Source organism: Coturnix japonica, chromosome 30, assembly GCF_054131305.1.
Source record: "Coturnix japonica strain WE chromosome 30, WE-NBRP24, whole genome shotgun sequence".
Classification (NCBI taxonomy): Eukaryota; Metazoa; Chordata; class Aves; order Galliformes; family Phasianidae; genus Coturnix; species Coturnix japonica.
In genome coordinates, this window is record NC_140692.1 from 5983078 (window position 1) to 6044639 (window position 61562).

General features: G+C 43.3%; 3 protein-coding genes and 1 long non-coding RNA gene across 5 annotated transcripts in view; all 4 read right to left on the bottom strand.

Annotated features, from left to right (window-relative positions):
- The window catches only part of LOC146755818 (kinesin-like protein KIF20B), a 3408-nt gene extending 837 nt beyond the window's left edge, over nt 1–2571 (bottom strand). The window contains exons 1-3 of one of the 2 annotated variants that reach the window (XM_085525286.1): nt 2492–2571; nt 1118–1244; nt 438–580 (exon numbers count right to left, since the gene is read on the bottom strand). In XM_085525286.1, the coding sequence (XP_085381412.1) occupies nt 438–580; nt 1118–1244; nt 2492–2554 (333 nt within the window). In that variant the 5' untranslated portion in view covers nt 2555–2571. Of the gene's footprint in view, nt 1–437; nt 581–1117; nt 1245–1972; nt 2068–2491 lie in introns of those variants that run through there. The other variant, XM_085525287.1, reaches the window with a different exon arrangement.
- A 4027-nt stretch (nt 2572–6598) lies between these two features.
- Nucleotides 6599–9255, bottom strand: LOC146755819 (uncharacterized). Its single transcript, XM_085525251.1, has 3 exons — nt 8063–9255; nt 7484–7622; nt 6599–6754 (listed from the first exon to the last, which is right to left on the bottom strand). The coding sequence occupies exons 1-3, from the start codon at nt 9208–9210 to the stop codon at nt 6599–6601; spliced, it is 1443 nt and encodes a 480-aa protein (XP_085381377.1). The 5' UTR covers nt 9211–9255.
- Nucleotides 9256–11696: 2441 nt separating this feature from the next.
- Nucleotides 11697–25820, bottom strand: LOC146755820 (uncharacterized). Its single transcript, XR_014937931.1, has 4 exons — nt 25568–25820; nt 13493–13760; nt 12941–12998; nt 11697–11910 (listed from the first exon to the last, which is right to left on the bottom strand). It is a non-coding gene; the product is annotated as an uncharacterized LOC146755820 (long non-coding RNA).
- On the bottom strand, nt 17396–44540 carry LOC146755821 (obscurin-like). The gene is made up of 6 exons (XM_085525252.1): nt 44477–44540; nt 19965–20231; nt 19490–19754; nt 18238–18563; nt 17456–17593; nt 17396–17400 (listed from the first exon to the last, which is right to left on the bottom strand). Exons 1-6 carry the CDS (start codon nt 44538–44540, stop codon nt 17396–17398), a joined length of 1065 nt encoding a protein of 354 aa, XP_085381378.1.
- Between the last annotated feature and the right edge of the window lie 17022 nt (nt 44541–61562).

Consider the following 61562-nt stretch of genomic DNA (forward strand, 5'->3'; position numbering starts at 1 on the left):
GTTCCAACAGAGCAAGAATGTTCTTAGCACAATAGCTGCCGACAGAGTCATGAAACTGGCACATCAGATCCTTTGCAAGTTGGCTTAGACAGGAGATCATAGTTTAAGCATACCTAAAAAGCTGTCTAAGTTGTGCTCTAGAAAAGCGTGTAGTAGAATAATCCCACTCCGACACACTGAAATTATCTATGATTCCAAATTAGAAGACATCTCCATGATTGCTACATCACCTACTTAGTAAACTGTAAGCCAGCCAAACACAGAGATCTTTGAGGACAAAATAAAACAGAACAGCAGGAAGACCAACAAGAATGACTTGGTAGAATAAAGAAATACCTCAGTACTTTCAACCTCCCCCTGCAAATAGATGAAACCTCCAGTCTGTTTGGACTCCTTAGTAGTTTATTTTAAGCCAAGACTACAGTATAATCGCTTACCGAAGAAGCAGGTATATCTAGAGGGCCAGAAACGACAGTGGAATACAGCTTCCTTTTGCATTGTTTTGGCTTGGTCTCTCCTTCTTTGAGACTTTCAGATTCGTTTGATTTAGGAGAACTTACTGCTGACATCAGCTTCTTGGCTAGAAGACATTTGTTTTGATACATAAACCAATCAACTTACTGGTTTTGTGAGTCTTTAAATCACTGAATGCAAAAAAAGCTTCGTAACAAACTTGGTTTATAAATGACACGTAAAATTTAAGTGAAAATACTCAGAAATTGTATTTGTTCATCGAGGTTCTTTATTGCTTCTATAGCTGAAACTGTTTATAGGTTCAGGTACGGCAGCTTAAAGCACGCATTAAAATGGAGTATGAAAGACAATCATGGCTCAGAAGTCGCTGGAAGTCAGAAACTTCAGCAGGAGTTAAACAACAGGCCTAACTTTCGTGCTGACAGAAGCACAAGACAGAACCAACTTTCTCTGTATACTTGTAGGTTTTCACAAATGTAATAATGAATCTCTGAAGAGACGAATGAATGCATTTACTACATAAATCAAAGGACAACTTAACATGGCAGAGAAGTCTAAGAACACATACATTAATAGCCTACAGCAGAAACAAGCCATTCTACAATGTCTAGGAAACATGGAATAAAACTTATTCTACACCAACGTTTAGAGTGTATAATAGAAGGAGAGCTTTGAATAAAATCTCCAACTTTTTGCAGTGTTTCATCCTTCTTTTTAGTCAGTCTTGAAGCATGTACTCGCTTTCTCAGGAAGTAGTCTTTTCCAGATTTCTGTTCAACAGAGATGTGAACATGTGAAACAAGAGCATTGTTTAAACTTCATTTTAGTACAACGTTATTTTAAGTTGACATTTTGAGCTTTACTACTGACACCTCTGTTCATTATGCTGATGATACCACAACGGCAAGTAATGCAGACAATTTTATACCCTTTAGGGAGTTGTCAAAATCTCAGCTATTTCAAGGCATACGTTTCTTAAAGTTTCTTAATAAGGCAGTAGTTTCTTTAAAAGTAGCTCCCAAGCTGTGGAGTTGTTTCTTACATAAGCTGTTCTAATTACATAAAATAAACAAACATACAAAACAGAAGACAACAGATGGGAAAAATCTACTACTCATACTCTGACCATGCCAAGGATACTGCTATCACATGTGAACATCTGTTTTTAATAACTGCCATGCATATTAATTATATGAACCTTAGTTTAATACAAGGGCTTCACTTACAAAAGCACACGATAATACACTAAAGCTTCTCTTCCTAACTATTCAGTGTGCAATATCCTTCCCTCCAAATCATTACACAGTACAGCCATTACACGCTCTGGGGACAGACTGACTTGCCCTTTGGTTAGCTTATGGAATTTAATAGGAAGAGCTCATAAGCATGTAAGATTCCCATTCAGGTATACACATAAGGATAAGACACTGCTTCTTTCGTGTGACCACACAATTACAGGAAGTCCCAAGCTAGCTTCAAAACTAGAACAAAAACCAACCATTTTCTCGTCACTTGCAGAGGGTGAATTAAAAGCCATGATAGATTTTGTATTTTTCGTGTTCTCACTTTTCACAAAATCCTGGGAAAATAAGACAAGTTTCAGCCATGATTCTTTTGGAAAGAACAATTGATGTCACAAAAGTGAACACTTTAAACACTTTTGCTAATAGTAGGGAAGTATTTTCTAGTGGTAACTATTCCACTGTAAATCAAATAATAAATAAGCATTCAATTATAAAAACAGGACATTAAGATATCAGTATTAGACATCTCATGATGTCTAAAAAGCTGATTTATGTCTACAGGTTTCAAAGAAATTACACAATGGAGTTAAGAGAAATTCCCTTCTCTTAAACCATTATCACTGAGCTTGGCTATTAGTTTTGTTCATTAAAGCAGTTCATTGATTAAATTCTTCAACTACTTTACTGAGGTAGAAATAGCATTTTTTTAATGCTTAAATGAGAATGGTAAAAAGGCATCAGATATTTTGTTTTCTGTTGGGTCTAGGTCATACCTCATCCATGTCATCACTTCTTTTCTTTTTTGCCTTAGGCATTTTCACTCCTAAAGGTATCATGCTGCCGTGCTGCTTTATCTCCATCTTATCAGGTTGCAGAGGTGTCAGTGGGATTTCCAGCTCCGGTTTTGGGAACCGACTAGTTTTGCCATTTTCTGCGGACACTCCAGAAGAGTCCAGGACAGTTTCCAAATGCTCCTGATAGCACAGAAGAATTTTAAGTGCAAGTGTTAAGGTAGCCATGAGATTAAAAAGCTATAAAGCATCTGGAAAAGGATATGTAAGCATTCAATTTTCCTGCTGTAAGAACACTTGTAACAGAAGGAGTCTATTTCAGTTACAGCAGAGTTTTACCCTTCTTTCCTAGAACTTGTTACATTTAAAATTATTTCCAATCTATGATCACAAAAAAAGTTCTCCATGTTAAACTGAGCCTGATACTTTAGAAGTCATTTTTTCTCAAGGGCACAGACAACTACACTTTTTTTTAATAGAGAATGGTGGTAGAACTGACACGATTTTCTTCATCTCAACTCTGCTGCGTCAGAACTGGGCAGGAACAGGAGCATTTGATTCAAGTGTTCGATTAACTTCCAGCTTAATCTTAGGGAATTTGCCCTTCCTCTTCTACACTAGAGATGTTATTTACATAAGTAAGGTCCAGCTGGCAAGGTGCAAGCCCAGTACAAGTCATTAAAGAACTCCATTGCTATCTTTTCCCTGGAGAGAATAAAGACATTCAAGCAATGACACCGTACTTAAGCTGAAGGCTATCATGTACCTGCTCATGGTCAAATGGCAGCAAATGCACAGCTAAGTGACAGGGAAATGTCAGTATGCATTTCCCCAGCAGCACTTACTGTCCACAATCCACCCAATCCTGTTTTTCTCAACAGGAACAACAAAGTCAGAACTGAGATCACCTGGACTCCTCCTTCTCTATGGCAGGAATTCAGCTAGCATATCAAAAATGAGTTCAGATGCTGGTTGAACACATGGAAGACAGGCTGCTGGGGACATCAGAAAATGGGAGATGGCTGCTTCTACTGCTGCTAGTAACTAGCAAACTCCAGTGTCCCAAACACAGACTAGCAGCTTTTACTACTTACACTGTTCCAACCCCCTGAGGGGAGTCTTCTTCCTCTCAAAAAGTTACCAAAGATTGTAGAAAGACAAAAAGTAGTCAGAGCCACTTTATCAGGCTCTGCTAAGAATCTGAATGGAGTATCACCACCCACTGTATTTCCAAGAATTAAGTTGGTTAATAAATACTTTGTTTTTAAAATATATGTAACTGCTATTTTATGAAAGTTAGCAATTAAAAACTTATATAGGAATGATTAACATCATCTGCTAACAAAACAATATCCAGAAATCCTGCAGAGGAAGAAAATAAGTTCAATTTGCTGTGACCGTTTCAGTGGCTCCATGAATTTTTTCCAAGTAACTTATCTAATCATGAGCCACTTCATAAGCATTAACATGAGGAGAGTTTTAAACAGCACCTGACAAAAATTCATCACACAATTGTTTCAACAGCTTTTATTCCTATCAAAGGCTATAAAAACAGGTGATCTGATCACCTTGAGAGGGATAAATAAATTAAAACTTGGGAATTGTTTAGAGGACATGAGATCTTTTCCTACTCATTCCTTATCAAAAGCAATACAATCACAACATTTTCAGATCTGAAGTTTCATACTAACCTCAGATTCATTTAATGAAGTGAGGCTCCTAGTACATGGACGTGACAAATAATTGTCTTCAGCTTTGCATCTTAATGGAATACTTTCTCCAGTTTTAGTTTTGCTTTGTTGTTTCCTAGGCTGTAAATATTTAAAAGGAGTAAAGATTAGGCTATGCATTAGACCTCCAAAATATCTCGAGTTTTCTAAAGTTACAGTGTAAAACCTCAAGCTCAGACGCCACATGAACACGTAAGCTGAAACACAGCACAAGTGTGGGAAGGTAGTAACATCTATTCATTGTGTGATCTTCAGATACACCCTACTGGGTCTCACTAACAGTCTCAGGCAGTATTCTGCCTCCAAAAGAGAGAAAGCGAGACATTATTTAGGGACAAAATCTGTAACGCTGGTCGTTTTGTCATCCATTTCCCCCATACTCTGCATGCTCACAGCTGCTATGTTAGAACACCAAAGGCTAAACCTCTGCCTAATCTTCAGCATCCACATACGAATACATGGAAAACTGCATGGAAAAGTTCCATAATGTACACAGAGAGATGGTGTTCTAGTAAATAAAATATTTTTGAGAAGATGAGAGCTCATGTTTGAGTGGAAGACAAAAAGAACCAACAAGTACTCATCACTGAATATGTAGTTAAAGGACTATATGCTAAGAAAAATGATTCCAGCTCCAGTATCTCCTAGGAAAACAGAAGAACAAAAAGGGGTTAACAAGATGTTAAGTACTGACTTTCTATAAATATAATCATACCTTTTCATTTACAGAGTCATTCCTTCTACTTTGTCTTTCTTCAAGTAAAGGTATTTCTGGCAAACACTGAGGGCTACTGTGGTTAATGCGTTGTTTTAATTCCTTTATAAAGTCATCTTTGTCAGCCAGTTCTTTTCTTAACTCTTCTATCACAGTTGCATTATCCTAATAAACAGTAAAAACTGCTGAGTTGTGGGATTGGCAAAAGGAATTAACACACACAAGCAGTATTGCAATTACTTAGTAGCATCAGTTTTAGAATTGCAGGCTAGAACACTTAACTATTCAAGAACAGTAACATTTCATGGATTTGTACGGTCACTGTTACAAGTGCAGTAGTCACAGAATTGCCTGGGAAGTTGTAATACAATATATTTTGATTCATCTATTTTACTTATGTGCTTCAGCCTTCATCTCCCTTAAGATATAATAACCCGAGCTTTTATTTGTTCCCAAATCCTCGGTACTGTGAGAAAGTCGGCAGTTGTAGGGGAAGTTTTGCTATGAGAACATCTTTCTTCTCAGAGAAAGTGAATCCAAACATTCTCAAAAGAGCACAACTCATTTAGTCTTCTGTTTAGCTTCTGAAATTCTATGCTACGGCTTAGATTGGCTATCCTGATTAAAAGCTGGATGTTGAAATAAGAAATGCAACTTCCAGAGATCATCCCCCCTCTGCTTTTTGATGCTTCCCTTAATCTCTCTCCACGTCCCCTTCTGTCTTTTCATGCCATTGTAGATACTACCTCAGAGAAAGCAAAGAAAGTAAGAAACCTGAGACAGAACTACTGTCTGAGTATTGAGCCTAGCTTGGGATCCGGAAATGCTGTGAATTATCAGAAAAAGCTACAGATGTCCAGTCTGATTGTAGGATCATAAGCATCAAACTGACATCTGCTTATCTGAACTACTGAAAAAATTGAAATTTTAGTAATTAACAGAAATTCTGTTTCTGAAGAACAAAAATAAAAGCTGGTGCTTTTTTTGGTTAGTTGCACATGATGTCAATACGACAGTGTTCAAGAACAGAAGCACACCCAGAATACAAAGAGCAGGTACAGGAGTCTTACAGAATTTATGGGTAGCTAATCAGGTAGGAGGAAAGGAGAGCTGACCTTGCTTGAATCCTTTAAGGCAGATTGTCTCAGTTCTGCTATTTCTGTCTCTTTTTGTATGACATTAGAAGCCAAAGTTTTGAGCTGTTTTTCCAAAGCTTCTATTAACTGATCTCTCTCCTCACGCCACTTTTGAAGATTATGGTCCTTTTCCTCCAGCTCCTATATTTCATGATGAAAGAAAAGCATACACAGTAGAAACAAGCAGAATTTTTAAGACAGCCTAGAATTAATAAGTTTTTCATATAGCATAAATAAGGACTCAAGCTGATAAAAAGAGTTTATGGTAAGACATTTCAATTAACATATCGTGATGTCACTCAACAAGATCAGGTTACATGCATGTATTACATATGTATTTACTATGCAGATTATTGTATTTAAAGCAATCTGCCAGTGCTCTGTAGTGACTAATTATTTGAATATCTTTCATGGTCTACCGCTAATTTCAGTTGGCCACTTTCATTTTGCTCATATTTTTTTATTTTTTTTTTGACCTTTTTCCTGTTGCTTGGAAAACCTGCATCATTCATTTAATAAAAATTAAGAGCAAGAAAAATACCTGTTTAAGTTGTTGGATAGTATAGTCTTTATAATCCAGCTCATCCTTAAACTGGTTATTAATCCTTTCAAGTTCATCCATCTTGTTCCTGAGGGATTCCTCCACAGAACGCATCGTGGACACCTGTAATGTAAGCACAGCTCACGGTTCATTAAAAGACTTCTGTAATCCAACCTGGCCAAATACTTCTTTGTTAAATAAAGAGGAATTCACAAACAAGTGCTGAGAAGGAAAACAACATCAAGTGCAAGGTTACCAAGGAAGACATGAATTCATTTTTAAGCTTCAATTTTCCACCCCAAGCACACCCAATAAACTTTCAGACTAAGATCCTGCAAAATGGGTTTTAAAATATCTACTTGTTTAATAATTAAATTTTAACTATTAACATCACTGAAGCTGAAACTTAAGAAAAAAAATATACATACTTATATTAAAGAGCCTCTGGAAATTAGTCTATTTCTCTTCAAGTAAATAGCATTCTTCTTCCCAGTTATCAGCGTTTTTTCACAAGACTTAGGTTTTAGGCTTTGGAGTTACCACGGATACCAATGGCAAGTCACCAGTAACGTAGAGATAATAACAAGTCCCCTCCAGAGGCAGATTAGCTATTCTCTTCACAAACCTTATTCCAGACTACCAACCAACTTTACTTTCCTCTGTTCATTATCTATGCGAAACCATGTTTTAACTTCTGGTCCCCTCTAGAGCTTCAATGGCAACTTTACCTAAGATTTGCTGCTAGCCACACTAGTGTGAAATTTCCAGCTTCATAGTTAAAGTTTGAGAAGTTTTAACAGCAGAAAGCCAAGCATAATCTTACAGAAAAAAATATCTCAGTTGACTACAAACCTCGCTTTGTACTTGCTGAATTTGTTTCTCGGCATCAGAATGTTTGTCTTTTAGATCTGCATACTCTTCTTCTTTCCTCTGCAAATCTTTTTTCAAATTCAGTACAAGGGCAGAACTCTCAGAAAGAATATTTTCTAGCCTTATGTTAAAAATAAAGACACAAAGAACATTACTGTTACACATCTCATGGAAACAGCAATTACAGCTTAATCCATGCCCTGCCTGTTGGTTTCTATTTGTAAATAGACTCTTAAATCTATCTAGACCAGTGACAAGATTTAAACAATTACTTTTGAATTTCAGCTTGCTTCTCATAATCAGATGCTGAAGCAATAAATTATTCAGATGCTATTCTGAGGGATGTACAACAAAACCACCAGCAATCCCCATATTATTCTTTATTTCCTTGCACACTCCTGTTTTCCCTTGGAACTCAAGTAGCATACCAAAGCATCCTAAAGTAGTAGTTTGGCCATTGATAAGCATGCAGATGCATTAAGTCGAAGGGATGTTCCCATTAACTATTTTTAACTCTAGTTCATTCTCAAAGGGCTCTAAGTTAACTCAGTGGTTACTTACGATTCTATACGTTGCACTTTCTCCATTTCACTCTTTTCCTTTTCCTGAAGAGAATGTTTCATCTGCTCCAAGCTGTTTTTAAGCTGCAAAACTTCTTGAATCAGATTTGCTTCTTTGCTACTTAAGTCTTCAACCTTTTTGTCTGCATTTGCAGACTTCTCCTGCAGAGTTGCTGTAACAGTCTCTAGATTAACAATAATAGATTCTTTTTCTTTAAGTAATTCATTGAGTTTTGACACATTGTCTTCCATTGCGTTGGAAGCCTCCAGGAGATACTCAAGCTCTTTTATTTTTACCTCACAGTTGGCAACTTCCTCCTGAAATTGTGCAATCACTCTCTGATCTTCTGCAGTCTTTTCTTCAAAGTCCTGAGTTTTCTTTTCTATTTGCTCATGTAACTGATTCACAAGATCATCTTCCTGACTAGTGTGAGTTGTAATCTCACATAGCTTCATTACAAGTTGACGATTATGATATTCAGCATTATTCAGTCCCGCCTTTAGGTTTTCAGTGTCTTGAAGCAGTGCTTTGATGTGCTGACTTTTTTGTGAGGAAACATCAACAATACTTCTGCATACTTCCCAAATCCTTTCAAGACTATAGTTAAAGGAGAGGTCCTGCACAAGATCTGAGATGGAAGAAGTCTGTGACTGAATGCATGCAGAACTAATTTGAGATGTCCCTGGCTCATCTTTTTCAGAGTCTGAGGAATCCTTTACACTGACAAAGTCAGTACCGATGGCGTGAAACTCTAAGTGACATTTGTATAATTCATCTAATTTGGTCCGCATTTTTTTTACTTGTGACACTTTATCAATTATATATTCTTTGGCAACTTCTATGTTGTTAGTTAGTTGGGCATTTTTGTTTTCTAGTGTCATATTTATAGATTTCTGTTCATCCAGTTCAGAAGCAATTTCCCGATAGTCAGCTTGACCCTGCAGAATTTGTTCACGGAGGACATCAGCTGTTTCTTCAGAAAAAGAAAGCTCAATACGCAGGCTTGTTACCTGCTTACTGAAATCTTCTTTTTTATTTTGTTCTCTTCTGCATTGTTCTTCAAGCACAGTTAAATGACGTTCCAAGATTTCAGTTCTTTCCCTCAGTGCTAGTACTTCCTTTCGGTACGCAGAGCACTTTTGTTTCATGTGTTCAATTGTCTTTTGCTCTACAGTGTTCTTTTTCTTTCTCTCATTTACGACTACTGTAAAACAAACAAACAAACAAACAAACAAAAAAAAGGGAAAAGGAATGTAGCTCAGATTGATTAAAATCATTATTACATAGCAGTTCACAACACCAAGTAGCAACTTCTAAGTGAAAAACTGTCGTAATATGCAAGCCATGCCCTCACATCACATAGTATTTGATACTAGTGAAGGAATTAAAGTCCTCTGAACACGTAATCAGGTGCATCAGATTTCTATACAGAATTAACAGCAAAAGGTTTTCAGTCTGGAAGAACACTTTTACCATGGTACTACTCAAACCTTCCACTCCACACCAGTAGAAAATCTAATTAGATTTAAGAAACATGGGAACGAGATAGATAATTCACAGCTATATTCTTTCTATCTTCCCTGCTTCAGCAATCCCTATAAGGCAGCCAGGAATCACTCCATCTACATCTAAATGGTAGATAAACAGTTCTCTAAGAAATTTCATTCCAACTCACAGTCCTCTTACTTTCAAAAGAAAGATAAAACCCTGGACAAGTTGATCACTTAAGTGTTGATATCTGTCTCTCTTATTCAGTTCTCTAAACAAAATACGAGGATTCCTACTTCTGTCCACACTTACTCTTTTGCATATAAAGTTCACTCATAAAGTTGTACAAATTTGCGGATTCAAGTTTCCATAAATATTCCATTAGCTTGGGGCTGTTTTTTTCTTTAACTGGTGAGCAATTAGCTAAAATCACATGCATTTCCTTTCTATCAAAAGCAACTTCTGCTGTATTTCATCATTGCTTTAGAATCCAGTTATGTCCATTCCATAATATGCATACTTTAAGTATTAGAAAAATAAATATAAGTCAAGACTTACTAGGGATTGGGTCACCACAACAATATATTCCATGGTGATTCTTGTACAGTCCTTTTATTACTACAACTACAGAAATGCAGAATTTTATAGCGCCCACGTGCAGCCTGCATTACATACAGATTCACATGTACTGCATGGAAACAGCCTCTTAACTCATCTAAGGAGTTTTATATACAGCCCTCAACTGATTTAGAAGTCATACTGAAGAAACAGCAGTGGCATATTCCACCCCAAACCAGGTTTTGGGTTTTGACTGCTCACCCTCACAGCAACACTAGTGAGGGGAATATGATTTATAAGTAATCTAAACACTTTATGCTGAAAACAACAAGCAAGCACTAAAGCAAGATAAATAAGACTAGGGAGAAGATGTGTAATGTTCAGTCTAGAAGCTCCTTACACAGGAAGTAGGGAAAAAGCATTATTACAGAGCATAGGAAACAAGACCTAAAAGCTCAGAGAATGGTGTAAATACCCTGAACTTTAAGCTGAGATAACCTAGCATCTCCTAAAACACTTTTGCTCGTGCTACTTATATAACTAATTCTACAAAAGAACCAGCACAACATACCTGTGCTCATTGTTCTACTGTGTATATTTAACATAGCTAAAGAATATATATTAAGAGTTTTTTGAAATTGGACGCTATTAATACTCACAAATAGAAGAAAAATTTAACATGATTGAATACTCAGTACTTCTTAACAGAAAACTTCATGCTGACATTGTGACTATCAGCTACCCATTTTAATTCCTATGTGGAGCATTGCTGTCATTAATTTTTAAATGAGAGCTTTGGTCATATGATTAGAACAAAGCCACTACTATTTGGAGTATGGAGGAGTCCACATCCCTCCCTCAGTCTCTGGTAAGATGCTTATATGTGATGCCATTCAGTGGTCACATTAGGATTCAATATTTATGCCAAATAAAGGCAGCAGGGACAAATCATCCAAGAACAGCATCTCATCCAAAGAAGGCCTTGACTTTCTCCCTTGCACATATTTTGCAAGAGGAATACAAGAAAGGAAGGGACTACAGCTAAGTTTTAGATTTTCCCTTCTACATTGTATATGCCTTCCGTAATTCTAGGAACACTGATGCTCAGCTGTGCCCAGAAGTGAAGTTAAATGCATCAGAGCTTATCCAAACCATTTTGCTCAAATATTGCCCATGAGCGAGCAATTAGCAGGTCGTCAACAATTTTGATAGTTGCTTCAGGAAAAACAAAACAAACAAACAAAAAAAAGCACTTGAGCAGCTGATGCTACTCAGAAGATCAGCAGCAGCAGTTGAAACAATCCTAAAGAAACTGCTTTAAAACTATTACCAAATCTGCAAGTGCATCAACAGATGAGGAAAAAGCAGCAAAAAGGAAAAAAATAGTGCAAAAAACTTCTTTTCTTAAGCATTCAAAAATGAACAGCATAGGACCTTCTGAAAAAGGGATATTTACATAACAGTTACTTCTATTTACAGTTTAACACAGTGGCTTTTCTCCTTATACCATAAGGTACGCGCTTCACAGCCTTTTGCTTCCTATCCGGAATAGGAAGCAATTTATTGTTTTGGAAGACACCCTGTTCAACGATGGAAGAAACTGTACCTTTCTTTGGAGGTGGCTCTTCCACAGTAGGCTTATCCTCATCAGTACTGTGCTTTCTTCCCACTTCCAACTCAGTTTTCTCTTGTTTCGGTGCTTTAACTGAAAGCACTGAAAATTGGCTGCTTTCAGTTCCTTTATTAGTGTTCTCTTCTGCCGGTTCTGCTTTACTGGTAGTTAAATGGTAGGTAGTCTTTTCCTGTATTGATATAAGATCAGTTACATTGAAGCTTAACAAAAGGAGCACTTAAGTCTCAGTAATCTTCTGTAGGCAAATATTTACACAAAACCATACAGCTAAAATATTTACCCAGTGACTCTATAGACATCAGTTACAAATCTCAATAGCAGACAGAACAAGTACACCTTCAGATAATGACAAGTGCAATACTCGGTAGAGTATACAAGGGAAAGCAAGAGCCTAGCAGGTTACAAAGTAAAAGACTTGCACACAATCAAGAGTTTACCAGTTTATCAAAGAATTTCCTGTTTCCAAGAAGTCAACAAAATTACAAACATGGTCAAAGAGCAAATGGTCAGCTCTCATACAAGTTCATCACATCACACTTCAGCTAAGCTGCTAAAATCACTTTCATCGTGACAGATATAATCCAACCTTAAAGCTTAGTCAGCTCTGTCACGCATATTTTAGATTGTGTCCTTGACCACAAGTGAAGCTTCCTTACTTACAAGATGACGATTGTTAAGCCATGCTGGCACTGCCAAGGACTGATTATTCATCTTTAGTAGCTTATGAAAAGAAAAGCTTCGGAAGTGCTCAGGCCACACAATCTCACAGATAGAGTTGGAGCCTTGTTCTTGGAAGAAGTAATAGGTGAGGACATGACTACTCATCACAGTCAGCTTTAATACCATGGAAATACTAAGTTGCAGTGATGCAGACAGTGAAAGACTAAGAAGGGTCAAGTTGCTAAGCTTACAAGGTTAGAGATCTGAGTGACAGAATTAACTATAAATGTTTTCAGAGCTACTTCAGGCTACCAAACATCAAAAAATGAACAAAAACCACCAGAAGTGGTATGCACACATACTTAATCAAGGTAGTCTTCACATATTCAGTAGCTCGCAGTACATTAGTCAGGATAAAGTTTTATGGACTGCATAGAACGTGGAGATATCCTGATAATGGAGCCTACTGGAATAGCATTTTAAGCTACCACAAGTTGGTATTAAAACAATTTTACACAACAACTTCTTGATAAAGTTACCTCAGTTGCTTAAGTTGCTCAACAGACTCATCCAATTTAATCACCTGCATTTCAAAGTCTGTAACACACAGAAAAGGTTGTATTACATAAGTAGCCAATAGATAGTTTATTAAGTAATCAATTTTTCCAGATATTCTAATGTTTAGGTAGCTTTTGAACAGATTAATTAATTTGCATGTGGTCTTCACTTATTGGGAGTGATTCAAAAGTTTTCTATATTTCTTGGAACGAAAACATTGCATCAACAAGACATAAAGAAGAGTAGAGATTACAATATAAAAGTAAAAATCAAGATATAGACATTTAACCCCGTACTTACGAAAGCGTAAAGCTGCTAGTTGCAGTTTAAAGGAGAGGGGGAAAAAAGAAAAGAAATAACCAAAAACCGTGGAATTGCTGAACCTGAATATACACAAGGAACAAACTATCACTTATCTACAGGCTATGGTTCCAAAGGTAGAACATCTGCTCTAATTCCTACTCAAACTGGTTATTTCTCTTTTAGATTAATGAACTATTTCTGTCTTCTACCTTTCACATCGCATAACTCACCTTTGTTCTTCTGCATCAGCTCTTCTTCAGTTTTAAGTAGTTTGGTGTTTTCCTCTGTTAGCTCTTCTTTGGTCTCCATCAGTTCAAAGTTAGTTTTCTCCAGCTGCTTTTCAAACGAGCCAATATCTTCCTTCGGGTCCCCCAGGGATACAATGGAACTATGTGCTGCCTCAGCTTGCTCTTTAATATCCATGACATCATAATGCACAGAATCAAGAATGCCCTCAGGATCAACACAGGTGTCAGGCACTATGCTATGTTCTCCACCCTGAAACGTAATTTATAATCAGTTAAAACTGGTGAATAGCTGACTACATAATAGCTGTTATTTCTACAGATAGTCTGGATAGCCACTATGAAGACAGCCATACAAGAAGTTTTTAATTTCAGCTTCAAAACTCACCTCACAAATTCACATACAACATGACAGTGATTCGTATGGGGGGAAGATAAGTGGCATTCTAGTAACAGCTAATATATTTTATAGTATTTGATGACCACACTCCCTTTTTTTTTTTTTTTTTTTTTTTAAAATATTACCCCAGATTGATCTCCTTCAAATTTAACGTACAAGTTTGGACTCCCCTTTTCTTTGTATACAGCGTAAATTTTCATTTTGTGTTGCAGAAACAAGGAAAACGCCCAAATTCCCAAAGCTTTCTGAAACTGTTCTTAAGGCTCAGCAACTATTCCTGCTAGATGAAGAATAGATGTATCTTGCTCATCATACAGCAACACAGCATGCACTTCTTTGTAAACAGCCTTGTGTTTCTATAAGATGTGCCCATAACATTTGAATAGTAAAAAGGAAAATATTTAAGAAAAAAAAAAGGAAAATATTTAAGAAAAAAAAAAAAGAAAAATACCAGGGTGTCATGGTTTAATAATTTTGTAATTTTGCTATCAGTATTCCACATCATAACATCATATAAAGCATGAATAATTTTACTGCTCCCGAACACTTGCAGTATATTGATGATATTGTCGTGTGGGGCCATACAGCAGCAGAGATTTTCAAGAAAAGAAAACAGATAATCCAAATTCTTTTGAAAGCTGGTTTTGCCATTAAGCGCAGCAAGGTGAAGGGGTCTGCCCAGGAAATCCAGTTCTTAAGTGTAAAATGGCAAGATGGGCATCGACACATCCCAGCAGATGTGATTGAAAAAATCACTGCTATGTCTCCTCCCACCACCAAGACAGAGACCCAATCTTTTCTGGGAGTAGTGGGCTTTTGGAGAATGCATGTCCCAAACTACAGCCACATAGTGAGCCCCCTCTATCAGGTAACACGGAAGAAGAATAATTTCTCACGGGGTCCTGAGCAGCAGCAGGCTTTTGAGCAGAGAAAACAAGAGATAGCCCGTGCCGTGGCCTTGGGGCCAGTACGGACAGGACAGGATGTAAAGAACATCCTCTACACTGCTGCTGGAGAGAAAGGTCCCACTTGGAGTTTGTGGCAAAGAGCTTTAGGAGAAACCCAAGGCCAACCCCCGGGACTTTGGAGTCGAGCATATAAAGGGTCTGAGGACTGCTACACTCCAACTGAGAAGGAGATCTTAGCCGTGTACGAGGGGGTTTGGGCTGCTTCTGAAGTAGTTGGGACAGAGGTTCAGCTCCTTCTAGCACCTCGCTTGCCTGTGGCCCCCCTGTCACGGACACAGGTAGATTTTTGTTTAAACCGTGACAACTACCCAGAATGCAGCATAAGGGAATTTTTGCCTAGAACTCTGGAGGACTATTTTTAACTCAGAAAGGTCAGAGATAGAAAGTTCACACTGATTTCTGGGTCACCAGCCTCACCGTACATCAGCATTTTTGGTTTTTAAATGATACATAAAGTTCTCAATGGCACTGCTCTAGTCGGTAGTTCTTTCCCTTTCCGTGCAGCTCGCTCTGTGCATGGCTTGTGAACCGCTATTCAGGCCAGACAGCTGCAGCCCCAAAGACCTGCCATAAATGTACAAATTCTACCAGGATAATGTCTTGGTAGTGGAGAAACAGGATGCGCAGTCATATGGCTCTCACACATACCTTGTACAACCAGCTTGGCTCTGGACTGGGCATCACCAATGTCACAGGTGTACACGTCACTGTCACTTTTCTCCAGATTTTTTATGCACAGCTGCAGGTCTCGTCCTTTCTGTGCCCTCTTGTATTTCCTGCCAGGCCTGAGCTCAGCAATGCCTTTCCTCCATATGACGAAGGATGCGGCTTTCTCGCTCTGACATGTAAAAAGTGCACTTCCACTTTCTTCGATTTTCACATCTGAAAGTTCCTTGATAAAGTAATTAGGTTTTTCTGGAAGGAAAAAAAAAAGGATGAGGGTGTAGGACAAAGGGATTTGTTACTCCAACAAGTCCCAAGCATACAGAGGTGTCCTGAATCTCCTTTGCCCTCATTTCAGAATATCACATAGAGATGCAAAGAGTCTAAGAAGACCACAGACTCCACCCATTTACATAGGTTTGATAATTCCAGTAGATATCTGGAAAGTTCAATACCATTATACATGCGCTGGTAGGATCTCATCTGATAAACTGCATATAGTTTTGATTACACATATTCAATAGAGACTAATTCAGATTGCCATCTTTTCTTGGCTCACTAACACCCAAGATCATAGAATCATAGAATGATCACAGAATCATAGAGTGGCCTGAGTAGGAAAGGACCTCAAAGATCATCTAGTTTCAAACCCCCTCCAAGGGGTCACCAACCACCAGACCAGGCTGCCCAGATCCACATCACACTGGAGAATCATTCAGTTTCCAGATTATTTTAAGGAAAAGATTTTAATCCATCATATTTTCTGAAAACTAAGAATTGATCCTGCTCAAGGAAACAGAAGAGAAAAACATCACCCACAGGCTGCAGATATTTACCTCGACTTCTCTACATGCCATCCCCAGTGTGCTTTTCAACTCACCTTGCACAGTGACCCTGGCTTTTGTTATGGAGTCCTCTGTCTCACAGGGGTACTCCCCACTGTCCTTGGCAGTAGAGTCATGGATGATCAGAATGGCCCCAGTTCCCTCCTGCTGCAAGTCGTACTTCTGGCTTTTTCTGATTGCTTTGCCATCCTTGTACCACCTGATGTTCAAATCCGGTTTTGACAGCTCACAGCTCAGGCTGATGTCCTGCCCTGCTGCTGCTGTCTTATCCTCCAGCTGTTTTGAAACCTCAGTAGGTTTTCCTGGAAGAAAACATTGCTTTTGGAGTAACATACACTTAGGGTAGGATGCCTCTCTCAAAATACACGCATCTACATGCTGGAGATAAGTTAGAGAGGCACTTGCAACAAACGCCATCCTACAGCCAGCAGTAATCTGCAAAGTACAGACAATAGAATTCCAGGCAGCATTTATTCTCTCTTAAATCTACCCAATTGAGGATGATGAACCATGTCTGAAAACTGCCTCTTTCTTCTCTCCACTCATCACACTGGGAGCCTCGGATGATGCTCTCAGATGCACATGTTCTAGATAGGAATTTGTTGTACAGCTAGATGATGTGAAGGCCATCCCTTCAGCTTATACTTAGAGGATATTTCCTCCCACAGTTCCCTCAACAGATCATTCCTGATTTACTGTTAATGGAACAAGCTGTAGTGAGATGCCCATTTCCAGCAATACCCCAGTGCTTTGGGTAGTTCTCACATTTGTGTAAAATGTTTCCTCCTTTTACTTATTTTTAAGAGAAATTCTCAGTGCTTCGAGGTTCAAGTAGAAGGTTGCTATTCACTTTAACCATATTATGAGTTAGCTCTCACGACAATCTTATCAGAAGACAGTTGAAGGAATCAGACCCCAGAATCTCTCCCATCTCATTACCTTTCACAGACAGAGAGGCTTTGGAGGTTAGACCACGGGCAGTAAAAAACGACTTCCCCAGCGTCAGTAGGAGTCACACTTTTGATAATGAGAGTATATTTCCTACTCACGTTAGAAGCTTTAAATCGCCCACCACTTTCCATTCTGCTTCCAGTCAGTGTCCAGTTGAACTCATCAATGCTTTCATGGGACGGAATGCATTCAAAAGTACAATCTTCTCCCTCCTGGATTTCAGTGTTTTTCAGCCGTTTGGTAATGCCACTATTCAGCTCTGGAAGGTAAGAGATAGGTTAGTATGAGGTTTATATGGAGAAAAGGCATTTGTGACATATGTGAGTAGCAGTACTGGTGTTTTAACTCAGGATTTGCAGAACATGGCTGCATTCCTTACTGATGTATTCTCTAAGACATTCTCCACTCAGAATTACCAGAAAGCTATAAAAAAAAAGAGACGTGAATCTCTTGTCTTTGCTCTGGAAGAACTACAAGGCGAGCAGCTCAGTCCATGGAGCAGAATGAAGATTCAATGAGCTACAGAGGGAACAACCTAACTGAGAGGACAACTCTAGGATGCTGCATGAGAAAAAGGGTTTTGCCTATGACAAGAAATTAAATGTTTCTATTAGCTCATTTGTTACCATCCTACCGCTACTGGTGTACAAACCATTTCTCCATTTTAGGGATGTTTAGAAAGGAAATATTTCCAGGACATTCTTGATGTGTTTGGTGATTTTCATGGCAAAATGAGATACATTTACATCAAAAGCAATGGGAATTTTCCAGACATCACTGTGCTAAATTGCAGTAATACACTTCTATTGTAGAAACTATTAAGGCTCGTGGGGGAATAGGTGTAAGACATAGTGACCACACTGAATGTGCTTTCAGCACTCCTTTACTTTCCACAGTACTTACCCTGAATGCCGACCTTTGATTTGGCAACATCAGTGCCAATATCACAGGTATAGAAACCTGCATCTGACTTCTCGAGGTCATGGATAAGGGGACATAGGGTCTTCCCAGACTGTACCAGCTCATACTTGTTGCCAGAAGTGAGCAGAACACCGTCCTTCTTCCACACTGGTTTGACCTTCTCTTTAGAGACTTCGCATTCCAATTTAATCACACCCCGCTCCTCACCAAAAACATCATCCAAGGACTTCATGAAGACAGCAGGCTTCTCTGCAATTAAAAGGGCAAAACAGAACAATGTGATACAGAAGTTGAGACATTTCCAGTTGCTTTCAGATTTTTAAAGAGGGATCAATAAATCTTTACCAGCACTGACGACACCAATATAGAACCTAAAGCGGTTTCATGTGTGTTGACTGAATGCACTTTATGGAATTCTGAACTAATCAATAGGAGAATACAGGGAACAGGAGGGACAGCCTGCATTGCCGGTGGGTGGGACTGATATCATATGAAGTAATTGGGATGCAGCTCTTCTAAAGCTGGAGAGCTGGCATTGCCCTCACATGGAGCAGAGCTCATACAGCAGGCCACAGGATTAAGAGGATAAGCTGCTGAACACTTTTGATTTTCCTGTTTTATTGACTCCTTTTATCTATCTTCTATTTCACACATCAGATGTTTATACTGGGGAAAAAACTTCCACCAAATGCAAAAGAAAGGAGAAAGAGGAAATCCTTCAAACTCCGAGCGCATAGAGTAAAAGAGCTTAATTGCTGGGGAGAGCAGATTAGAATCACAGTACCCTTAGAATTGGAAGAGACCCTTAAAGGCCATCTAGCCCAGCTCCCCTGCAATAAAAAGGGGCATTCACAGCTAGATCAGGTTGCTCACAGCCTGGTCATTAGTCATCCCAGAGGCAAAACACACACTGAATGATCTCTCCCGGCAGTCATAAATCCTTGGAGACAACAGCATTGACACGGCATGTTACTGAAGCAGTAAAAGAAACTGCTCTTGTAACTCTCCTTGTGCTAAATAAAATGATGATAAAAAGCAATGGAATGCTTTGGCAGGACACCAAAACCATCCTCCTTCGTTGATATCTGCTGCAATGGAACCTTCCACTGGAAGAAAGCCCCTGATGACTTGTCACCCCAGAGAGGTCAGCTTTAGAAGCAGGACTGCTGCACAATAGAATGAACTGGGGCTCCTTAGCATCTCTTACATCCAGGAGGGGTGTGATCAGACCCACCTATCACCTTCAGGTGCGCTTTCTGACACCTTGTCTGACTTCACTGTCACTGTGCCAGCATCCTCAGGCTTAACCTGCTTCATTGTCAGTGTGCAGCAATTGCCAATGTTCTTGATGTTATTGTAAGTGTTGGTGTAAAGGAGGTTGCCATTCAGGAACCATTCCACGTCCTCGTCATTATGGGACAGCTCGCAGGAGAAGACAGCAGAGCTCTCTTCTTCAATTTCCACATCCTTCAGGTGCTTTGTTACTTCTACATTGCGGGCTGTGGGGAAACAAGGTGAACTGTTACCACTGTTACTATAAATCATACTGGGATGTGTTGGAATGGTTGGACTAGATGATCTTTGTGTAATCTTCTCAGTGAAGATTATACATTTATAACGTTAGCAGGAGAGAACGGCAGAAGTCAACCTCAAGAAGAGAAATCTGAGGTGAAATAGGACATGGAAGAAGCCACCCTCCCTGCTCATACCTTCAGCTGTCAGCGTGGCCTCAGTCTCTGCAATTCCTGCCTTGCACTTGTACACACCAGCATCATCGGGCTTCAGCTTCAGAATCTGGAGCTCTGCTGAATGCTTATCCCTCTTGATCTTGTACTTCTCAGAGGGCTCGATGGGTGTGTGGCCCTTGAACCATTTCACAACCTTTGGAGAAGGCCTGAAGTCACAGGACAGGATGACAGAATGATGTTCCAAAGCTGTCTTGTCCTCCAACTTCCTGGTGATTTGTAGATGGTAATCTGCAAAGCAGGGGTGGAAGAGAAGAAAGGATGAGGACAATTGGAAGAAGAGGAAAGTCTCTTGCATGTATTCAATTCCAATTAATGTCATGTTCACAATGGTTTTTTGAACCACTCCAAAGATAAAACAAATGATTGTCTATAGGGAATGCCATTGACTACATTTCAACAAAGTAATACTGTATATTATCTACCAAATGCAAGGTCCAGCTCTTGTTCTGTGCTAATTAAATTGCTCCCATTTGTTGAGGCTTTTATTCAAATAAGAGTGAGTTGAAAATATTACAAATACTTCAGGATGTGAATGGAGACTCTTACGCTGGGGACAACAGCAGATGAAAAGCCTGCAAGTTTCTTTCAGGTGAAATCAATGACAAACTGCATCAAATTTAGGTGCTACCAAACTTAAACTTGTCTAGTTCAGAAACAGAATTAATTTCACCTGATTTGACTTCTTTGGTATAGCCAAGGACAAAACCTCAGCTCTGTAGATCTGAATAGTAAGCACATCACAGCTATTCAAACAGATCTTTTACTGAGATGCAGCTGTCTCATTTAGTGTCCAACGACTTTGAACTGGAAATGGAGCAGACCCTCCAGACACACACAAAATATTTCAAAGACCCCAGTGAAGGAAGACTGTACGTTAATTAATTCTTCATCTTCATGATGTAAACCAAGCCTGGATATGTTACCTCTGACAAGCAGATTGGCTGTGGATTTTGATTTGCCAATTGAGAACTGAATGATGCTTGTCATATCAGTGGTGGTTTTCGCTATGGCAAGCTGGTGGATGGTGCGTTCTTGCTGCATAATCAAGTTTCTGCCAGCCTGTAAGACTTCCCCACGTAGATACCACTTGGGAGGTTTCACAGATGGAATGGATATCTCGCATTCAAACTTGGCTTTTTCAGGCTCAGTCACATCCTCATCACACAGCTCCTTCACTAGATTAATGGATTGCTCTTTAAGAAGGATGGAACAAGAGAAAGCAGAGATGTAGAAGGAATGTAAAAAACCCTTACATTATCACCCTACTTACTCACATCAGCATTACTGCACATAAACACTACACCTATCAGCTCAAAATGCCTTAAAACATTATTTAAAATAATAGAAAGAAAGGAATATTGTTAAGAAGTCACATGAACACTACACCTATCAGCTCAAAATGCCTTAAAACATCATTAAAAAATAATATAAAGAAAGGAATGTTGTTAAGAAGTCAGACAATAAGACTGACAACCTGTAGAGAGCCCAGATCTTCTGATTCCCAGTCCAACATCCAAATCAAAGCATGACCTTCCCATCCCGATATCAAACTCCTCGCATTACGAAATGGAAAAGAGGTTCAATGAAACACGGACATTGATAATTACTTTGGTTAAATACAGCAACTTAGCTCTGAACAACAAGTTTTCACCTAGTAAAGGTCTCTGTAGCTCAAATGTAATGACTCTACTTAGGAGAAATTCATTTTCCAGGAAGTTCTTGCCCTTATAATGGTAACAGTGGCAAAGCTGGGGACTGAACTCTTGAGTAGTGTGCTAACTCAAATGTCTCCCTTTTCTTTATCACACTTAACATCATATATATACCCTAACATTGTATATATTAAAAAAAAAACAAAACCCTGTGTTCTTTTCAAACAGCAAGAGAAAATGAAGAAAAAGTCAAGCTATGTTTTTTATCCCTCAACGTTCAAACACAAATCTGAAGTCTAAACGTAGAAAATCAACCTCCTAAGAAAATAATCTGTTTTACTTAGCAAAAGTAAATTCCAAAAGAGAAGCTGGATATTTTGTGGGCAGAAAGGTAGGTAGGTAGGAGTTTTTATTTCTGTGAAAGGTCCTGGTGGTGTTTAACTTCCTTGACATTAAAGCAAAGGATGTTAGCTCGTTTATAACATAAGATAATTTAATCAAAATCGTCATCAGAAGCATAATTACCTTTAACTGTAAGATGGGCACAAGATTCACGAGCTTCTGCCTTTTCTGCTACAGATTTTATTTCTGCTGCATCCTTGACTTGGACATGTGTGTAAGTCAGCGAGTAGCTCTTTCCTGAAGCAGAGAACCACAGAGTCACTAAGGCTGGAAAAGACCACTAAGGTCATCTAGTCCAACCGCCAGCTCATCCCTACCAAACTGTGCTCTTGAGAGCAAACCCACAACTACACTTGGCTTCCTTGAGCAAAGAGCTCTGAGGCACATGGCCAGGCTGAGCATCATCCATCTGGTTTCACAGCATCACTGCCTGTTCTCTCATGTCAATGAAACCACCCGTTCCCCCACGTCCACATCCCCACCAAAGTGTAATCTAAACATGGCTTCTACAAGGACTGACCAAATGTGGCCGTCGTCACCTTCAAAGTACCTGATACAGAAGGATCACACTCACTGTCAGACAAAACCTCTTTGGAGAGGTGAACTGACTGCCCTGTTCACCCCCACGTTGGAAATAACTGCACTCATTTCCTACCTGCTCCCAGCAGTGTGGGATGGTGGGATAGCATCACACTTCCCACACTAAGCATCCCACCATGTCACTTGTTCCACCCTAACCTCAGTCCCAAAACAAAAGGGGAACTCCCTTCTGAACCCTCTTCACTTCATTTCAGATGTCTTATATGCTTAATCTCCAACCCACCCCCCACTCAGGAGAAAGATCCCCCTCTTACACCCTACCATCTTGCCGCAATCTGATGTTGTCATCAGCCTTCAGCTTGTTGTCATCTTTGTACCACTGGGTCTGAACCTCATCGTGTGAAATCTCAGACAAAAGATGCACTCCCATATTCATTCACTTCCACATCTTCCAGTGGTTTAACAATCTTGATATCTCCAGCTGTGAAACAGTAGAGATATATTTGTCAGGGTATTTCCAGAACTGAGTGCAGCATCTTTTCCTTACACATATTTGCATAGAAAATAAGTAGGATTATGTTTTATTCTAAACCATCATCCATTCCTGAGTCATTTCTCTCTTCAACACAGTCAATGCACCAGAATCTCATTTATTCTAAAACCTTTCAAGCAAAATTAAGGGTAGAAAAACAATAGAACTGACTGAATCTTTAAGGTCATTTAGTTCCAGTCCCCCTGCTATAGGCAGGGACACCTCCCTCCACACCAACTCTTCTCCTCAGGGTCAAGGCTTCTCTCAAACCATTCTCCTCTAAGCCCGTGCCTGTGCTTGGGATTGCCCTGACCCAGGTGCAGGGCCTTGTACTTGGCCACACTCAAGTTCATGAGGCTGCCAAGGGCCCACCTCTCCAGCCTGTCCAGGTCCCTCTGGGTAGCATCCCTTCCCTCTAGCACATCAACAGCACCGCTCAGCTTGGTGTCATCTGCAAACTTGCTGAGGGTGCATTTGATTCCACTCTCCATGTTGCCTACAAAAATGTTAAATAACACTGGTCCCAACACCACCCTCCACCTGGACACTGAGCTATTGACTGCAGCTCTCTGAGTGTGACCATCCAGACAGTTCCCTATCCTGCAACTGGTCCATCCATCAAAACCATTTTTCTCCAGTTTGGTGACCAGGATGTCATGCAGGACGGGATCAAATGCTCTGCACAGGTCCAAGTAGATGATGTCAGTTGCTCTCCCATTATCCACTGATGCTGTTACTCCATCATGAAAGGCCACCAAGTTTGTCAGACATGGCTTGACCTTGAGGAAGCCATATTGGTTACCACCAATATCCTCATCTTCATTTTCCAAACTATGCCAAGGAGAAATAGACAGAACTCTACAATGTCGTGTCGCCACAAACCTGTCTGAATCATTGGCTTCTCTGCATGCTCATCACTAGTCTCTCCTTAGCTTGTGTGCCCACAGTGTACGGGGAATGTCAGCCACAAATCTTACCTAGGGGACATCTTTGCTTCAAAATCCCTTGAACATCACACAATCCCTTTTAACTCTCCAGGTCTGCACTTATTTGTGTCAGAATCAGACCATATTTCTGTGCTGCTATTTCCCTTTCCTTCTGAAAGGCCTGGATACACTTTGGATTAACCACAGGAGCAGAGTTCCTGCATAAAACAGCCAGTACTGAAACAGCAACCCAACCTGGTTGCAGACTGAGAGAGAAAATGAGAGTTCACCGCCTGTGAATAATGAGACTTCTCTTATTTCCCTGGGGAGTAATGCCCACTTCTTTTACTTTGATGGAGCTCCTTCCCATCCTAGAAGGGAAAATATCAAGTCAGATCTCCATGAGTCCTTCCATCTCTGCACTGAGCAAAGGGAGCCTTCAGATCTATGCTTAATTCACCCACTTCCCTAGAATTAATGGAACTGTGCTTACTGGAACATATGCTGAAGCTTAAGCACAGTGCAGTGTTTTCAACATGTAGGAATGGCTATAGAACTTGCATAAATTCTGGCTGACCTATGACAGCTTAAAGCACTGCAGAGGACTGTTAACAAGCCGTTTTGGACATCACCTTGAATGAATGACGTTATCCCCAAGTAAGGGAAGGAACAGCTGAGCACCGGGGAGGTGCCAGAGCAAATTCTCACACTGTCAGGTGCAAAGAAAACTCAGATTTCACCCTAAAACCCAGTTCATAACAAGGCTACAAAATCCTGGCTGAGAATTTCTGTGTTAGAGTTGAAGCTCAAGACTGTACTCCAACCAACAATATTTTGTGAAGCAAGACCTCAGGAGTTCACAAGAAACCAAAAACAAACTTCCATTTCAACTTGATAAATGAACTCAGGACATAATAACAAAGAGGGCTGATCTGGGCAAGTAAAAGAGCATAAAGAAAAGAGAGCAGTGCAAAAGCTATCAAGCAAAAGCTCAGACTCGCATCCCTTGGAAGTGAAATTAAAGGCTCTCATTCATTTCCAGAGAAGTCAGAAAGGAAAATACCATTACATGCCATACCTTGAACCACTTGACGTCCACCTTGGGCCTGCACAGCTCACACTCAAATGTGACCTTGTCCTTCTGAGTGACACTAATGTCTGCCAATGGTTTGCTGAATTTCACAGGCAATTCTGAGAAGGAGAAAGAAGGATGTGGATTTAGTTGGGAACGAGGTCTCTAGGAGCATCTGGCATAAGGAATAATGAAAGGCAGGGCCTACTCTCCATGCTTACTAGAACTTGTCATTAACAACAAAAAAACCTATTGTTTTGAGCACATTATCATTACTTGTTTGGGACAATAACGTTCCAACAATCCTCTTGATATCTGAGGGATACTCTGGTGGCAATGGCCCAGTGCAAAACATTCTTTGCATCTGGAAGGAAAGCTGGTTCTGCTGTTCCAGTAATCTGGGACAGGAGCAGATAATGACAAATTGCACCAACCAATACCTGTCACAGTGAGCCTCCCCGATGAATTGATGCCTTCTGCTTTAAAGGAAATGAGTCCTGCATCTTCAAGGGTCACAGAAGAAAGTATCAAGGAATGTTTCTTCCCCTGGGCACCCATCGTGATATTTGGTGCAGGCTTCAGCCGCACGCCGTCCTTCTGCCAAGTCCCTTCCACATCCTCATGGGACACCTCCACCGAAAAGGTGACAGTTCCCTTCTCAGGGAATTCCAGGGGCTGCAGATCTTTCACCAGCTTCATCTGCCACACTGAAAGACAACGGGGACAGGTTGGAGATCTCACACCAGCAGCTGAGAAATAGAATCACAAAAGGAATCAGAGAAAGGTTTAGGTTGGAAGGGACCTTTGAGATCATCCAGATCCAACCCCCCTCTGCTGTAGGCAGGGATGCTTCCCTCTAACCAGATTGCACAAAGCCCCATCCAGCCTGGCCTTGAATGCTTGAATAGCATCAGGACTTCCAAAACAAGTTACTTCCCTCTTCCTCTCCCAGGTACAGTATCTGCTAATTAAGCAACAGCCTTTGCAAAGAAGAAAACTTGTTCATAACCAGGTCCGTGTGTGCTCCTAAATGGATCTTTCCAGATGGAAAAAACATTTCAGGTGGCCTCCTAGAATTTACCTCTTTTTGTGTTGCACACAAGACTGAAAAAAAAATTACTTTTGCAAAGTTCTTCTTGTTATAATGAAACAAACATTTGGGGAATGGCAGAACCAGGTAAAGTTTACCATCACATCAAGAAATTTGAAATTTCACTCTCATGTTCTTGGTGTGGTTTCTGCAATAATTATTTGGACTAATTAAGCTTTTCCCTGATGAAAGCCTAGAAGTATATCACAAGAAGGACCAACTTACCCATGACCTTTTATTTGTCTTACTCAAGCATCTCCTCCTGACCAAAACTGACAATAAAATATTCAGCCAGACTACAGGTTTGAGCAGCTGAGTTGTTTCTAGGATCTCCTGCAATCTCAAGCTTGGAACACACACTTGTCTTTTGACTAAGTGTCTTTTATAGAGCAGTAAACAACAGGTTTTCACACGGCGATTCCTCATTTACCTTGCTCTGAAATCATTCTCAAACCATGCGGGATCAGTCCAGGGAGAAGGGGATGAGAGGGGAAGGGAAAGGGGAAGTCCACGGTCCTCTAAAATCAGGCTTCTTAGCCTAAAGCTCAACAGCAAATAGCAGTCCACTTCCCCACATTGCTAGACTCCGAGCATTTAAAGAACATCAGCTTACCTCATTATGAGCTCTAACATAGCCAAAGGAATTCATATATTCAAATATTCCCTCAGGGGGAATTGTGGCTGTTCCATGCCCACAGGGTAGAAGACAGCCAGTCTTCCTCTCAGCCACATAAACAGCTGCTTAGTGCTCCCAAAGCGAATGCTCACCAGTTGTTTCCAACTTGAAGGTCATCTTCTGGCCAGCAGCCTCGCAGATGTATTCTCCAGCATCTTTCTTCTCCAGCTGCTCCACAACCAGACGCCGTATTTTGCTTACACATTCCAGTTTGAACTTTCAGGAGGAGGCAAGCAGTCTTCCATCCTTGTACCATTTTACTTTGGTTGTATCCTGTGCTACTTCATAGCTGAGGGAGGCACTTGCTGCCAGGGCAGCACTCACCTCTTTCTGCACCTGCTCCTGGTTTATAAACACAGGTTTTGGCTCTGAGGGAAGAAAAGAAAAAGTATTGACTGAGGGACTGAAATGAGACCAACTTGCAGGTTTGTATGTACAGCTTGGAACAGGTTTAGGTTACCACTTGTGCCCAAACTAATAGCCTTCACTAGAGAATATCAGCTCTTCTGTTGAAACAAAGTGTCAAATCTAGGCAAGAAAGAACCTAGGAACTGAAGGAACCAAGAGGGTCCTTGAACACCAGTCCCATGGTTGCAAGTCACTACACAAACATATTGAACCCAAAAGAACATCTGTCCTGCAGGCAACCAAAACCTGAGTTCCTTTTACTTAAGACCCACTTTGAAACATCAAAACACATAAACATGTGATAGTCAAACCACTGGCTGCCTTTTCATGACCCAGAACAGTACTCCTGGCTTCCTGAACAGACTCCTCATGGCCTCTACCATTGCCACAATGTGACTGTCAAAGGCACAAAGGAAATATGCTCACCAACGCAGTCCTTTGTTCTTTGTGTGTGATTTGCAGATATCTATCTTACCTTGAGCTCTGGGAATAGTCAGCTCTACCAGGTCTCTTACTGTGAGTAGCAGACTCACCTATCCAGATGCAGCCTCCAACATAAAGGCATAGTAAAAAGGCAGTGTACTACTAGGAGAAGTTCCTGCTTCTCCTGCCATGAAAGGCTGCACATAGAACATGCACTCCAGCCTCACTGCACATACTTCTCTTAGTCAAATATTTCGGTGAACAAGAATTACAGTTTGGGATCTCAGGCACAGGAGAGATTTGAATAATATCTTGAATATTGCTTCCATTGTACATATATCAGTAATTATTATTCTACAGACAGACTGAAGCAGGTCTTTGTGTCATACTAAAACCAAATACTTTCTACAAACCCAGACAATCAAGTATAGCGAAAAGACTTCAGCGCAGACTACTGCAACTGGATCACTGTATAATAGAAACTAGATTTTACTCTACTGTTCTCTGCTGTATTTCAGACAACACCTGTCTCACCTGTGACATGAATCTTGAAGGTGAGTTTCAGGCCAGCAGCCTCGCAGCTGTACTCCCTTGCATCTTTCTTCTCCACCTGGCTCACCACCAGCCGACGCTGTTTGCCCTCTGACTCAGCCCTGAACTTCTTGCTCCAGGTGATCAGTTTCCCCTCCTCGTACCACTTCACCTCCGTCTTCTCCTGGGCCACCTCGCAGCTCAGCGTGGCATTTTCTGTTGGTGCAGCCTTCACCTCCTTTTGTACCTTCTGCTTGTTGATAAAGGCATCCTCTGCTTCTGGAACTGGAAAACATTGGGTAAAATATACATTAGATATGAACAACTTGTGACTGGAAGACATTAAAAGTTGCTTCTATGTTGTATTGGACAATTTCCTGGAGCAACACTGCTTTACAGTGTTTATCACACATTATAATGCATCCTCAGCACAGTCCCTATGGTCATCCCATCCCTCTGGGTAGTCTTTACTATCAGCTCGGACTCCTAATTTTCAGATTTCTTCTAATGAAGACCATGACAGATCTTCATCTGTCTGTCTTTTTGATATTGCTCCACTCTACACCAGAGATCAGCCAAATACAGCTAAATTATGAACTGAAGACCTCAAAATCAGGAAACCATAGAAATTTAAGAGCAGAAAACCATCTTTTGACTCTACCCTATGGTAATGATATAGCCCTTAATATGGTGAATACTTGGCCTACATTAGATTTTGTAGCTCGGTTTTATGCATAAAGCATCGTTTTGTACTCTCAGCAACCCCTGATTCTTCAGAGAACTGGCTGAGGTAATCTCCTCTTAATACCTAACACATATAGAAGAAAGTGTTTAAAGCCCACCTTACCCTTTGTGTCAACAAATGGAGTTAGCATCAGAAAGATAGCAAGTGTAATTAGTTAGGCATACACACTTCAGTTAAGGTGATTCAGTTAATCACTTTGCTAAGTGGGATCGATTGATAAGTTGAATCTTTTATTGATTACTTTAGTGACTGTTTTATCTGATTCTCCTTTTACCAACAACTGGTTGCTGAGAGCGTTCATGCTAGTTCCTATTTGAGGCGTGGGAGAACAGATAAACCCTAAATAAATGGGCTTCCATTTCTATTCCATGGTTTGCCCTACAAAAGGCTGTAGAAGTGCAGAATATTTCTGACGCACTTACATCATGGACTTCTCTAGTGCTAGCCAGCTTCTAACAGCAGAGCAATTTTGAATAAGCTTCCTATGCTTGTTTGGATCCCAGGAAAGATCCCAGGGTCCTTATGTTGATACCAAGACAGAGGCTCCAAGCATGAATGCAGGACTAGCAGGTGTGAGGGGGATTGACATTGCCTTTTATTTGCAGTGGAGACATGGAAGACCACTCATTCAGATCATTCATGCAAGCATATTCAGGCATACCCAGCTCAGGTGACCGGGAAGGCTCCTGCTCCCCAGCAGTCATGGCAAACCCTTCCAGGACCTGTCCCCTATCTCCTTCCTCCCCGCTGTCACTCTGTGAAGCCTTCTGCTGCCATCCCTTTCCCTTCCTTCATGACTTTCTCCTCTGCATGCTGTCTGAATTCTGAGTGGCAGCAGCTGCCCAGGAGGGTAAGTTCAGCTCAAGTTCCTGTGCTGCTGACCGTTGCAGTACGTGCAATCCCAGGATTCACACCACAGCTCTACCACCAGCACTGCAGTCCACTGAAGGTGAGGGAGCAGGGCAGCAAGCCAATGCAAGAATGCAGTTGATACACTCTACATTTGATCTCCCTGCTTGTATTGACTGCAAAAGCATCATTCTCTCCGCCCATCTTTAAACAGCCCCTGTTTTGACTGATGATTTTCAGGGAAGGTTCAAGTTGGATGTTAAGAAAAACTTCTTCTGAAGAGGAGTGGTGATGTGGTGGCACAGCTTTGCAGGGAGGTGGTGGGGTCACCATCCCTGGGAGTGTTCAATAACCATGGAGATGTGGCACTGAGGGACGTGGGCAGTGTGCAGGTGGGATGGGGTGAGGCTGGATGTGGGGATCTTTGTGGTCTTTTCCAAACGCAATGATTTGATGAAGATCAAAAGGGTTGCTTATTAGCAAGACAACAAACATGGCCTAGACCAACCAGGTGATGCAAAACTTCTCACAAATGCAATGGAGCTTTGGCCCACTTCAAATAAGGATTTCAGTGTGCACCACAAATACTGAGATAATGAGATGGCAGAATCAGCCCTTTTTACTCTAGTTTTCTATAGGTTTCCAAGGTGTGCAGCACTTGTTTCTTTTAAGCGAGAAGGTCTAATCTGCATCCCATAATGCTCAACACTGAGTGCCGAACATTCAAGAGGTCCTTAAAATGGGATTGTTCTGTGCTACCAGTGGAACCCAGGGGTAGAGGAACCCTGAAAAGCTTTCTGAGTGCAATGGTAAGAGGACAAATTAAGACTCAGAAAGCCATTGCACTTTGGGAGAAGCTAGTAAGATGAGGATTTCTGTGGTGAAAGAGCCAACCACTCCAAGAGTACTCATAATCCCTCCTGACTTTCACACCACATCATTCTGCAGTGAGGGCTGGACTTGCACGTCATGTTACAGTGAGAAATACATGAGAAATACAGCAACGGTAGCTAGGCAAGCACTCACCACGTATGGCAGAGGAGGAGGTATTACATTACCCTGTGCAGCCATGAGCTCATCCGGTCTGAAAGAGAACAGAAAACCTTTGGTTTCTGAGTCAAACAGCTAATAATAGCCCTCAGCTAGCAAAATTCCAGTGTAAAAGCACTACATTGCTGTGTTTTCTCCCTACACCTCTGCAATAAGATGTGGACTGGCTTTGGCTGCTGAGGATTAACTTGGTTGATTCCAGCTGTTGCCATAGTCTTTCTGTTATCATTCATATTTCATTTTCTCTGACAGATACCTCCCAAATCTACCCTTTCTGTAATCCACTCTTTGCTGAAACTGCCAGTTTCCTGAGCCAAAAGCATGAGCTACACAACTCACGGAACAGATCCAAAGGCCCCAGAATCACATCCATGTGGTGTGGGAACAGTAAAAGCTGATAGTTTAGAGTCTACACCGCAGGCAGCAGCAAAACTGTCTACTACAGGAGCAGAGATATATTGCACACCAGGGACTGAAGGAGCAGAATGCCCCAAGATGGAGAGAGCAAAGACTGCAACCTTTACAAGGGAACAAAACGCAAGCTATGCCCTGCAAGGACACCAGGTCTGTGTGAGCAGAAAGGCAGTAGACTCCCAGTACAGTTGCTCCTCCACATAACTGATCAAATGCCAAACCTTGACCAGGATTAAGCTCCAATGTGTTCACTGCCATAAGAAAGAAGAGGAGAAAACAGATTCCCTGTCCTGATCAGCTCAGAATACAAGACAAGAACTGTAAAGTTAACAGAGAACAAGCTGACTTACGAGCAAAAACCAGCAGAGTGCAGCTACAAATAAAACAGAAGACAAACCCTCGTCATCAGCCAGCTCACTAATGGTCACTCAGAATGCAGCTGATGTGCCCATGGCTATCTGGAGTCTAAGTTAAAATTTACTGGATTATGTGCAAAATATACTGACACCAGAGCAATCTCTACTGCAGCTGGAGTGAGAGATCTGCCTCTGTTCTAAACCCTCAGACTAATGAGAAACGTACAATTAGAAAGGTATCAATGGATTCATGACTGATCATTACATTTACAGAACATGGAACGAATGGTCGTCAACATGGGATTCAACAAACCAAAGGCAAGTGCAATGCCTCTGACTAAAAGTTCTTAGGACACCGACAACCAAACCTTCTCAGTGCAGCCACAGTAGAGATCTGTAACTACTACTGTTGAAATATCAACTGGTAGAGCAGTGTTGCACATTGTACAAATCACAGTTGGACATCTATGGACAGCTCATTATAAAAGTAGTCGTAGGGGAAGAGCTGGATGAAACACTGTTAAAAACAAATATTCATTTTAGCTGCACGTTTCTAAGCATTTCTTTTCATCCTCCCCAAAACAGTTTCATGGCAGAATCAAGAGGACACGTTCACACAGACGTTTCCACAGCCAGACTATGGAATAATCAAAGAATATCAACCAAAATGTGTTTCCTACCAGTTACATGAATCTTGAAGGTGAGTTTCTGGCCAGCAGCCTCGCAGCTGTACTCCCCTGCATCATTCTTCTCCACCTGGCTCACCACCAGCCGACGCTGTTTGCCCTCTGACTCAGCCTTGAACTTCTTGCTCAAGGTGATCAGTTTCCCCTCCTTGCACCACTTCACCTCCGTCTTCTCCTGGGCCACCTCGCAGCTCAGCGTGGCATTTTGAGTCAGTACAGCCTTCACCTCCTTTTGTACCTTGTCCTTGTTTGTAAACACGTCTTCTTTCTCTGCAGGGACATCACAACAGTCACACCGTTTTGCTGTAGTCTGCTGCAGAGCTATCTCCACTTCCCCGTTTTCACTATACTTGCCCTTCACAGGGAGCATCGTGATGCCTCATTAAGACAGGAAAATACTTTCCCCTCTATTTTGCCTTGGGAAATGATAAGCATATCATTTCACATCATATCATATCACATCATATCACAAAGCTAAACATTTCGCAGTCTGATATCAGATTTGGACATGAGATTTAGAACACCTGCATGCACTACTGAACCTTCTCCCTTATCTTTTTTTCTTCTCATGTCTCTCTACATTTCCAGTAAATCAGAAGGGAACGGCCCTCCAGAACAGGTTGCCCAAGGAGACTGTGGATGCTCCATCCCTGCAGGCATTCAAGGCCAGGCTGGATGTGGTTCTGGGCAGCCTGGGCTGCTGCTTGGCAACCCTGCACATAGGAAGAAGGGGGTTGGAACTGGATGAGCACTGTGGGCCTTTGTAACCCAGGCCATTTATGAGTCTGATTAGTGGCATTTTCCACCTAATTGTGTCATTCAAATTTTGTAACCAGATCTCTTCAAACACCTCCCCTTTTCTCACTCCTTGCATGCCTGGTGTGCTCTTGCACTGTAACCCTGCAGACACCAGATGACTACAAGAGCTGCACAAGTTACTCCTTGCCTATTGTTTGTTGCAGTAATTCATTCCTGGATGTAAAAGCACATGCTCCATCATCGTTCTTGGTGACGTTCTTTATGATTAGGCTGTGAGTAGTTTGGGTTCTCTTGATGATCCAGGTCTCGCTTTCCTGTAAGATTTTACTATTGAGGTACCAAGTGCCGCAACACGTTGTTGTAAGGTCAATAGTAAACATGGCATCCCCTCCTGGTACAGCTTCACCAGTTGTTAGGGGGGATTTCACAGCCAGGACTGGGTCTGAGGAAGAACAACATGTATGTCTTAATGCTCTTTAGATGCAAGTCTGGTATCTCATTTAGAGATGGAAGATTAAATCATAGGGACATTTCTACTTCTCCCTTTGCATGAGTGCTGGAAGAAGCACTTCTGTGCTTAAGATCTGTTACAGAAAGTTCTGCCTCTTGCACGTGTGAGATGTCAAAAGATAAGGATATTCATGTCTCTGTCACAGAAACATAACTCATATCACTTTAGTGGTAGCTGGAGGTTGACAGGAGATAGGAGAACTAGGAATAAAGGAAAGCCTTTGGTGTGTTAATGCACTGCTATCCTTAAAGTCAAAGGAAACATCTTGAGGGAACCAACACAGCTGCTCAGCACACACTGACCCATTTCCATTGGGGTTTTTGTGCTTACCAAGGTGCACGCTCCCTGGGAATTCCAGAGACAGGCTCTGTCCATGTGCATTGACTGCAGACACTCGGAACTGATCATCAGCCTCTTCAGACAGATTGCTCACCTTGAACTCTGGGATGGGGACATGAGACTCGTGGCACCTCACCCAGGTGAAGCCAGTTGGTTTATTGCCTTCCACAATGTAGCCATCAATTGGAATGGGGCGGTGCATCTTCGGAGGGGACCATGCCAGCGTCACTGAGGTTTCTGTTTTATTTTTCACCACGGGGTCAGTTGGGGGCTGGGTGGGAGGTTTTCTGGGAGCTGATCAGAAAGAAATACAGAAATATTGGCAGAAGGTCATGTAGGCTGGAAAAGACCTTCAAGATCAGCAGACTCAACTTTCAGCATGACCTACTGAGTCCCACCATTAACTACTGTGGTACCTGAGGACATACATGACAAGCTTATTCTTGCAGGTATTTGCATAGTGAATATATTCACCCTCTGGTTGCTTTGGAACATTTTAGAGGTTAAAATCCCATCGGACTTTTTCACTATGTGCAGCCACTAATACAGGCAGGAGGCTGGAAATTACCTGATAAGCTCTAGTTACAGACTACTGACACAGTCAAGGATTGATTTCATTTAATTTTGGCCATCAGAAAGTTTGGTGTCTGGTTTCAGTCACCCATCTAGACTCCAATTATAATCATATGGAGAACAGCACATTCAGGAGAACTCATCTCATCTTAATAAACCTGAATGAAATCACAGAATCATAGGATCATGGGAGGGCTTGGGTTGGAAGAAACCTTCAAGATCATTCAGTTCTAAACACCCTGCCATGGGCTGGCTGCCCACTAACCAGCTCAGGCTGCCCATCACCCATCCAACCTCGCCTTCAACACCAAGGACAGGCACCCACAGCTTCTCTGGGCAGCCTGAAATGGAAGCAATGAGCCACATGTTGAAGATACTCAAATATTCATGACTGTACAGAGAGCCAAATACTCCATACATATTGCCTGCCTGGTCAATGGTATTAAAATGCCAACAACAGACTCATCCAGCTGATTGAAAATGGTGTGAACATGGCGTACAGGATTCTTCCAGCAGCTAGTTAGATCTGCAAAGAGTAAAAATAGGAAATCTCAATGCGATACAATTTTCCCTCATAACATAAAGAGACACATAACTGCTTTGGGGTGCACTATTACCAGCCTGTCAGTTGCTGTTGGTCAATGCTAGATGCCAAAGGTCCCGCTAACACAGCATGAAGCCGAAAGCTAGACGCTGGAATCAGATCTCCTGACCTTACCATCAGAAATTGAGATGTCATATTTTGCTCAGAGGTGCCTGCTTGTAGGAGGGACAGCTTCCGAGCTTCTTCTGCTCCAGGAACCAGCTCGAGCTTCAGGATTTAAACAGCAGTCAGAAATTAAACTGAGCTTTGTCACCCCCATCAAATAGAAGGAGTGGTTGGGTGGTACAGCTTTCCAAATCACTTAGAAACTGTCACAACAAGCAGATGCCTACCTTTTCTTTTTTAACTTGTTAATACATAGAGCTTAATAGCATCAGAATGCCCCAAGCACTTCAGATAACAGGACAGCTGTAAACCCTTCTTCAAGGATTCCTTTGTTTAACCACTGAGTAACTGTAATTCAGTGGTGCTGGTGGGAGAAGGGAAGTCCTAATCTTCCCAGATGGAGAATAGAGTTGACGTTCACATGCAGACTGGTGCTGCAGCAGAGCCAGAAACCACTCATTTGGGAAACACAGCACCAAGAAAACAATGGGAATAGCTTCATAAAATCAGGAGCTTCACTCAAATTTCATGTCAGGTCCATTATTCTTCCTATTTTCAGGAAGAAATGATTTCCCTTTTTCTTGTAGTTTTATTTTCTTTTCCTTTCCAGCAAGCAGCTTTGTAGCTTACAAATTGTTTTCTAATCACCTCCTGGTGTGGACAAATCACACAGGTCTGACTCCATGTTTTACATAGTTAGCATATTATATTTGTTCCACTATGGAACTGTACAATCATAGAATGGCCTGGGTTGAAAAGGATCCCATAGATCATCCAGTTCTAACCCCCTGCTATGTGCAGGGACGCCAACCACCGGACCAGGATGCCCAGAGCCACATCCAGCCTGGCCTTGAATGCCTGCAGGGATGGGGCATCCACAGCCTCCTTGGGCAACCTGTTCCAGTGCGTCACCACCCTCTGGGGGAAAAACATCTTCCTAAGATCCAACCTGATCCACAACCCCTACACACCCTCTGAGCCCCCTAGAGCCCCTAGTCCTCCTATGGCCCACCACAGCCCCATATGCCCCCTAGAGTCCCCCTCAACTCCCTTTACAGGCCCTGCACAGCTCTATATAACAGTCTTATAGAACTACCTTTAGTAGAAGCAATCTCCACACAGAGATCCTTTCCCAGCACACTGTGCCACGGGGTGGGGGATGAAGGGGGGGGGGGCACATACACACACAGTGCCGGGCGGGGGCCTGTAACCGACCCCCACCCATCCTTTAAAGGGGTGGGGGGTCCGTTTTAATGGGGGGGGGGGCCGAGACCACCTTCACCCCCACCCCCCACATCCCCACCCCATCCTTTAAAAGGGGGGTGTCCATTTTGGTGTGGTGGGGCACTGACAATCCGCCCCCCCAACCCTATCGTTTAAAGGAGGGGGGGTCCGAGACCACCCCCCCCCAACCCCATCTTTTAAGGGGGGGGGTCAGGGGCTCATGGGGGGCAGCACAACGTGCACAACTTTGGGGGGGGGGGGCTTTATAAGGGGGGGGTTATAAAAAGCACAGCTCTCAACTATAGATGGGATTGGGGGGGCTGTATCGATGGGGGGGGCCCTTCATGCGGGGGGGGCACAGCGTAAGGCAGCGGCTTTGAGGGGGGGGGTTGGGGCTGCTTGGCAATGGGGGGGGGGTTATTGGGTGCCCCACCCCCACCCCCCCCACACACAATGGGGTGTTAATGTGGGGGGGGGCTTAGATCAGTTGCGTTCCCTATAGCGCCGCCCCCCCCCCCCATTAACCCCCCCCTTTATCCTCACGGCTGAGCCCCCCCCCCCATCAGCGCCCCATTCATCTTGATGGAAGGGGGGGGGGGGTTTGGCACACGACCCTGGCGCGGCTTACGGCACATCGTCGACAACCCCCCCCCCCCCCACATAACCCCACCCGGGGGGGGGGAGGGGGGCGATGTGGGGAGGGGGGCGTTGCGGGGTTGGGGGAGGGGGTGGGCAAAGCGCAATATAGGGGGGGGGGGTCACAAATTGGGGCGTGGTCTTTACCTGGAGGGCAGCGGCTGCACAAAGAGCCCGCGGGGGTCGGAGAGCAGCACTGTCATGGTTTAATAATTTTGTATTATAATGGAGGCTGACGGTAGATTACCGTGGCCTGAATGAAGTTACACCTCCATTAAGTGCTGCTGTACCAGACATGCTAGAACTCCAGTATGAATTGGAGTCAAAAGAAGCTAGGTGGTATGCCACCATTGATATTGCTAATGCCTTCTTTTCCATCCCATTGGCTGCAAAATGTAGGCCACAGTTTGCTTTTACCTGGAGAGGTATTCAGTATACCTGGAACCGTTTACCCCAGGGGTGGAAGCACAGCCCAACAATTTGCCATGGATTGATCCAAGCTGTTTTGGAACAGGGTAATGCTCCTGAACACTTGCAGTATATTGATGATATTGTAGTGTGGGGCCATACAGCAGCAGAGGTTTCCAAGAAAGGGAAACAGATAATCCAAATTCTTTTGAAAGCTGGTTTTGCCATTAAGCGCAGCAAGGTGAAGGGGCCTGCCCAGGAAATCCAGTTCTTAGGTATAAAATGGCAAGATGGACGTCGTCACATCCCAGCAGATGTGATTGACAAAATCACTGCTATGTCTCCGCCCACAAATAAAACAGAGACCCAATCTTTTCTGGGAGTAGTGGGCTTTTGGAGAATGCATGTCCCAAACTACAGCCACATAGTGAGCCCTCTCTATCAGGTAACACGGAAGAAGAATAATTTCTCATGGGGTCCTGAGCAGCAGCAGGCTTTTGAGCAGATAAAACAAGAAATAGCCCGTGCCGTGGCCTTGGGGCCAGTACGGACGGGGCAGGATGTGAAGAACATCCTCTACACTGCTGCTGGAGAGAAAGGTCCCACCTGGAGTTTGTGGCAAAGAGCCTCAGGAGAGACCCGAGGCCGACCCCTAGGATTTTGGAGTCGAGCATATAAAGGGTCTGAGGAGCGCTACACTCCGACTGAGAAGGAGATCTTAGCCGTGTATGAGGGGGTTCGGGCTGCTTCTGAAGTAGTTGGGACAGAGGTTCAGCTTCTTCTAGCACCTCGCTTGCCAGTAATAAACTGGATGTTTAAAGGACAGGTTCCCTCCACCCATCATGCTACTGATGCCACTTGGAGTAAGTGGATTTCATTAATTACTCAACGAGCTCGAATGGGAAAACTCAGCCGTCCTGGAATTCTAGAAGTGATCATGGACTGGCCTGAGAGTAAAAAAATTGAAACACCACCTACAGAAGAGGTATCACGTGCTAAAGAGGCACCACCATACAATGAGCTACCAGAAAACGAAAAGAAATTTGCCCTATTCACAGACGGATCATGTCGTATTGTAGGGAAGCATCGCAGATGGAAAGCTGCTGTATGGAGCCCCACACGACAAGTTGCAGAGGCCACTGAAGGTAAAGGAGAATCAAGTCAATTTGCAGAGGTAAAGGCTGTTCAGCTGGCTTTAGATGTGGCTGAACGGGAGAGGTGGCCAATGCTTCATCTTTATACTGATTCATGGATGGTGGCAAATGCCTTATGGGGGTGGTTGCAACAGTGGGAGGATGATAATTGGCAACGAAAGGGTAAACCTGTTTGGGCTGCTGAACTGTGGAAAGACATTGCTGCCCGAATAAGGAACATTGCTGTAAAGGTGCGCCATGTAGATGCTCATGTGCCTAAAAGTAAGGCTACTGAAGAACATAAAAATAACCATCAGGTTGATCGAGCTGCCAAAATTGAGGTGGCTCAAATAGACTTGGACTGGCAGAACAAGGGTGAATTATTCCTAGCTCGGTGGGCCCATGAGACTTCAGGTCATCAAGGAAGGGATGCAACATATAAGTGGGCCAGAGACCGAGGGGTGGACTTAACTATGGACGCTATTGCTCAGGTTATTCATGATTGTGAAACATGCGCCATAATTAAACAAGCCAAGAGGATGAAACCTCTTTGGGGGGAAGGGCGATGGCAAAAGTATAAATATGGAGAGGCATGGCAGGTTGATTATATCACCTTGCCACGATCTCGCAATGGTAAGCGGTATGTACTCACCATGGTGGAGGCAACCACTGGGTGGCTCGAAACATACGCAGTACCCCATGCTACCGCCCGAAACACCATATTAGGGTTGGAAAAGCAAATCCTGTGGCGGCATGGCACTCCAGAAAGAATTGAAACAGATAATGGGACCCATTTTAAAAATTCCCTTGTAACCACTTGGGCCAAAAATCATGGCATCGAGTGGATTTACCATATTCCCTATCACGCACCAGCTTCTGGTAAGATTGAACGATTCAATGGGTTGTTGAAAACTATGTTGAAAGCAATGGGTGGCGGAACGTATAAAAATTGGGAGAACCATTTAGCAGAAGCCACCTGGTTGGTCAACACTCGAGGATCTAGTAATCGCAATGGTCCTAACCAATCCAGCTCCCTACGTACCGTGGAGGGAGATAAGGTTCCTGTAGTACACATAAAGAGCGTGTTGGGAAAGACGGTTTGGGTCCTTCCAGCGTCTGGAAAGGGCAAACCTCTCCGGGGTACTGTCTTTGCCCAGGGACCTGGGTGCACATGGTGGGTGATGGACAAAAATGGGAATGTTCAATGTGTACCACAAGGGAATTTGATGTTGGGGGAGTGCAGCCAATGATTTTCCTGTAAATATATAGGTAGAGTCTCAGAAAATATTTCAATTAGGTACAGAATAGTTCAATTAGGTATAGGACTTAAGATAGAGTGGATTAATGTTAAGGAAACACTTTTTCTCTATATACCTTAATTAGGCATTCTGTAAGCAAGTTTTCCATCTGGACTCTATATCCTGCACTGGCCATGCATGTGTAGAGCACACATGGAAAGAAGTATAAGTCAAAAGGAAATCTGCTGTGGTGGCTGGGAAAGGATGAGTGCACCTTGATGTGGGGGACGCCCTACTAGCGCTGCCTTTCCCCTCTACCGCTGACATGTTTTCCTTTTTCTGGCAGTTTTGCCATTTTCTCAAAATTAATAGATAGTAGGTTAGGTTATAGAGTTTTGTTCTCAACTTAGGGATTTGTATGGAATAAATATAAATTGTTGAGAAAAATAAGGTTGCTGATTATTCACAATTATACATATGAGTGTGTATGTATGTATAAACATAATGTAATGATGTAGAATAAGGGGTGGAATGTCATGGTTTAATAATTTTGTATTTTTTGCTATCAGTATTCCACATCATAACATCATATAAAGCATGAATAATTTTACTGAATCTGCAACTTACAGAAGAAGACTACATCTCCCAGGGAACAACACGATAGGTCACGGGACCTGGACTCTATATTAACTCTGTCGCAGAACAGACTGACGTCTTTCGAGTTCTGGCGTTCAGGGGAGTGTGTGGGAGCCTTCAGCCGTTCGCCTAGATTTACAGTAGGCCTCTCGGTTACGGGACTCATTCTCTCTCCTATTTTGCTTGATTCGTTAGCTCAATTTTCAATTATATTGTATTATATTGTGTTATCCTGTATTTCGATATAGTATTTAGTAAATAAGTGTGCCTCCTTAGATCGTTGCCGCTGTTTTCTTTTCCTAATTAACTTTTTCTTTTCGGCCTAGGGCCCCTCCGGGGCCTACGGCCCCCTGTCACGGACGCAGGTGGATTTTTAGTTCAAACCGTGACAAGCACTTTGGCTGGGGGGGGGGGTCCACGGGGTCCGGGGGTAATGCTGCCCCACCCCCTCCCCCACCCTCCACTGCCCTCCCCCCCCCGCGTTGCCCCCCCGCCCCAACGTCAGCTCCTGCGGCAGCTCCTCGTCGCTCTCCTCCTCCTCTTCCTCGTCTGGGGGGTCAATATGTGTGGGGGGGGGTCCCATCGGGCAGCGGCAGCTCCGCCGGCTCCGATTGGCTGAGCCGCAGTGTGCGGGAGCAGCTGTTGTGTGCCGGTTGGTGGAGGGGCGGCTCTTCATGGAGCTGCCCCGCAGCCAACAACAGCCTGAATGAGATCCTGGAGTCCCAGACGCTGGAGGATGAGCTGGGAAAGAGCAGAGGCTCCCCACAGAAGGGCAAATCACGTCTGATAACGTGAGTGTGGAGCACAGCCAGCCCCTTCCTCACATGTGTGGGGCTTCCATGTTCCTCTGTGCCCATTGCAATGTGCCACCCCAATCCTGCTGCCCAGCCAGGAGTGGATGGGATGAGCAGGTTGGGATGCACAGAGCAGTGCTCAGACATTGCTGGGACATTTGTGCACTGCTGTTGAGCTTCCCTTTGTGCAGCAGGGGAGAGGATGGAGGTTTACAGGTGGATGGTTGTTATTTCTATGGCATTGCACAGGTGGTAGAACCTTGTCCATTCCCAAACTTATTCCAGGGCATGCAGGAATTTGTGCAGTTGTAGTTCCTGAATTGTGCTATTTAAAACCCTCCTGTAAATGGGGATGTTTTGTAATGCTCAGGTCGTATAAAGGTGTGCAAAAAGGTGTTTGCAGGTGTGCTGTGTTTCTTGCACACTTGTGTGTATGCACATGGCTGTGACCAACGCTGTGCACGTCTTCATGCACAAATGAGCGTGCACGGAGCTGTGGACAGTGCTGGGGTTGCACACGTGGGTGTGCACGGGTGTGTCCATGCACTGCAGAGATTTGTGCATGCATGTGGGAGGGTGTGCAAGGACGAGGTGGTATGTGTGTGTGTGTGTGTGTGTGTGTGTGCAGGGATGGGGTGGCACGTGTGTGTGTGTGTGTGTGTGTGTGTGTGTGTGCAGGGATGGGGTGGTACGTGTGTGTGTGTGTGTGTGTGCAGGGATGGGGTGGTGGCCATTTGCACGAGCACAGAGGTGTGCAAAGCGGTGGGCGATTGCTCCGCTGAAGCAAGAAGCAAGCGTGACAGTGCTCCAGTTGTAAGGAAGTGCATTGCTGGAACAGGGCAGAGCTGAGCCTGCAACTGCAGCCTCCTTTGCACAGCCCAGCTCTCAGAGGGTGAGACAGTTGTGCTTCCTGAGCAGCTCAGGGACGTTGTGGACAGAAGCAGCCGAGTCCAAAGTTCCTGGTGTGAAGTGCTCCGAACATCGGGCTCTCTGGGCGAGCTCCCGGCTGACAGCACTGCTCCCCTCTGCCCTCGCCCGGGCCTGCTGGGAGCTGCAGGGCCTGCTGGGAGCTGCAGGCCCCGCAGGAACTACCACTCCCAGGATGCTGTGCGGCAGCACCGGGCGCCGCCATGACAGTGCTGTGTGCAGTGCTGTGCAGGGCTGGGCCTGTGGGCTCAGGGCACCGGGTGCTCCTTCCCTGAGCCTGCCAGGAGGTAAGGCACCGTGAGGGTGGTTTGGGGGAGACCAAAAGACGTAGAGAGGACGTAGGTGGGACATGGAGGTGAGATAGATGGGGCATGAACTGGATCTAGAGAGAGGGGTGAGAAGGCAAGGTGGATATCCGACAGGTGGGGACAGGGGCCTGTACAGGTCAAGGGCCAAGTCCAGCTCTGCAAGCACAGCAACATGTCGGGGACGCCGGGCTGCGGCTGGGGATGGAGCAGAGCAAGATGGAGAAAGGGGGGAACATTCAGGGAGCGAAGAAATCTCCAAGTGGGGCTTTCTCCATAGCTCAGCCTGCAGCGCAGCCACACGACCTAGGCAGGCCTCAGACTCGGATCCTGCTGCTGGGTGCTGCAGGGTGCAGCCTGGCTCAGTCCTCTCTGCACCTGGGGACTGATGGCTGTGTCTGGGATGGCAGTGAGCCTCCTCCACTCCAGGCTGAGCCACTCAGCTCTCCCAGAATTCCCGTCCATCCCCCTTTCTCATCCCTCCATTCCCACGCAGAACTGACTGAGGAGGGGAGGGATGGGTCCAATGGTGGTGGCAGATCTGGGACACTGCCCTTTCTGCTGCCCTTTCACATTGCCCTGAAGGTGGGCCCGGGGGCCTGGGGAGGTGGGCTTTGTAACTGAAGGAACGGCCGCAGGCAGGCAGAAATATGGCAAAGACATGTAATCATTGAACGTAGCAAACAGTCAAGAAATGACAGTATTCCCAACCATTTCCCACCCTAACAATCCGTTCTGATCCCACCCCCTAAAACTCCCACCCCCAGTCGACTTCCCTCCCTCTGCCAAAAACCTCCCAGCCCCCTGTTGTAATCCAAGAAGAATGGCAGCAGCCATGGATCAAGAGAAGGACTTGACAGAGCAGCAGCTGTGGAGCAGGATAAAGAGCAAACCGTGTTGGTGGTGGATGCGACAGGCAGTGCCAGCAGGGCGTCCCCTGCTTCAAAGTGCACCTTTCCTCTCTCACCCACCACACATTCTCTCCTGCATTCAGGGTCTGAGGGATTTCTTCCAGTTGTACTCCATATACGCGTGGCCAGTGCGTGATATAGAGCACAAGTGGAACACCTGCTTGGAAAATGAAATCAACTCTCCCATTCAGTTCTATGAGCATGCACCTTCCTCTCAAGTGATGCGTGGTCATATTTGAAAAATCCAAATTAGTTGGATATAAGAGAGGTAATAGCATCATAACCGAGCATTACTAATACATTCAATGATTATTGCCGCAGATTCCAGCGCCATTTGTAACATCAGACCCCATTGGATTCACATCCAATCTATTAACATAGTAGAAGCACACGATAACCTGGATAATGCCTAATAACACTGGTTCCTGAGACAGTAGTTGGAGAACCTGAAGACAAAAGGTCAGCGTGCTAGGACAAACAGCCAGACAGCAATATGGTTAAATATGGCTGCGTCCATCGACTGCCCGAAAAGCCATGCTTTTATAGCAGACAGATGAGGGCGTTTAAAAACCACAGACACCAATTGGAGGAAAGTTACCGCAATAACAACCCCTGGTCAAAGACCCCCCTTGAAAACCGCGAGCTACTCATTCTTTTCCTAGAGGTGTCCTTGGTTCTCATGCTGTTTCTCCCTCCACAGCTGCTGCTCTGTGAAGCCCTTCTCTTGATGCATGGCTGCTGCTCTGTAAAATTCTTCTGGTATTACAACGGCCCCCCAGATTCCCACCCCAATAATTCCTTCCTCCAAATTGCAACACTGAATTTCAGAGTGTAACATTATAAGAGTACAATTTCTCCCCCAGAATTGCCACCCCACCAAGTTCCCTCCTCATCTCCCTTTCTGCTCTTCTCGTCTGCACATCTTCCTTACTTTCACCCTGTCCTTTTTCTTCTGGTGATGGATATCTTCAGGCTGGAGGAGCTCTTGTCTTGCTGCAGCCACCCCAGCATCCCTTGCCAGCTCTGCTGTGCCCAAACTCATCCTCGCTGATCCATGCCAGCCGATCATCGATGTCTGCCATGTCCTCCGGGCTGCCTTCTTCTCAGTTCCTTCTGATCTCGATATACAAAGTAGTTCCAAGTCCCTGTAGCTTTTGTGTTTTCTTTTGCAGAAGGATTCTGTGATTCTGTGTGATTCTGTGATCTTTGAGATCCTTTTCAACCCAGGCCATTCTATGACTGTACAGTTCCATACTGGAACAAATATAAAATGCTAACTATGTAAAACATGGAGTCAAACCCGTGTGATTTGTCCACACCAGGAGGTGATTAGAAAACAATTTGTAAGCTACAAAGCTGCTTGCTGGAAAGGAAAAGAAAATAAAACTACAAGAATAAGGGAAAACATTTCTTCCTGAAAATAGGAAGAATAATGGACCTGACATCAAATTTGGGTGAAGCTGCCTGATTTTATGAAGCTATTCCTGTTATTTTCTTGGTGCTGTGTTTCCCAAATGAGTGGTTTCTGGCTCTGCTTCAGCACCAGTCTGCATGTGAACATCAACTCTATTCACCATCTGGGAAGATTAGGACTTCCCTTCTCCCACCAGCACCACTGAATTACAGTTACTCAGTGGTTAAACAAAGGAATCCTTAAAGAAGGGTTTACAGCTGTCGTGTTATCTGAAGCGCTTGGGGCATTCTGATGCTATTAAGCTCTATGTATTAACAAGTTAAAAAAGAAAAGGTAGGCATCTGCTTGTTGTGACAGTTTCTAAGTGATTTGGAAAGCTGTACCACCCAACCACTCCTTCTATTTGATGGAGGTGACAAAGCTCAGTTTAATTTCTGACTGCTGTTTAAATCCTGAAGCTCGAGCTGGTTCCTGGAGCAGAAAAAGCTCGGAAGCTGTCCCTCCTACAAGCAGGCACCTCTGAGCAAAATATGACATCTCAATTTCTGATGGTAAGGTCAGGAGATCTGATTCCAGCGTCTAGCTTTCGGCTTCATGCTGTGTTAGCGGGACCTTTGGCATCTAGCATTGACCAACAGCAACTGACAGGCTGGTAATAGTGCACCCCAAAGCAGTTATGTGTCTCTTTATGTTATGAGGGAAAATTGTATCGCATTGAGATTTCCTATTTTTACTCTTTGCAGATCTAACTAGCTGCTGGAAGAATCCTGTACGCCATGTTCACACCATTTTCAATCAGCTGGATGAGTCTGTTGTTGGCATTTTAATACCATTGACCAGGCAGGCAATATGTATGGAGTATTTGGCTCTCTGTACAGTCATGAATATTTGAGTATCTTCAACATGTGGCTCATTGCTTCCATTTCAGGCTGCCCAGAGAAGCTGTGGGTGCCTGTCCTTGGTGTTGAAGGCGAGGTTGGATGGGTGATGGGCAGCCTGAGCTGGTTAGTGGGCAGCCAGCCCATGGCAGGGTGTTTAGAACTGAATGATCTTGAAGGTTTCTTCCAACCCAAGCCCTCCCATGATCTTATGATTCTGTGATTTCATTCAGGTTTATTGAGATGAGTTCTCCTAAATGCGCTGTTCTCCATATGATTATAATTGGAGTCTAGATGGGTGACTGAAACCAGACACCAAACTTTCTGATGGCCAAAATTAAATGAAATCAATCCTTGACTGTGTCAGTAGTCTGTAACTAGAGCTTATCAGGTAATTTCCAGCCTCCTGCCTGTATTAGTGGCTGCACATAGTGAAAAAGTCTGATGGGATTTTAACCTCTAAAATGTTCCAAAGCAACCAGAGGGTGAATATATTCACTATGCAAATACCTGCAGGAATAAGCTTGTCATGTATGTCCTCAGGTACCATAGTAGTTAATGGTGGGACTCAGTAGGTCATGCTGAAAGTTGAGTCTGCTGATGTTTAAGGTCTTTTCCAGCCTACATGACCTTCTGCTAATATTTCTGTATTTCTTTCTGATCAGCTCCCAGAAAACCTCCCACCCAGCCCCCAACTGACCCCGTGGTGAAAAATAAAACAGAAACCTCAGTGACGCTGGCATGGTCCCCTCCGAAGATGCACCGCCCCATTCCAATTGATGGCTACATTGTGGAAGGCAATAAACCAACTGGCTTCACCTGGGTGAGGTGCCACGAGTCTCATGTCCCCATCCCAGAGTTCACGGTGAGCAATCTGTCTGAAGAGGCTGATGATCAGTTCCGAGTGTCTGCAGTCAATACTCATGGACAGAGCCCGTCTCTGGAATTCCCAGGGAGCGTGCACCTTGGTAAGCACAAAAACCCCAATGGAAATGGGTCAGTGTGTGCTGAGCAGCTGTGTTGGTTCCCTCAAGATGTTTCCTTTGACTTTAAGGATAGCAGTGCATTAACACACCAAAGGCTTTCCTTTATTCCTAGTTCTCCTATCTCCTGTCAACCTCCAGCTACCAATAAAGTGATATGAGTTATGTTTCTGTGACAGAGACATGAATATCCTTATCTTTTGACATCTCACATGTGCAAGAGGCAGAACTTTCTGTAACAGATCTTAAGCACAGAAGTGCTTCTTCCAGCACTCATGCAAAGGGAGAAGTAGAAATATACTTATGATTTAATCTTCCATCTCTAAATGAGATACCAGACTTGCATCTAAAGAGGATTAAGACATTCATGTTCTTCCTCAGACCCAGTCCTGGCTGTGAAATCCCCCCTAACAACTGGTGAAGCTGTACCAGGAGGGGATGCCATGTTTACTATTGACCTTACAACAATGTGTTGCGGCACTTGGTACCTCAGTAGTAAAGTCTTACAGGAAAGAGAGACCTGCATCATCAAGAGAACCCAAACTACTCACAGCCTAATCATAAAGAAGGTCGCCAAGAACGATGATGGAGCAGAAGTGAAATTTGTTGCCAAAAATGTTGATGTCAGCAGCAAGATAAGAGTGAGAGGTATTTGCTTTGATCCTTCTCCTTTCCTCTTACAGTCAAGGCATAGTTGCTGTGATCTGATGATTAGAACTGGGGCTGCAGGCATTCACTGACTGTACCAAATACCTGAAATTGCATCCCATGGACTGACGTGAGTCCTGGTAATGACCTAAACATGATAGCACTGAGTGTAGGGTAAGCCAATCTACCCAGCTGCTTGGTATCTGAACCAGATTGCTTCATGCCCGCTGATGAATGTCTGCAGTTCACAGCTCTTGGACAGTGCATTCAGTCAGCAGGTTTACCACTGCATCACCATAGAGCAGTACTTTCATCTCCTGGTTCAGACAGCCTTTCTGATTGCACTGGAATAGTTTAGAAGTAGGGGAGCAATCATTCCAATAATATCTCTATCAGTCAGCTTTGCATGACAAAATAGAACAAATAAAGATTGATTATGGGAGGACCTGTTTGTCACTGGGTGGAAACCTCTGCAGAAGCATGTTTAGAGCATTCTTAATCAGTAGGTGATACTTTTTGAGAGATCTTGCAGCAAACATTGACCACGTTAGCCTGATATCAATTGAAATAAGGAGGCCTTTGCTCCTGACAGGTGCTGCAGTGAGATTTACCAAGAAGAGGAAAGATGTAGAAAAGATCTGTGCTCGGCTGCGTGAGGAAGCCAAACTGCAGGCTGAGCTTTCAGACACAGGCGCTACTGTGGAATGGATGAAGGATGGGAAGGAGCTCAAGGCCAGTGAAAAATAGGAACTGCACATTGTGGGGAAGAAACACAACCTGAAAATTCACAGCGTCTCAATGGATGATGCTGCAAGTTATCAGTGCATCTGTGAGGGGGATAAAATGCTCTATCAGCTTTCACTGAAAGGTATGTGACAGTCTGGGCTGTCCTCTTCCTGCCCAGGGCCAGCAGACTGCATTCACCTGACTCCCCCACAGTCCAGCTGTTGTCAGGCAGCATCTGGGGTGTTTTCAGTGGCTGTTTTGACTTGAACTGGCCAATCTGCTTTGTAGAGCCATTTGATTTCTGTGTTCTGTCCTGTGATTCGTCCCTAAGATATAGAGGAAATCAAGGGAAAGATAGGAAAAAGAGCATCCCAGCCTTCCATGTTCATCCATGGAGAAACAACAAAGCCCTAGAGTAGTGTATGCACTTTGGCATTGGAGAGCTTACTTAATTGCTTCTTCTCAAAGAACAAACTCCAGAGAGACATGGAGACAGCTCCCAACAGAATTGAATAATGGGACTAAATTGATGGAGAGCAGAACTTCCTGCCAAGGCTTGTCAGCTAGTCTTAATTTTGCTTTTCTTCTCTCAGTCATGTTAGCATAATATTTCATACTGGCAGGTCTGCCCCCAGAATTAATTGAATTAGCTGATGGACTTTTCCATGTGCTTTGCACTGTAATGTGACTATCAAATGAGTAATCAATGCTGTTATTTTAAAACCTGTGTTGGCAAGCTGTAAGACAAATAACTGCTGTTGGTAGCTTGGTTACTGCAGAATCAGCTTTCGTGTATCTCATAGATAGGGAAGAGACCCTTAAGGGTCAGCTAGTTGGACTCCCCCGCAATGAACAGGGGCACCACAGCTCCATCAGGTGCTCTGAGCCCTGTCCAGCCTGACTTTGAACATCCTCAGGCTCACCAATCTTATACCCATGCCACACACTCGCAGTATTTCACCATTCAGCATCGCCAATTGTATCTTCTCTTCCTGTAAACCAGAGCTAGCTGGTAAATCATCTGCTATGCGGGTCAGCTGTGTCTCTCCCATGGGCATCACGTGGCTGCTGGGAGGCTCTGAAGAGCTGCAGCCAGAGGTGTGTCACCCGCTGGGCCTCGTGCCCAAAGGAGCCCACAGGAAAGTGTTGTTGCAGTTTGTCATGCACTGCACTGCCATGAGACTTGACGTGCCAGACATCCTCTGACACGTGAGCTCCTGCATCCAGGCAGGACATCTGAGACGTCTCCTTCAGCCTGACGTGGCTGCAGTTTCACACTGGTTTTACTAAGGAAGGAGAAGGCACGTGGATGAAACTCTTTTCCTGCTCTTCCTGGCATTAGCTCATAGTACAAGTCAAGCACTGTCAGGTCAAGCCTGGAGGAGTAATGCTTGTCACTGACATGTTCCTGTTCAGGGTGGAGCTGGAGGGTAAAATAACACAAGAAATTGTCATTGAAATTCAATATCTGTGAAATTCAGCTGGTTGCATTCACAGAACCTGGCGTTAAGATCTGTTTTCTGGTTTGTATCTTGAGCCTCTTTTCCATAACCCAGTCCTCATTTATGAACTGAAGCTCTACTGAAAGCCTTTCGCTGTGTATGCTCATGCTGCAGTACAGCGCTTGTGATCTTTAACAGCACATTCACGTTCCTCTGATCACAGGATCCTTAAGGTTGATTAAGACCCTCTAGTCCGACTGCTCACCCATCACCACCGTGATGCTCACCATCAGCTAGCTAAAAACTCAGCAGAGATGATAGATCAAGCACAACACTGGATTTGGGATGGCTAGAGAATCCTAAGATATTGAAGGATTGCTTGCAGGTGGTGTTGGCTCAGGTATTCACCCTGTATCCCACCTGCTGTTCTGTTCGGTTGAGAATCATGCATTCTGCAATTTCACTTTGTAATTCAAAGACTCTGGCTTTATCTGTTGAAAACCTGATCTAAAACAAGCCAAGAAGACTTCGTTGGAACTGGTTGATGCAGAACAAAGGCATCCCCAAAGGACAAGTTGCACTGTTTGATGAACATTATTGGATGAGAGCTAAGCTAAGATTTAAAAAGTTCTGGGGCTGTCTGTGAGCATCAAATACAGAGGAAGCCTGCATGATTCCCTGAGAATGGATACCTCCTACTTTGGTGTAGGGTTAAGGGAACACTAGCAGTAACTCCTATCAGAAAATGTCACATGGCTCAGACAAAAAAGCCATCAAGAGGGCTTAATTAGGAGCACCAAATGGTCACAAGATGGTCTTAGGTCTGGGAAGTAATCTATCTACGTGATATTGATTGATGCTATTAGTTCTTAACAGCTTGACTCTAGAGGGACTGTTCTTCTTTGGTCACCTAGTTTTAAAAGAATAGATGTCTCCTGTCTGTTACAATTTTTAACGCATTATTTGTTCACTGATGCCATAAATGTGCCTGGCATAGCAATTGGCCTTGGTATATTCAGCGACTGAAAGCAACAGTAGTTGCTCTAAGAAATGCAGTACTAAGCTAGGTCTGCCTATAGCTGACAGCCATCAGCTTGCTCCTCAGGCAGGTTCTGTCTGGATGGAATGAAGGGCATGAAATACTGATGTGCTCATCAAACGCTGCTTGTTAGCTTAGAGACAAGGTGTTGAATAGGTTTGTTCATGTCTTGCAAACACGTTACTTAGCTGCCTTCATTTTAGCTTCAGAAGAACATGTGCAGAATACAGAATTGATTAAAAGAAATAAGAACTGTCTGCATAGAACTTCCTCTTTCCTTACACAGGAGAATCAAGCACACGTTTGTATGTGAGTACCTCCAGAGGTGAAACTCAATCACCCAAATGTAATGAGCAGAGACATTACAATCAGTTCTAACTGTATCTTCATGCTGTGCTGAATAAGCCTGAGTCAGGATGTAAACCACTTTCTCTTTTTTTCTTCAGATGAAGCCATTAATCGATCCGACTTAGCAAGGTGATTAACTGAATCACCTTAACTGAAGTGTGTATGCTTAACTAATTACACTTGATATCTTTCTGATGCTAACTCTATTTGCTCACACAAATGGTAAGGTGGGCTTTAAACACTTTCTTCTATATGTGTTAGGTATTAAGAGGAGATTACCTCAGCCAGTTCTCTGAAGAATCAGGGGTTGCTGAGAGTAGAAAACCATTCTTTATGCAAAAAACCGAGCTACAAAATGCAATGTAGGCCAAGTATTTATTCACCATATTAAGGGCTATATCATTGCCATTGGGTAGAGTCAAAAAATGGTTTTCTGCTCTGAATTTTCTATGGTTTCCTGATTTTGAGGTCTTCATAATTGAGCTGCATTTGGCTGATCTTCAGTGTAGAGTGGAGCAATATCAAAAAGACACACAGATGAAGATCTGTCATTGTCTTCATTCGAAGAAATCTGAAAATTAGGAGTCCGAGCTGATAGTAAAGACTACCCAGAGGGATGGGATGACCATAGGGACTGTGCTGAGGATGCATTATAATGTGTGATAAACACTGTGAAGCAGTGTTGCTCTGGGAAATGGCCCAATACAACATAGAAGCAACTTTTAATGTCTTCCAGTCACAAGCTGTTCATATCTAATGTCTATTTTACCCAATGTTTTCCAGTTCCAGAAGCAGAGGATGCCTTTATCAACAAGCAGAAAGTGCAGAAGGAGATGAAGGCTGCACCAACAGAAAATGCCACACTGAGCTGCGAGGTGACCCAGGAGAAGACGGAGGTGAAGTGGTACAAGGAGGGGAAACTGATCAGCTCGAGCAAGAAGTTCAAGGCTGAGTCAGAGGGCAAACAGCGTCGGCTGGTGGTGAGCCAGGTGGAGAAGAAAGATGCAGGGGAGTACAGCTGCGAGGCTGCTGGCCAGAAACTCACCTTCAGGATTGATGTAACAGGTGAGAGAAATTGTTTGAACTGTATTGAACCCCCCAACAAAGAAGGAGGAGAAAGTTTGACACATTCCACCCCAGCATTCAGTGATGGAGACGGTGCTTAAGTTCTGTTTAATTCGTGTACTTTTCTGTTTGCCTTCTGAAGGTGTGAACGCAGAGGACATGGGTAGCCTCAGCTTAATACAGGCTGGAAATAACTGGGGAGTTTCCCTGGGGATCTCAAATAGATGTAATGATAGCAAAAAAGTCAATAATTACAGGGGAAATTAAAGAATAATAAAGATATCTTCAGGGCACAAGCACATCCCAGCAAATGCTTCTTCCTAAATAGTCTCAGAGACAGCATTTGGTCACAATGCTAGAAGGCGGCATTGGTGGTTTCCATTAAATTAAGAAAACCTGCAACTAAAAAGGTTTTCCCATATTTTCTTTTGTTTTCTTCTCCATAGCAGGTACAAAAGAAATGCTTAAAAATAGAAAGGCTTCAAGCTGGTGCTTTTCTTTCCAGAAATGGAGGAAGACAGGCATTCTATTTATTAGGAGAGTCTGATAAGAAAGTGGAAAAAGGCTTTTTACCAGGGTCTGTAGCAACATAACAAAGGGCAATGGTTTCAAAAGTGAAGAGGGTAGACTCAGTTTGGACATGAGAAAAGTTCTTTATGATGAGGGTGGTGATACACTGGAACAGATTGTCCAGTGAAGGTTGTGGGTGACTCATCATTGGAGTGTCCAAGGCCAGGCTGGATGGGGACCCTGGGCAGCCTCATTTAGTGAATGATGTCCCTGACCATGGCAAGAGGTTGGACTGGATGATCTTTAAAGCTTCCTTCTATACCCAAACCCTTCTATGATTCCATAGGGGAAACCATTTTATTACTGGCTCTGAAAACTCAGGAGATAGTAGAACTGTTTTCAGAAATAAGTAGGTGAGAAAAATACATTTCCTCACTATGACTTAATCACAAACAGAATTTAACCTTGACCCTCACCTGGCTTTTGCTGGCAAAGCAACTTACAGCTGTCAGCTTGTTTGGACAATGTAATGCCTGTCCCCTTGTATGAAACAGACTTTTCAATGACTGCGTATGCTGGTGTGCTGCTGGACAGTGGGGAAAGGGGTGTTTTTTTTTTGTCTTTTTGAAGATTTTGGAACATTGTACTGGTGGAAATGAAAACAAGTTTAGGGCTATCTAAGCTGTTTTGGTCTGGCAGGGAGGAAGTTCTTCACTGGCAATTGATATAGTTCAGATGTTGGCATTCAGTTCATAGCACTGTCAGGAAATGTGGGTGGGAAAGCTGTCCTCAACAGTGCAGTCCAAAGACTAATTTGGGCATTTGGGGAAGGCTGTGTAGAAAAGATTCCTGTCTTAAATGTGCCCATTTGCCTTCAATTCCAGAAGCAGCAGATGCTTTTATCAACAAGCAGAAGGTGCAGAAGGAGGTGAAGGCTGCACCAACAGAAAATGCCACGCTGAGCTGCGAGGTGGCCCAGGAGAAGATGGGGGTGAAGTGGTACAAGGAGGGGAAACTGATCAGCTCGAGCAAGAAGTTCAAGGCTGAGTCAGAGGGCAAACAGCGTCGGCTGGTGGTGAGCCAGGTGGAGAAGAAAGATGCAGGGGAGTACAGCTGCGAGGCTGCTGGCCAGAGACTCACCTTCAAGATTCATGGTAATGTCAGGTAAGACAGGTGTTGTCTGAAATTCAGCAGAGAACAGTAAAGTAAAATTTAGTTTCTATTATACAGTGATCCAGTTGCAGTAGTCTGTGCTGAGGTTTTTTCCCTAGACTTGATTGCCTGGGTTTGTAGAAAGTATTTGGTTTAATATGGCACAAAGACCTGTTTCAGTCAGTCTGTAGAATAATAATTACTGATATATGTACAATGGAAGCAATATTCAAAATATTATTCAAATCTCTCCTGTGCCTGAGATCCCAAACTGTAATTCTTGTTCACCAAAACATTTGACTGAGGTAAGTATGTGCAGTGAGGCTGGAGTGCATGTTCTACGTGCAGCCTTTCGTGGCAGGAGAAGCAGGAACTTCTCCTAGTAGTACTCCGCCTTTTTACTATGCCTTTATGTTGGAGGCTGCATCTGGATAGGTGAGTCTGCTACTCACAGTAAGAGACCTGGTAGAGCTGACTATTGCCAGAGCTCAAAGTAAAATAGATATCTGCAAATCACACACAAAGAAGAAAGGACAGCGTTGGTGAGCATATTTCCTTTGTGCCTTTGACAGTCACATTGTGGCAATGGTAGAGGCCATGAGGAGTCTGTTCAGGAAGCCAGGAGTACTGTTCTGGGTCATGAAAAGGCAGACAGTGCTTTGACTATCACACGTTTATGTGTTTTGATGTTTCACAGTGGGTCTTAAGTAAAAGGAACTCAGGTTTTGGTTGCCTGCAGGACAGATGTTGTTTTGGGTTCAATATGTTTGTGTAGTGACTTGCAACCATGGGACTGGTGTTCAAGGACCCTCTTGGTTCCTTCAGTTCCTAGGTTCTTTCTTGCCTAGATTTGACACTTTGTTTCAACAGAAGAACTGATATTCTCTAGTGAAGGCTATTATTTTGGGCACAAGTGGTAACCTAAACCTGTTCCAACCTGTACACACAAACCTGCAAGATGGTCTCATTTCAGTCCCTCAGTCAATACTTTTTCTTTTCTTCCCTCAGAGCCAAAACCTGTGTTTATAAACCAGGAGCAGGTGCAGAAAGAGGTGAGTGCTGCCCTGGCAGCAAGTGCCTCCCTCAGCTGTGAAGTAGCACATGATCCAACCGAAGTAAAATGGTGCAAGGATGGAAGACTGCTTGCCTCCTCCAGAAAGTTCCAAATGGAATCTGTGGGCAAAACACGGCGTCTGGTTGTGGAGCAGCTGGAGAAGAAAGATGCTGGAGAATACATCTGCGAGGCTGCTGGCCAGAAGATGACCTTCAAGTTGGAAACAACTGGTGAGCATTCGCTTTGGGAGCACTAAGCAGCTGTTTATGTGGCTTAGAGGAGGAGGAAGTGAGCCATGTCAAAGGGAAGGTGGTGTGGCGCAGGAATGAGGTTGCGATCAAACCCAGCAAACGTTTCCAGATTGATGAGGAAGGGGTCAGAAGAACCCTGACAATAACAGGGGTCCAGGCTGAGGATGAGGGAGAGTACTTCTGTGAGTCCAGAGATGACAAGAGCAGCATTACCATCACCCCCAAAGGTATGTCTCTGGAAATGAAGGCTGACAGTGTGGAAGGATCCTTGGCTTCCCTCATCAGCCATTACAACACTGCAAAGCTGAGTTCATCTGTGTGTTTATATTGTTCTCTGTGTTAACAACCAAGTACAAAACTTGTCTTTCTCTCTAAATAACTGTGGAACAACTGCTTCTGAAGAGCACAGCTGTTAAGTGGGCAAATCAGCCTTCAAGGCTGGAATTAAGCATCCCAAATGTAAGATGGGATTTATTTTACCCCTTCTTTGCCTCTTTTCTTCTTGCATCTTTGTAGATGCAAGGAGGATCTCCTCTACACGCAGGAGATGTGAGTGTGAGTTATGGTGATCACTTACTGCGAGTCATAAAATCTGATGCTTCCAATGAAATCATTGACTCTGTTGGCTCTTTGAAGGTGCTCATATATAATATGATAGCAGGCTTTGAGTATATAAAAGGCTCTTAGAAAGTGGAAGCAAACAATCTGTTCTCTGAGCAGAAATAAGGGACTTCAATTGCAATGACAAAGATGCAAGTTCTACAACAGAAAAGCTTTTTAATGGCTGGATGACTGGATAAGTCATTTGGAGGGGCTTTGAAGCCTTCACGGTGGGTTTCAGAAAAGGTTAGTGAAATATCTGGGGCACAAAGAGCTGAGCATGTCCTGGAGCAATGGAGAAGGGCTGGATGATTTTTGCTGGTATTTTTAGCCATTGAATTTTGTGTTCTGGTGGTATCAGTACATTCTTTTGTACAACATGGACGGGTTGGTTTGTTGCATTGGTTCAGACTTTTGTACTAGGAGCTCAGCAGTGGTTAAAGCTCACACTTCTGCAAATAAACAAGCTCCTGCAATTCGTCTCTACTCTGTTTTAGCTGTGGATTAGCTTGACAGTTCCCTTCCATAAGCTTTATGGTTCCCTTCTGTAAGTCTACTTACATAGAGTGAGTTGCTTAACTTTAAGTCTTGCTCCAGGACTTTAAGCATATTATTAGCAAAAAATATCACAAATAATTTCACCAACAATTCTCCCCACCCATCTGTAGCTTTCTTTTTTTTCACTGGAAGGTTTTACACTGGCAGATAGGGTGGGCATGTAGAAACAACCCCATTAATTCTGACGAAGCTCTGATTTCTCTGACTGGCCTTTGTTTTGTGATTCTGCATGCATGCCCTGTAGCTAAAGCCTGGATGTCATCCCCAACACCTTCAGTCTCCCATCCTTACTTAAGTTACTCCATTGTAAATCTCTCTGCTAGTCCAAGAGAGTTTTTATTTTACCCCTTCTGTGAGGCAGCAGCTGGATGGGAAGGATGAGATGAGGACTAGGTTGTTTGGGTGGCTTTTTTTTTTTTTTTTGCCTAAGAGCCAACTGGGAATCAAAGATCCCAAAAATTGAAGACAAACTGTGTCATACCGAGCAGGGTTTGTCAAATCACTGGCATGCACTGTTAGGACAACTTCATCATCAACATATTCCGGGCTGACTGTTGTCACAAAATTCTGCTTCTGTGTCCCAAAATGTGCACTTATCACTTCTATTGGCAGTTGCTCATCTTTTCTCCAAACTGAATGGTTGTAGGAAATAAAACAGACAAGCAAACAAACCAAACAACCCGCAGATATTAACTTGCAGCTGACTGTCAGTGCTGATCGTTGGGCCATGTGCATCACTTCACATACTTCTGCGGCCAACAGACATTGGAAAATACAAAGACCTTCAGAGACTACTTGAATTTCTAGATGCACTGAATTACCCTCTAGAGTGTATTTCTGAATATATAAGGAACCACGGGTGACTATGATCCTGATTTATATCTAGGTTCAGGCTTACTGTTTCAGTTAGGTTAAATGAATAATAGTTCCAGAGAAGATAGGGAAATACAGCACTTCATTGATACCACATGTCGGAAGAATGCAGCTCAGTGCTGGGCAGTTTGCTGCTTCATTCCCTCTTACAAGTTGGACCCAAGGCTGGAAAAGACCACTGAGATAGCTGAGCCCAACCCAGCCCACCCTCACTGGACTTACTAACCACGTCCCCAGTGCCACATACCCGTGGCTCTTGAGCACCTCCAGTGACTGTGGTATATCAGCGTGGTTGCTTCAGTTGTGTGAGTTTTCACCACTGGATGTTGTTCTAGCGAGGCAAAAAACCCAAACTGATGGAAAAGCGTCTATACAGGAAGCAACTGGCTGTCCTGATGGCTGCCAACAGTTTTGCACAAGGTGTGTCATGCAAGCTTGCATGAGTCTGGTTTAAAAACTTGCAGTTCTGATGGAAGGAGAGGATGTTGGTACAGGATAACTGCAGGATTTGTGCTCTCCCGACATCCAGTTGCAATCCCAGCTTATTGTTGCTATAGAAAACAGCTTCTCTGTAGACAAACTGAGTTAGTACCATTAAGTGGCTGAATCCCTAAGTGATCCAAGGTGAAGCATGATCCAAACTGGAATTTAGCTAATTGTAGTAGGGAATCCAAGCCTTAATGAGCTGAGTTATTTAAAGTATGAGTCTTCCATCTAAAACAGCATTGAACTGTTACCCTGGTTGATGATAGAAGTGAGAGTTGAACAGCAGAAGTCTGAAGTTATGCTCCATATTTCTCATCACTCAAGAGAATATTTGAATATGTGAATTCCTTTGGCTATGTTAGAGCTCATAATGAGGTCAGCTGATGTTCTTTAAATGCTCGGAGTCTAGCAATGTGGGGAAGTGGACTGCTATTTGCTGTTGAACTTTAGGCTAAGAAGCCTGATTTTAGAGGACAGTGGACTTCCCCTTTCCCTTTCCCTCTCCTCCCCTTCTCCCTGGACTGATCCTGCATGGTTTGAGAATGATTTCAGAGCAAGGTAAATGAGGAATAGCCATGTGAAAACCTGTTGTTTTACTGCACTGTAAAAGACACTTAGTCAAAAGACAAGTGTGTGTTCCAAGCTTGAGATTGCAGGAGATCCTAGAAACAACCCAGCTGCTCAAACCTGTAGTCTGGCTGAATATTTTATTGTCAGTTTTGGTCAGGAGGAGATGCTTGAGTAAGACAAATAAAAGGTCATGGGTAAGTTGGTCCTTCTTGTGATATACTTCTAGGCTTTCACCAGGGAAAAGCTTAATTAGTCCAAATAATTATAGCAGAAACATCACACCAAGAATATGTGAGTGATATTTCAAATTTCTTGACGTAAAGGTAAACTTAACCTGGTTCTGCCATTCCCCAAATGTTTGTTTCCTTATGACAAGAAGAACTTTGCAAAAGTAATTTCTTTTCAGTCTTGTGTGCAACACAAAAAGGGGTAAAATCTAGGAGGCCACCTGAAATGTTTTTTCCATCTGGAAGAATCCATTTAAGAGCACCCATGGACCTGGTTATGAACAAGATTTCTTCTTTGCAAAGGCTGTTGCTTAATTAGCAGATACTGTACCTGGGAGAGGAAGAGGGAAGTAACTTGTTTTGGAAGTCCTGATGCTATTCAAGCATTCAAGGCCAGGCTGGATGGGGCTTTGTGCAATCTGGTCTAGAGGGAAGCATCCATGCCTACAGCAGAGGGGGGTTGGATCTGGATGATCTCAAAGGTCCCTTCCAACCTACACCTTTCTCTGATTCCTTTGATGATTCTATTTCTCAGCTGCTGGTGTGAGATCTCCAACCTGTCCCCGTTGTCTTTCAGTGTGGCAGATGAAGCTGGTGAAAGGTCTGCAGCCCCTGGAATTCCCTGAGAAGGGAACTGTCACCTTTTCGGTGGAGGTGTCCCATGAGGATGTGGAAGGGACTTGGCAGAAGGATGGCGTGCGGCTGAAGCCTGCACCAAATTTCACGATGGGTGTCCAGGGGAAGAAACATTCCTTGACACTTTCTTCTGTGACCCTTGGAGATGCAGGACTCATTTCCTTTAAAGCAGAAGGCATTAATTCATCGGGGAGGCTCACTGTGACCGGTATTGGTTGGTGCAATTTGTCATTATCTGCTCCTGTCCCAGATTACTTGAACAGCAGAACCAGCTTTCCTTCCAGCTGCAAAGAATGTTATGCACTGGGCCATTGCCACCAGAATATCCCTCCAATATGAAGAGGATTGTAGTAACATGATTGTCCCTAGCACAAGTAATGATAATGGGCTCAAAACAGCAGGTTTTATTGTTGTTAATTTCAAGCTCTAGTAAGCATGGAGAGTAGGCACTGCCTTTCATTATTTTTTATGCCAGATGCTCCTAGAGACCTCATTCCCAACTAAATACACATCCTTCTTTCTACTTCTCAGAATTGCCTTTGTAAATCAGCAAACCATTGGCAGACATTAGCATCACTCAGAAGGACAAGGTCCACATTTGAGTGTGAGCTGTCCAGGCCCAAGGTGGACATCAAGTGGTTCAAGGTATGGCATGTAATGGCATTTTCCTTTCTGACTTCTCTGGAAATGAATGAGAACCTTTAATTTCACTTCCAAGGGATGCGAGTCTGAGCTTTTGCCTGATAGCTTTTGCACTGCTCTCTTTTCTCTATGGTCTTTTACTTGCCCAGATCAGCACTCTTTGTTATTATGTCCTGAGTTCATTTATCAAGTTGAAATTGAAGTTTGTTTTTGGTTTCTTGTGAACTCCTGAGGTCTTGCTGTACAAAATATTGTTGGTTGGAGTAGAGTCTTGAGCTTCAACTCTAACACAGAAATTGTCAGCCAGGATTTTGTAGCCTTGTTGTGAACTGGGTTTTAGGGTGAAATCTCAGTTTTCTTTGCACCTGACAGTGTGAGAATTTGCTCTGGCACTTTGTGTACCTCCCTGGTGCTCAGTTGTTCCTTCCCTTACCTGGGGATAACGTTATTTATTCAAGATTATGTCCAAACGAGTTTGTTAACAGTCCTCCGCAGTGCTTTAAGCTGTCATAGGTCAGCCACAATTTCTGAATTTTCTATAGCCATTCCTACATGTTGAAAACACTGCACTGTGCTTAAGCTTCAGCATATGTGCCAGTAAGCACAGTTCCATTAATTCTAGGGGAGTGGGTGAATTAAGCATAGATCTGAAGTCTGCCTTTGCTCAGTGCAGAGATGGAAGGACTCATGGAGATCTGACTTGATATTTTCCCTTCTAGGATAGGAAAGAGCTCCATCAAAGTAAAAAAGGGGGCATTACTTCCCAGGGAAATAAGAGAAGTCTCATTATTCACAAGTGGTGAACTCTCATTTTCTCTCTCAGTCTGCAACCAGGTTGGGTTGCTGTTTCAGTACTGGCTGTTTTATGCAGGAACACTGCTCCTGAGGTTAATCCAAGTTGTATCCGAGCCCTTCAGAATGAAAGGGAAATAGCAGCACAGAAATATGGTCTGATTCTGACATAAATAAGTGCAGACCTGGAGATTTAAAAGGGATTGTGTGATGTTCAAGGGATTTTGAAGCAAAGACGTCCCCTAGGTAAGATTTGTGGCTGACATTCCCCATACATTGTGGGCACACAAGCTAAGGAGAGACTAATGATGAGCATGCAGAGAAGCCAATGGTTCAGACAGGTTTGTTGTTTGGAAAATAAAGATGAGGTGATTGGTGGTAACCAATATGTCTTCATCGAGGTTAAGCCATGCCTGACAAACTTGGTGGCCTTTCATGATGGAGTAACAGCATCAGTGGATAATGGGAGAGCAACTGACATCATCTACTTGGACTTGTGCAGAGCATTTGATCCCGTCCTGCATGACATCCTGGTCACCAAACTGGAGAAAAATGGTTTTGATGGATGGACCAGTTGCAGGATAGGGAACTGTCTGGATGGTCACACTCAGAGAGCTGCAGTCAATAGCTCAGTGTCCAGGTGGAGGGTGGTGTTGGGACCAGTGTTATTTAACATTTTTGTAGGCAACATGGACAGTGGAATCAAATGCAGCCTCAGCAAGTTTGCAGATGACACCAAGCTGAGCGGTGCTGTTGATGTGCTAGAGGGAAGGGTTGCTACCCAGAGGGACCTGGACAGGCTGGAGAGGTGGGCCCTTGGCAGCCTCATGAACTTGAGTGTGGCCAAGTACAAGGCCCTGCACCTGGGTCAGGGCAATCCCAAGCACAGGCACAGGCTTAGAGGAGAATGATTTGAGAGAAGCCTTGACCCTGTTAAGAAGAGTTGGTGTGGAGGGAGGTGTCCCTGCCTATAGCAGGGGCATTGGAACTAAATGACCTTAAAGATTCATTCCATCCTATTGTTTTTCTAACCTTAATTTTGCTTGAAGAGTTTTAGAATAAATGAGATTCTGGTTTCCGTGAAAAGTGTTTGCAGGAAGCTCCATTGTAGCTAGTAAGTCTATCTTTAAGTTCAAAGGCAATAATGCATTTACCGTGTTGAAGAGAGAAATGAATCAGGAATGGATGATGGTTTAGAATAAAACATAAT

Excerpts from the sequence above, each read along its gene's own strand:
- LOC146755819 (XM_085525251.1), bottom strand. The coding sequence starts at position 9,210 with ATGAAACAAAAGTGCTCTGCGTACCGAAAGGAAGTACTAGCACTGAGG. Across the intron at positions 7,623-8,062 it reads AAAGTGCAACGTATAGAATC|GCTAGAAAATATTCTTTCTG; the intron begins GTAAGTAACCAC and ends TTTTAACATAAG. Across the intron at positions 6,755-7,483 it reads TTCAGCAAGTACAAAGCGAG|GTGTCCACGATGCGTTCTGT; the intron begins GTTTGTAGTCAA and ends CTTACATTACAG.
- LOC146755821 (XM_085525252.1), bottom strand. The coding sequence starts at position 44,540 with ATGGCAGACATCGATGATCGGCTGGCATGGATCAGCGAGGATGAGTTT. Across the intron at positions 18,564-19,489 it reads AGCGCACCTGAAGGTGATAG|CAACTGGAAATGTCTCAACT; the intron begins GTGGGTCTGATC and ends AAAATCTGAAAG. Across the intron at positions 17,594-18,237 it reads ATCAAAGGTCGGCATTCAGG|AGCTGAATAGTGGCATTACC; the intron begins GTAAGTACTGTG and ends CTTACCTTCCAG.